The sequence below is a fragment of the Sciurus carolinensis genome, chromosome 3 (genome assembly GCF_902686445.1).
Source record: "Sciurus carolinensis chromosome 3, mSciCar1.2, whole genome shotgun sequence".
In the NCBI taxonomy this organism is placed as follows: domain Eukaryota; kingdom Metazoa; phylum Chordata; class Mammalia; order Rodentia; family Sciuridae; genus Sciurus; species Sciurus carolinensis.
The window spans coordinates 124681988-124754076 of record NC_062215.1 but is presented as its reverse complement, the minus strand read 5'-3'; positions in this window follow the sequence as shown (position 1 = coordinate 124754076).

Here is a 72089-nt window from a genome sequence, read left to right as displayed (position 1 = left end):
CTGGAGTGCTAGATTCATGGTCTAACCATGATTCTTCACTTTAGCTAGGTATGGAAGTATGCCCAGCTTTTAGTTCATTAAGGACATTGTACTTTATTTTAAATCCTGCTGTGTGCTGGGTAACTCAGGCATCAGCCTAGTTAAGGTCCTTGTTTTGATGGGGTTCAAATGCCACAGCTTGGTCCAAGGAGTCAGAGTCCCAATGAGACTCTTTAAACTGTTTTGGTAGTGATGTTCACACAATAATGTAAGCATGCTTAATTCTGCTGAACTGAACTTAAAAACAGTTTAGAATGTTATATACACATATGTGCATGTATGTGTGTGTGTGTTTCTATATATATATGTGTGTGTGTGTGTGTGTATATATATATATATATATATATATATATATCATATGTACCACCAGTATAAAATGTGTATGCTAAAAAAGTAAAAAATAATAAATTAATTTGTGATTCTTGATTGAATCTTGAACCAGAAAAGAAAAAAAAAGTTATATAGGACATTATTAGTACAGGATAAGAATTGTGAATTGGATTTCGGATGTTTTTTGGATTTTGGAATATTTGTGTGTGTGTCTGTGTGCATAATGATATCTCTTGGGGGGTGGGAACCATGTCTATAAAATTCCGATAGTAGTAATAATTAAATATTAAGCTTTGTGATTTTGATAATTGTAAAAACATTAAAAAATTGCTTTGGTTGGAAGGACCCAATATTCAGGTTGAGACACAGTTCTGGCTGAAAGGAAAGTGGATAAGAGGGATCACTGAGCCTGAAGTGTTGAGCTTCCTGAGAACCCCGTCAATGAGAAGGAACAGGGATCAGAAGGAGATGGTTCAGTGGTGCCTGAGATGAAGGCATTCTGGGGGAGGTATCATGAACAAACTCACAAGGTGAACCTTGATGAGTGATGTCAATTCCAACTGCTGTTTTCCAGTCATTTGTTGCCATGTTCTTTGTGCCTCATTTAAGCGGATTCAGAATTTATCTTTTTATGTTTTGCAATTATTATCTGCATCAATGGTGAATTGTTTTGCAGGTATTGCCATCATTCTATGGATGAAAAACAGTAGGAAGAGCTGTAGGTGACTTCAAAAAGGTTTAAATCAGTTTAGAATTGCTCAAAAACCACTACTTTATTACATGATATGTCAGTTGAACTTCATGAATTTGGAGTCCAGCAACTCAAAATTTATGAAAATGGTGGCAGGGGTCTTCCTATTTTATTTTGCATTTAAGGAAAGAAAACAGATCTATGAAACATATGGAAGTGAGTTTGCATATCAGCTCATTAGGAAGGCATGCTGTTCCCAGTACTTTAGAAGCAAAAATTTACTTGCAAAGTTATTAGTATGCTAATTAAAAAACATTATTGTCTATTCATCAAAATAAGTCTACAAGTGTTTCTACTTCCAATAATTTGTAAGCCTCTGTCCTTTACTGGGTATAATAGTTTTTATTTTATAGGATATTTCTTTTTAAATAATTCATAATTCAAAGTAAGCTCTCCCTCATTAGTCCAAATCATTAAATATTTTATCTAACACTAAAATGTCTATTGAGTGGCTTATAAACAGACTATATTCAAAGATTTCTGGGATGTGGCATTTCCTTTTTAATGGAACAAATCAATTTGGTATAGGAATTATTTTAAGAGTTTAAGAGATTATATTAAGGAAAAAGCAAAAGTAAGAAAAATAAAATAGGATGGGAAGTAACCCATTAACCTGCTCGTGAGATGGTGAGAAACAATATATTATACATATTTTGGTAATTTAAAAATGTATCAATGAACAGGAAATAATGTACCAGGCAAGAGTAAGAAGAGCGATGTCGCTCTAAAATAGAGAATTTTAGGGGAAAGTATTTGGTCATACTTGGCTGTTCTCTGAGATATCACATTGCAGACTCCGTTTTCAGCCTGAGTAATGGAGCACAGACAAGTATTTGGGATGTTGGCAAGGTAGTGAGAGGATTATGTAAAGACATGTCATCGCAAATCTTAGTGCAGGGGAGATGTGTTCCAGTTGCACAGCTCCCATACTGGAGTCCGGAAAAAAGTACAAGATGACTTCATAACCAAATGCTCAAGTGGATGTGAAGTGTTGGATTGACTAACAGATGTCAAAGCCTGCTCTTCTTAGCTGAGTGAAAAGAGAACCACATGTGATAAAACCTGGACCAGATAGCTATGAAAGAGTGCTTCCACACCTTGGGAGTGAGTGTGTGTGTATGTGTGTGTGTGTGTGTGTGTGTGTGTAAGTGCATATAAAAAAAGAACCACAATTTTATTTTATGTAAAATTCTTAACATATACAAAGTGTACAGAATAGTAAAATGCACTCTCATGTACTGCTCCAGTAATTAGATTGTGCTTCCATTTTTATTTCATGTCTACTCTCACCACTTCCAATAATTTTTAAGTGTTTTGAAGTAAAGTTTACATATCTCAAAATGTCTTAACTACACATCATCACTTCATTTTAAACTCTCTGGATTTCTATAAGAGTCTAAAGCAAGATTAAACTATGTGGATCCGATTTTTACTGTCAGAGTGGCCAACCCAGTGTCAAAGGCTTAGATTGCATCATGCCTTAGTAGTGATTCTGTTGAAAGATAGTGGGGAGGGAATAGAGAAAGAAATAAAAAATATATATCATAAAACCACCTACTATGCTTTGATAAGTTTCACCTAGTGGCCCTGTATTTAAAGACTTGGTCTCTATCCCAGCCCATGACCTTATTGGGAGTTGATGGCACCTTTAGGAGGTAAAGGCTACTAGGAGGTTCTTTGGTCACTGGGGGCATGACCACAAAGAGGATTGTGGGACTGTGGTTTCTTTCCTTTTTTCCTTTCGTTTCCTAGAGATTTACTCTGCCCCGTGCTCTCTGCCATTGCCATCCTGCATACCCACCCAAGACCCAAAACAGTGGGTTCAATGTTGAACTGGAACATCCAAAACTATGAGCCAAATTAAACTCTTTTCTTTATAAGTTAATTATCTCAATGATTTCATTGTAGTGATAGCTGACTAATATAAGATATGAGGGACAGAAAAGGAAGGAAATGTACCCCCCCAAAATAAACCATTTGGACTTGAAGTGGCCTATAAAGGAAGATGGACAAGCCACAAGGAGAGATTTCATAACTTAATGAACTCTATGAAAACCAAGAGTCTTCATGTTTTCTAGCTTTTGGATGACAATTATAGGAATCTAAAAATAGTGCCTAAGAGATTATATTGACCATTGGTGTTTTAAAGCTTTTCCCTAGCCTTTGGAAGTAGCCTAGAAGAAATGTCTGCTCATGCAGGGCTTTCTGTCCATATCTCCACTCCATTCTACATAACCCAGCCCCAGTTGTAGGTACCCTACCTATTCTCAAGGTGGTTTCCTGCCCTTTCATGTTGTTTATCATTATTGATATTCTTGTTGCCTCTTCAATATCACAATATGTTGGGAAAATAAGGCACTAACAAATTAATAACCCAGATGGCTATTGTTAGGTTGTCTTTTACCTATGTGCCTGCTAAAAGTTTTCTTCTTTGCCAGTTCCATTTTTAGGGCAATTCTCCAATCTACTCTTATTTTCTGCACAGTGTAGCCAAAGCAGACTTTTAGAGGGAATGCATCAATGTGCTGAATCATTTCCTGATAAATTCTACCACACTCAATTTTTTTCTCTGGATCCCACCTATGTTTACCAGGTGGTTTCTTCATCTAAGCTTCAAGACTATGTTCTGATGACCTAAGTGGTGTGGCTCAAAACTGTGCTACAACTCTATTCCAGATGGCACCTCAACTGCTCATCTCTAGCATTTCTCTACTCCCAAGTGGCTCCAGATTGACAAAATGGACCAAAAACCAGATGCAGTGATAACTTCTTGCTTGCTGGTGGGCAAAGGCAAGAACATGTGAGAAAATGATCATGAATTGGTATAGCAGGTTTAAGGGAGGAGACAAGACAATCTTTCTGTTAATAGAGTCATTTTAGAGTTTTGTTTGGTTCAGTTCAGTCATTTTATTTTTACAAGGCATCTGGTTCCCATGTTCATTGGTTTCCCCAACAGGAACATAGTTTGGTAACGCTTTAATATAGTGCTCACTACTTTCTTTTTTCTGCACTGAATGTAAATCAGGTCAAGTATAAGGACTCTATATTCTATTTCCTTAAGGTGGTGCCTTGCTTTGTAGCTTGAGAAAAGTAAGCCTTAATATATTTTTTAGGGGTGAAGAACTAATATTGATTAATGGGGTGTTATTCATTCTTTCTTTTTTATAAGTTCACACATTTGGTTAAGAATATTAGATTTGTCCCATTAGATCTAATCATAGCACCTAAGTAGCATTTTAGAGGTTGACCACAACCCAATTCTGGTTTTCTTCAATAAACTCTGACTTAGCAACTTAATTTTTAAAAATTCACTTACAGAAAGTATGTATCCAGATATTATTATGTAACATACAAATATATAATTCTTCTTAGAAAAAAAAAGAGTTTCTTTATTTTTTTGTATTTTTCTATTAAGTACCAAGATTTGTTAGGATTTGGTAAACCAGAATTCGCACTATTCAGGTATTATGGTCTTTTGGTTTTGGTTTTGTTTCTTCACTTCACTCCTATTCCCATTTCTGATTTTGTAGAAAAAAAGGCTTACATGTTTTGTTCTGTAACCCCACAGAAATTCATACAGTCCCTGGCCATTTTAAAGAAAAATGTGAACGCCCTTTGCATCTTTCTTTGTTCTTCTATTCTTTGTTACTCTCACTAAGCAAACCCTGAGGTTCTATTTGTTCTTTTCCTCCTTTCTTGCTTCCAATACTTCAAAAGTACAATCACATCTTTGCTGAAGTTAAAAATATGCCTTCTTGTTTTACTACCCAAGTGATACTTATTATCTTATATTTTTGTACCACTTACATGTTTCTTTCTATTACCTTCACAAGGGTAGACTTTCATGGTTCTCAAATTTCTTTAGTCTTCATGCTTTCTCTTTGTCTCCTCCTTTAAAAATAAACCTAGCGACCTGTTCCTCTGACGGCTAGAGGCTAGGTTTCTGATGGTTTTACTTTATAGAAATACACAGAACTGAAGCACTTTTGAATTGTGTATGAAATCTATGTCCAGATTTTTTAAAAAAACAGTAAATTTGCCAGGGAGTTCCTTTAAGGATCTGCTTTGTTTCCTCCCTCCTGCAGCTGAGGGCCATTGTTGGTCTGGTTGAGATCCACAGGAGCAAATGAGTCTTTGAGTATAAAACTGTGTTACTTGGCACTGAGTTGCTTTCACACACTTCAGGTGCAAAAATGCAAAATGTTGAAAGTCTAGTATTGACATAATTGCCAGAGGATTGCTCAGCCAGCTGAAGACTGGGGCTCCAAATAGCCCATGACTAAACTAATCCCCTCATTGATTTCTATCTGGATTTCTTTGTTCCTCCTGATCACTAGGGCTATGTTCATAATGTGTGATGACATTGGTCACCTGCATAACATGCATTAAATCAGAGTCTGTTCAGGTTATCATTAACTGCAGAGTAAAGTAAACATATACTGGTGGTGTTAAATGAGTATCAAGAAGTCAAACCTTTGTTCAACTTCAATAATATCAAAAATGTCATAGCTGGGATTCTAGTTTAGCAATGTGTGTAAGAGTGCATGCAAAGTTGTAATTAAAGTCTTCAATTTATCTTGGGAGAAAGTTCTCTGAAATACATTCTGTAGAACTGTTAGCAAGAAGAATCTCTAAATCTGGCCATATGATATTCAGACAAAGCTGCTTCCCTCCAGAGAAAGCCTCCTTGCTTCCCCTGGGAGACAATTTTTAGGAGGAAATTGGAAGGATCTTGATGTTGCAGTGGAAACAGGTTTTCTTGTCCTCAGAAAAAGAGGGCCTTGCAGTTCAGGGTTCCCATCAAGGAAGGAAGGGCTACACTGTAGTCCCCTTCCTGTCCTGGATCATGAAGACAACTCTTTTTAGAGACTTGCCATTACAGAAGCCTTGACTTCTGCCAGTCTTGAAGAAAAGAGAAATACTGTGCTCAAAAATCCATCCCTTTAAAGGAAAAAAGATATGCTTTAGTTAGCACTGACTGCACAAATTTTTTTCTTTGAATAAAGAAACTGGAAGACATTGCAGAAAGAGTGCTATTCTGTTTTTCCTGTTCTTTAAATGTTACACCCTGGAGAAATTGTTCAAGAACAATTTATCCATAACCCTTTGCCCTCAGAGACTGCCAGCTTCAAGGTCAAGTTTAGCTGCATTTATAAGCTCCAGAAATGCAGTTCAGGCATGTCAAAGCCACAAGAAGCACCTCCAGCCACCAGCCATTGTGCCCGAGTTCTGCCTGTGTGAATGTGGTAGACCCTATAAAATCCATGCAGGAAGGAGGCTGCTCAGAGCTTGGCACCTCCTTTCATTCAGTCGATTTCCCATCAGGAGCACAGGCCCAGCATGGAACTGGTTTACAGTAAGCGAGGCGGTTGTTTACCTTCATTCATGTTTCATTACCTTCTCAGAGCCATGTTCAGCATCTTTTACTATGCTTTGTGTCATTTGTTACTACCACCTGGGGTATAAACTTGATACAGACTTTGATTATGTTTATGGGCCTGAACTGCTCAGGACTGTACTGTTCAAAACTCCCTGGCCTTCTTCCAGAAGTTTGCTTTATTGCCCTCACAATAATATAAAACAAGCTTCCAGAAAACCAACTCCTTCATATCAAACAACTGTGTCAGATCTTTGTATTTGCTTTTCTGTTATAGCCTATATGTGTGGATGGAGGATCTTCTCAGGTGGGAGGTCCAAGTAAAATCCCACATGATTGACAGAGGCCCATATAGGGTCACTCAGGTCAGACTTGACATATGATCAGGTGAAAATTCAGCTCCAGAAACTTGGAGAAGACCCCAGCTCCGGAAACCATTTTTAAGGAAAATTAAACTTTCTAAATGGTTTAAACACATGTTTTTAATACTTGTTAAATGTCTTTTCTTTCTGGAAAAGACATGCTTCAAAAAAATGAAGAAAAAGATAAATACTTGGCAAAGCAATCTTTTCTACAAATGCCCTTGGGTAAAAGCAAATGAAAATTGTACTTACTACCAAGCTGGGCTCTGTTGTACACCTGCATTTTGTTTTTCTTTTTTTCCCTCTTTATTGTGTATATAACAGTTTGCTTCATATGATTTCTTAATTAAATATTTAACAGCATATAATGGTGGAGGTTGGGTGATATTAGGCTGTGTTTTATTGCAGTAACTTAGTGTGCGTATTTATACTTTGTGGAGTATTTTAACCACAGCTCCTGCCAGGCAGAGACCTGAAGGGCATCTCAAAGAGGACTTTGAGCTCAGTTGCTGCACAGAACCAACTCTGGCAAGGCTAAAGGGCGGTTCCCACTGTGCCAGATTCAACTGCTTCCCTCAGGGCACAGTTCCCTTTTGCTTAGTGGGAAAATGATGCTTTGTTGCTTTGTCCTTTTAGTAACTATCTGTATATAGAGTGGAAGAGGGAGATGGAAATAGAGGAGCAGTCTAACTGAAGGTCAAGGCAAAAGAGAGTTGATTACTGGCAAAGGGAGTCATTGCCCAAGCATCAGTCAGAGTAGCTACCTGGGCTTGCGAGGACTTTGAAGCTTGATGGAGTGTGGTTGATAAAGATAGGAAGAGGTTGTAAGGGTATTGAGAAGTGAAAGGTCAATGACCTTTAATTGGCCCAGGAAACTGAAAACCAGGTTATGGGAGAGTTGGTTTGCTCCAACGTGAATTGAATTCAGGCAAGGATTCTCCTTTCTGCAAGGTGAGTGGCTTCAATGGTGAAGTTGGAGGTCTGTAAGGGCAGAAACCCAGGGACACTTCCCTGGATACAGGTGAGAGAGACAGGCATTAAATGAGGGTGCCAGGCAGAATACTCTATAACCTTTAACCAAAATCTAGAGCTTGAGTTCCTTAACCTATTTAGGTCAGGGATCCCTTCAGAATGTAAGGAATGCTTGCAATGAACCCTTAATCTAGAATGGGGCTTCTTGACCCCAGACTATTGACATTTTGGGGCTAGGTAATTGTTATGGAAGCTGTCTTGTGCATCGCAGGATGTCCAGCAGCATTGCTGGCCTCTGCCCATGAGATGCCCATTAATTGTTATAATAAAAATGTCTTTGGACATTGCCAAATGTCCCTGGGGTAAAGTGGATTCTGGTTTGAAAACTATTGCTCCAGAAATATACAAATATATCCAAAATTTCCAAGGATGGGAGTATGCTGCCTCTTGGAACTTATGATCCTCCCCAGGGTTAGAAATACTGAAATATGCCTAGCACCTCCCATTCTGACTTCTCAGTGAAGCTGGGGCCATGTATGCCACCAATTTTCTGAATGGTATGGAGAATTCTTCTCCATTAAAAAAATAAATAAAAGGTAACAAAGGTTCACGAAATTTAAATTATGTATCTCTAGTCATACTTAAACTGCCTACCTGTGATGTCATGGGGTATAAGAACCCAGATACCCTGTCCTGGGACAGTTACTTCCTTGTCCAGTGGTTCTAGGCCATGAGGTCACAAAACTTAGGTGGAGTCATTATGGCTAATAAATACATCATTATGCAGTACTCTTTTTTATGCAGGCTCTTTTTGTTTTCATCTTTCTCTTCCCACTGACAAAACCTTAGAAGCATTTGTCTTGTCACTGTTTGCAAAGCTTCTTTAGTCTTCTAGAAAGCGGATATTTTAGATATTGTTGGTGCTTTGTGCCATTTTACTTCTGCCTATGGCCGTGCTCAGTGAGAAGAGACCAGGTATCCTCACTCATTTGCAGTTGTGTCACGATAATGACAGAGAAGCTTCTGCTACTTATACTAGAATCCAGGATAAGTCTCCAGTCTCAGCCTCAGGAAGGATTGGTATCATTAGGGTCTCTGCACTCAGTGTAACTAGAACTCCCCCACACCCCATCGTTCCCTGTAACAAGCATTCATTGTTCTCATCCTAATTTGAGTAGAGCCCAGATAGAACCAGCAGGCCCTCACATGTGGCTCCCTTTCTATCAGGTGCTCCACACATGGAGGTGAATAGAATTTTGAAGGCCAACTATGGTAGCATTTCCCACAGGAAAGCAGACATATTGCCAGTGCATTGTGGTGTTCATGAAGATGAGCAGAGATATCCAGGTCTGTTAATGAGTAGACTGGGTGTCACCATGGGATTGCAGTGTGTTGCCCAGGTAGCCCTGCCATGGGAATCAGAGGTGGTCAGGGGTAGTTTACATATGGTTTTCTAGGTAAAGATGTTTTGGGCTCATTTAGTGTCTCTTCTGTTGAGTCTACAAGATACCTGTTTCCTGGTCAGGAACTGAATCAGCCACCATAGTAAATGCCATGCTTTTGTCTTGTGCTTTGGGATATTTCCTCCAAAAAGGGTTTGTGTTCACTTGGGGTTCTGCTGGCTCCCCTTTAAGAACATGGATTAAATAGCAGTACTTCTTCATAGCCGGGCTGCTTCCATGACCAAGGGGTGGGAACATTTTGGAGATGGGGAAACAATTTTGGTTGACACAATGATTTGGGGACACTACTGGCATTCCTGAACAGCAGCCAAGGTTGCTAGACATTAAAGATTTGTGCCACACAACCCACAGGAATTTTGAATGCCTTGCAAGATCTATTTGTAATCCCCTGAACTAATTATGTTTAACATGTAAGTACAAAGTAGTTTTGCTTGGTTTTAATGGTCACTAAAATGTCCAGGAATGCAGCTACCATTTAAATAAAGGGAGATTTTCTTTTCTGTCTGGAAATTGACCAAGAATTCTTCATTTCAGAAAATCATGTTACTGATGACAATTGCTGATTCATGTTGCCAAGATGCAATATGTTTGTATTAGTGTGCTTTTGGAGTATTCACATTCATGATAATTCATGATTAAAGTATTTGTGTGCATGCATGTATGTATATGTATATATATATATATATATGTGTGTGTGTGTGTGTGTGTATATATATATATATATATATAAAGGATATATATATATATATATATCCTTTATGACAGTGGCCAAAGGACCATCATTTCCATATATGGCTTTAATACTCATAACTATCATGAATCATAAGGAAGCACTGAGTGTTTTGTCACAGAGTAATATTTTCTGGTGAGATGCTGTCACCTTTAGCTATGTGTTCCACTGTGAATTTACATTTCTTCCTTGGGGATATGAACATTTGCATAGTTCTTTATATGGAGCCAGACCTTGAACTTGGACCACATCAAATAGCAAAACAGGACATTCTGATACTAACAAAGGAGAACAAGGGTTTCTCCAGCAAGCTGCTCTACATCTTTCCTAATATCTGGGAATGATGACATTTGTCCCTCTCTCCCAATACCTCTTCTATTTTCCATCAACTTAAAGAAGGTAACCTGTTCACTTGAATTTTCAGGATTATGAGGACCAGGTTCCCACAATTCTTATTTTACTCAGAATGATCTTCCCATTAAATGTTCCTTAATTTATTTTTTTCTCATTTAAAGTTGCTTCAAATTCACAATTATCCTCCCTGTTGGTTTCAGAAGAGCAGAAGTTCTTTGCCTAGAGAGCATGAAGGCCTCTAGATTTGCCAAGGATACCATTAACCCTTTATTTATGTCAATTTTCTTCCTAATTTTAGTAACTTTTACTGGCATCATCAATCTCTCCTGAATCTAGTATCATTTATGATTTATACGAAGAAATGTCCATGTAAAATTACTTTTAGTTGATGACTGAAATGACCTTTCATTTCTTAGCCACTTCTCTAGCAACAATAAGAATAGCTCACTTCATTGAATGCTTCCCATATGTCAGGCACTCTTCCAAGTTCCTTTTGTACATTGTTTCATTTAGTCCTCATAAATAACCACATAAGGTAGATACTATTATCCCCATTTCATAGATGAGGAAGCTTGGAAAGGTTAAATAACTTCCCTAAGATTTCACAATTAATAAGTGTCCTCCTCTGTCCATCAGATGTATGTCATTTAATACCCTAAATAGAAAAGCATCCCAGAGAAAAATAAATTGAAGAAGTATAAGACTAAATCCATCATCAGGACGTTTTATCAGAGTTGCAGTTGTGATAAGCCCAGCTTTTCCCTAAATATTGGCGTGCAATCACATTCTCATTACTCATATCTAAGCTATATATAGCAACAATATGTCATCTAGAGAAGAAAGACTAACAGTTGATGCTAACAGATTTCAGTGTATTTCTCTGTTTCTACTTTGGCTACCTTCCTATTGGTAAATTATTCCTAATCAGAGAACTGAGAAGAATAAACTTTAATAGCAAGTTATTTAGCTCCTCTGAGTCTAGATATCTATTTAGAAACATGTGACCCTTGCTTTCCTTACATTTCAGGGCTAGAGAGTGGAGAATAGAAGAGGGATGACTGTATTTTGATGCCAACACAGCCAATGCCATGGTTTTAAATTTGTTCACATAAATTGTCTTTTCTCTTTATATTTACCACAGATCATGTCCATTATCTTGGTTCTGAGTTCTTGATCTTGAGGGGAGGAAACGAGTTCTCTGCCTCCATGGAAAGCATACCTAAAAGTTGGACAGGCAACAGGTAAGCCACACACTCATGGTGGATAGCTCCTCGCTGCCTTTCTATTCTCTTGTATTTCTGGGCCTGGAAACCTGCTTACTGTATGTCTCAGGCCCTGCTGCCAGGTAGGTGCTGTTGGTACTTCCAGTAAGAGGCACTCAGGTGAGGTTGGAAGACGGGAAGAAAGTAGCCATGGTTCTGCTTCAGGCAGCAACATGGGTGGGCATGTGGGTTCATGGTTTTATGCCTGGCAGCAGCACCAGCATTCAGTGACACCAGGGAGCTGATGGGCTGAGTGGCATGATTTTCCCTTCCTCTTCTCCTGTACTACCATCATCTGAATGGTTAGAAATCTCTAGGTTGGGTAACCCTTTACCTTCTTTTACTTTACCTTCACTCCCAGCTCCTCTGATATTTAATAATCAGTTCTCTGTATTAAATCCACATTCCTGTCCCATTTGACTGAGTAATTTCTATTCCTGGTGCAGACACCAACTTATAGCTAGAGTGGATTTATAATAACTGATCACATCATCTTCACAGATGAAAGACAGGTTGGAATGGCTGAATGACTATCTATTGTAAATAAAAAGAGATTATAGCTTCAAAGAGTGTTTATAAAAGGTAGAGTCAATGATAACTAGGCATACATAAGGTATCTATTTACCCTAGTAGGTTAAAGCCTCCAAACAGAAAAGATTACAACAAAACAAAACAGAAACAAGGAATGGAGCATCTCAATCTTTTTAGTAATAATATTATACATAGGTAGAAGGGTTAGTGTTATTTCCTGAGACTTTTCTAGAGTGTTACATGATAATACCGATGAATAATTATGTTGGCATCACTGTGTATCAAGTTTTTCAGAGTCAGAAAAATCAGATACAGATGTCAGATTCATGAGCTTTAGTTGAAAACTACATAGCCCTGAATTGGAATGAAAAATTTACACTTACAAGTGTAAATTTTAAATACATATTTAAAAATGTATTTTCTAGCTCTATCCACAAAAAGACTTAGAAACAGTAACAATTCTTTGGTAAGAAGCGTCCTTAGTGCCAGATCATCATCTCTATATGTAATTCCTCTGTTTGAATAATTTGGGCTTCTTGAAGAATTGACTAATTCCATTTTTCCTTTTTTTATTTGTTCTTTTTAATTATACTTGACAGTATAGTCTATTTTGAAATATTTATATCAATATGGAGTATATCGTATTCTAATTAGAATCCCAATTTTATGGATGTACATGATGTGGGGATTCACTGTGATATATTCATATATTTACATAGGAAAGTTACGTCAGATTCATTGCACTGTCTTTCCTATTCCTATTCCCCTCTTCTCTTCATTCCCCTTTGTCTAATCCACTGATCTTCTATTCTCCCTGCCCCACTTGTGGGTTAGCATCCACATACATCATCTTCACAAGAGAAAAGATGCGACCTTTGATTTCTTGGGATTAGCTTATTTCACTTTGCATGATAAGTCTCCAGATCCATCCATTTACCAGCAAATGTCATAAAGTCATTCCTTATCGCTCAGTAATATTACATTGTATATATATATATATACACACCACATTTTCTTTATCCATTCATCTATTGAAGGCCACCTAGGTTGGTTCCATAGCTTAGCTATTGTGAATTGAGCTGCTGTAAACATTGATGTAGCTGCATCATTTTTGTAGGTTGGTTTTAAATCCCTTGGATACATACTGAGAAGTGGAACAACTGGGTCAAATGGTGATTCCACTCCTAGTGTTTTTGAGAAATCTCCATACTGCTTTCCATAATGGTTACACCAATTTGCAGTCCCACCAACAATGCGTGAGTGTACCTTTTCCCCACATCCTCACCAACATTTATTGTTACTTGTATTTTTGATAATTTGCCATTCTGACTGGAGTGAGGAAAAATCTCAGTGTAGTTTAAATTTGCATTTCTCTAATTGCTAGGGATGTTGGACATTCTTTCATACATTTGTTGACCATTCATATTTTTTCTTTTGAGAAGTGTCTGTTTAGTTCCTTTGACCACTTATTATTTGTTTTGTGTGTGTGTGTGTGTGTGTGTGTGTGTGTGTGTGTGTGTGTGTGTTAAGCTTTTTGAGTTCTTTCTATGTCCTAGAGATTAACACCTTATCAGAGGTACGTGTGGAAAAGATTTTCTCTCATTCTGTAGGCTCTCTCTTCAAGCTCTTGATTATTTCCTTTGCTGTGAAGAAGCTTCTTAGTTTGATACCATCCCATTTATTTATTTTAAAATTTTACTTCTTGCGCTTTAGGAGTCTTGGTGAGGAAACTGAGTTAAGTCAACAAGTTAGAGTGTTGGGTCTTCATTTTCTTCTAGTAGGGGCAGGGTCTCTAGTATAATATCTAGATCTTTGATTCACTTTGAGTTGAGTTTTGTGCAGGGTGAGAGAGGTTCAATTTCATTCTGCTACATACAGACTTTCAGTTTTTCCATTTGTTTAAGAGGCAATCTTTCCTTCAATGAATGACTTTGGCACATTTGTCTAGTATGAAATAACTGTATTTATGTGGGTTTGTCTCTGTGTCATCTATTCTATTCCATTGGTCTTCATGCCTGTTTTGGCACCAATACCATGCTGTTTTTGTTACTATAACTCTGTAGTATAATTTAAGGTCAGGTATTGTGATGCCTTCTGCTTCACTTTTCTCACTAAGGATTTCTTTGGCTATTCTGGGCCTCTAATTTTTCCAAATAAATTTCATGACTGCTTTTTCTAAGGAAATCAGTAATTCTTGACCTGAGGAAGGAAACGTATGATATCCTGGATCATCATGCCATGCCACAAAGCAAGAAATCTATCAAAGACTATTCATGTTGTGTCCAAACCAACTTGAAGAAGCTACCACCAGCTAAGTACGGGTCATTTTAAACATCAGTAAGAGTTATCACCATATTGGATTAAAGCACATAAAACATGCTTAAGTGCACAAGATTAAATAAATAATAATTAAGAAACAGAATTCATCATAGGCCACCTTTGGAGGATGCCAAGGAGTAAACTGGTTATCTTGCAATCTTAAGTACAGTGGATGAACCATTCTTTTATTCTGTCTTTCTTACATGAACTGCAATTCAGAGTAACCAAATAATTTCTCTCTCTTTTTCTTTTTGGTACCAGGGATTGAACCCAGTGGTCTTAACCACTGAGCCACATCCCCAGACTTTTAAACATTTTTAAAATTTTGAGACAGGGTCTTGTTAAGTTGTTTAGGGCCTTACTAAGTTACTGAGGCTAGCTTTGAATTTAAGATCCTCCTGCTCAGCCTCTTGAGTCTCTGGGTTTACAGGCATGCTCCATCATACCGGGTACTGAAGAAGGAAGTCTAGAATTTGAACACACCATTTTGCAATTTCTCATTAATTAATGATTCTAGGCAGTGACAATTAATAGTTGCCAACATCACAGAAATAGTCTACATAATGTGGTGAAATGCACAATGCTATCTGCGAAAAATTGAAACTGAGTCTTAGAAATCTACTAGAACCATTTACCTAATTACAGAAAACAGGAAAAATTTAAACATCACGAAATTGAGCTAACAAAACCCAGGCAGTGAATTTTGACCCGTAAGTTGTGAGGAGAAAGAAATTGAGAAGAATCGGAAGATTAAAAGATTCAGAAAACATATCACATAATTGCAATGTCAGGTCCTTATATGGATCCTGTTGCAAACAAAATCACGAGACAACTGGGAAAATTTCAACCCTGGCTGCATAATTGATTCTATAAGATACTATTATTATTAATTTTCTTTTGGTTCAATAGCAGTTTTATGGTCATGTTTTAAAAAGAGCCGTTATTTTTTATAGGTCCATATTGAAGTATTTGTGGTGAAATGATGTCTGGAATTTGCTGCATAGGAATCCAGGGGAATGATGGGGTTGCAGCTGAGTCAAAACTGGCCATGAGCTGGTAACTGTTGAAACTGGATGGTAGGCACACAGGGGCTGTGATGCTGTGTAGGAGGTTGGGAGGCCTAAGCACAATGCCTTAGCACCCTGGTTTCAGGAAGCTGAGTGTATTCAGTTCTCAGTGATTGCTGCCTACTGAGTTCCTCAGGTACACCCACAAATGCAGACTACATCAAAACATATTTAAGTTTTGGAACCAACTTTGTGCCCTTCAGCTTTGAGGATACAAAGAGCTGAAAGCCTCAAAAAGAGTATGCTGTTGATCACTGCTCTAATAAATTGGCCATGAGCTGCATGATTTAACCTGAATTTATTGTCTTACGATTCTAGAGATCAGAAATCGGCTTCACTGGGCTAAAATCATAGTGTGTGTGGTGGTGGTGCTGCATTCCTTCTGGAAGCTTAAGGGGAGAATCTGTTCCCTGTCTTTGCATCTAGAGGCTAAGTGTATCCCTTGGGCCCATGTCCACACCACTCTGATCTCTGTTTCTGTCCTTGCATATCTTCCTCTGACTCTATCTTTTTCACTCACAATGACCCATTGATCCCACCAGGATAATTTAAGATAATTTCTTCACTCAGAATCCTTAATCGTGTCTGCAAAGTCCCTTTCGCCATGTAAGGTAACATATTTAAAAGTGCTAGGCATTCTCATGTGACATCTTTGGGGATGGTGGCATTATTCTGCCTAGCACATAGAAGATGAAGAAACTGGACTTGGGATTAATAGAGGGAAGTATATCAGTCAGGATTCAACCAGGAAACAGGAATTATTTTAATATTTTTAATGGAAGAAATTCGAGACAGAGAACATGTTATACAAGAGATAGATGAGGGAAGAGCCAAAGGATGGCAAAGCACCATTCAGCATTGGGAGCTACTGTTACTTGTAAGACTGGAGGGGTACAAGGAAGAGGTGGTGTTACTAGAACCTGGAAGCTCTGCCATGTGTAAGAACTGGGCTCTCCAAGTGGAAGTCGGGAGTGAGGGGCATGACTTCCTGTAGGTGGCTGGCATCCCAGAAGAGACATGGGCATTTCTGGAAATGACAATAGATTCAAGTCATTCTCTACAGTTCTGTTCTGTAAAGTTGTTTTGAACACTGGGTTAGGGGAAATACAGGGTTAGTTTCCTTCAAGTCTCTGGTCCTTAACTAATTAGCATATTACCTTTGCTTATGTGTGTTTCTGACTAAAGAAAACTTATTTAACATATATTGTTGATCCATTAACATTGACCTTACAACTTACAATACTATCACACAGGCCTGAATGAAGCTTACCCAACACATTCATTTTCTCCCTAAGATACACCACAGCCTATTTGCACTTAGGAACCTGAGGCATAACTTCAGCATTAGGCTTGAGGACCATTTAAAATAGTGACATCAACAACAAAAAGCACAAAAATGAGGAAAATGTAGCATTTAATACACATACACACAGACACTATGAGAAACAAGAAGGTGTTTGACCTCAGCTGGGTATGTGTATCTTGGGTGACTTAAAAAGTTTTTGCTGCTGTATGCATGTCCATGAAGGACCATGAAAGAACCATAAGCATTGGTTTTGAGATTACAAATACATTTTGTAAGGAGACAAATTTGCAAATATGGAATTTGTAAACACAAGGGTAGACTGTACTTCCCAGGATAGAAGCAATGGTGCCCTGGATTCTCAACTTCTCCCACTTGTTGATCTTCTACCAGGATTCTCTGGCGAAGTCAGATGCAAGGGAGTTAGTGAAACAGTTGGAAGGAGAAGGATGGGAAACACATCTGGCCATAGCATAAATAGGTTTAAAGGTCTAAGATTTGGTGGACAGGGCACTGGAGCAACTTAATGATTGTTTTAAATTTACCTGTGTTATGACAGAGCGTGATGACAGTTGGTTTTTAATTTCCATATAGCCCATATCAATTTATTTAAGTGAAATAGGAGCTATAGATGGAAGATGTATGAAAACTCTTCTACCTGTAAGGATGGAAAGATCTGAAATACTCTAGAGAGGACAAATAAGACCTTCCTTTCTTAGAAACGGTAAAACGCCAGTTCTCTGCAGTCATTGGCCACTGGACCATCAGGAGGGAGGTGCATGCTCTATGGGGGCTGAGCTGGCCCTCCCTGTAATTCTGTTTATGGTTAATATCACCTTGAACTCTGGAGAGTAGCAAATGCTGCTGCAGCTGCCTGGCTGTCTTGAATCTCAGAAAGAAAGAAAGAAAGAAAGAAAAAAAAAAAACCTGTTGTGGCAGAAGGTTGGTGAATAGAAAGCAAATCAACCAAAAGATCATTTTAGCGTGGGGTTGGTGGCTTACTTGAGTAAGTGATTTATGACACAATGTTTTTATTTGATCTGGTATTACAGGGATAAATTATTGAGTGCTAATTGTATGTTGATAAGCTGTTCCTGCTTAAATTTATTCCTTCCTCAGTTTGTGTTAATTGGGGCATATTGGAACAGAAGGGAATTGCCCACTTATTGCCTGTTTTGGTTTACGCCGTTGCTCCAATGCACAGTTGTAATTGTGTCTTCACTCTTGTTCACACTAAGTGAGTGAGGAGCTCCTGCTGGTGGATTCTCCCCTCCCTGTTAATGCATATTACTTTATCATAAATAAATTGTTAAAAATAGCATTACTCCTATTTATTCATTTAAGTTTAGTCAAGTTGTAGCAGAAGGTGGGGTCAGAGGTGAACTGGCAGAAGGCTGGTGAAATTTAAATGCAGATCTTACCATTTGAAATTTAAATCCCCTTTAGATAAAGCCATCATGGTGGTGGGGGGGGCAGATGTTTCCTGCATAGGTGGCTTTATCTCTGACTAGTATTTCTCTCTCTCTCCTTTGGCATGAAGGGGCTTCAGGGGCAATGGAGTGTGAGAGGCCTGCAGTAAGAATCCTTGCATGGAGGATGCAGGTATGAGGCAAGGGCAGGGGTGATGCCTACCAGGTATGGAGGGTCTCATCTCGCGAGGGTCTCTGTGATTCATGTTCATGAAACAGGGTGGGAATTTTCTATTTATGGCATCATGTCTGTGCTCAAAAGTTTTGGATCTTGGAGTATCAGATATGATCTGCGCAGATCTGATGCCATAAATAGAAAATTCCCACCATGGTTCATGAACAGAATTATTAAAAACATTGTATCGAATTACCTTTAGTCTATGTATCTAAGGTATATATCAAACATAAATGAATTTTGTGTTTAGACTTGGGTCTCATTACCAAGAGATTGCATTATATATGTTTGGAAATATTCCAAAATATGAAAAATCCCAAATCCAAAACACTTTTGGTCCCACACATTTTGGGTAAGGGAGACTCAATCTGTACTCTAATTCCAGGGAAGTCTATATTTCAAGAATCAACACAGACACAAAACAGCAAACAGCCAGCAGGATTCCAGGTTGAGATTAAAGGAAGTCAGCAAAAGCAGAGGAAATAATAACATTCCAAAGCAGCACACCAGATTCAAGGGCCCGAGGGCAGTGCACACGGGTACCACACATGGCCCAAGGGGAGTCTTATAAACACTAATCCCAGACACAGACACGCTCTCTGCCCTGTTTTATGAATTCCGCTGGATGTGGGCAGGTGTGTACCTGGTTGTAAACCAGAGAGGGGTAAGCCCTGCAGGTGCTGGGGCTCCTGGATGTGGGAGAGACTTGGGGGGACGGTGAGTACCACTCCCCATGCCTCTTCCTGAGACTCAGGATCCCCTTCTACCTCTCCACATTCCCCTCCCTCTCCTGTTTTATTCTTAGATGGCATGTGGAATCTCTTCTGGTTATCTTGCTCAAATAAAATAGAATTCTGTGTAAGTCCTTGTTGAGGTAGCTTTTCTAGTGAAAACAGAGAAGACCTCACTGGCTTCTAGAGAATGAAGTTGAAGACTGGGTGTGTGTGGGTTTTGACCCCCAACTAAAGCTGTCTCACTCTATAATCACTGGAAGAACCTCATATTTGGGTAGTTTTTTCCCACAAAATTGCTCTGTGAAGCAGGATCATTCTGAAATTTCAGGGACGAGCTTTAGTTTACTTATGAAGCCATTCTGACTATCGGCTAGTGAATTCAAATAGGAGTCATAATTAAAGGGAGAGTGTTTAAAATGTCACTCTTTCCCAGATGTGCTTCCTCCAGGAAGGAAAGCCGGTTAAGTGCAGATGGTTCTACCCTCACTGGTACAGAATTACAGGTTCCCCTAAAATATGTCCCGGCCTCGCAGTCCTCCTCAAACACAGTGGGAAGAACCAGAAAAAGTAGGCGAACAGAGATGGCCTGTTATAGCTTAAGTTTTAATATTGACAAGGATCCTTCTCCCATTTTCTCCAGCATCCAAAGGCCTTCTAGGGAAGATTCTGGCACTTAGAGAGCTGGGACCCCTCAGTAACATGATTGCCTGTGGTGCTGAGCCCTGGAGAAGAAGCTGAGCCAAGTCAGAGGGAAAAGCAGGGGTTCACGTCCCACAGTCAGAGGGTGGAGGTAAGGGCCCAAAGCCATAAGTTGAACACTGGGCAGGAGATGCTGGCATTGGCTCAGTGAGTACATCATTACCCTTCAGGTCCCAACCACTGAGATTAGCCAATGGCCACCAATAGCTGGCAGACCTAGGATTAGATCCAATTCTGTAAAGCCCAGGAAAACTTTTATGGTTATAACCTCCAGCCCACCTATAATGCTGGGTCCATTCTGACCTTGGATGAGAAGGATGTGGAAAATCACCCCGATCAATGAAATAGGAAGACAGGAAATTAAAAATGGTGTTCCAGTATTATTTGAACTCTTTATTAAACTATTTTTTCTTTATTTTTAAATTTGGCCAGATAAGAACTAGAGATGATACTTGAGATGAAATCCTTGAGAAAAAATGGACAATGTGTATATACACCACAGTTTCTTTATCCATTCATCTGTTGAAGGGCATCTAGGTTGGTTCCACAATCTAACTATTGTGAATTGAGCTGCTATGACCATTGATGTGGCTGTGTTACTGTAGTGTGCTGATTTTAAGTCCTTTGGGTGTAAACTGGGGAGTGGGATAACTGGGTCAAAAGGTGAATCCATTCCAAGTTTTCTGAGGATTCTCCACATTGCTTTCCAGAGTGGCTGCTCCAATTTGCAACTCCACCAACAATGTACAAGTGTGCCTTTTCCCCCACATCCATGCCAACATCTATTATTGCTTATGTTCTTGATAACAGTCATTCTAATTGGAGTAAAATGAAATCTTAGAGTTGTTTTGATTTGCATTTCTCTAATTATTAGAGATGTTGAACACTTTTTCATATGATTTATAAACAATGGAATATTATTCAATCATAAAGAATGTTATGGCATTTGCAGATAAATGGATGGAATTGGAGAATATCATGCTAAGTGAAATAAGCCAAGCCCAAAAAACCAAAGGTCGAATGTTTTCCCTGTTAAGTGGATGATGATACATAATGGGAGTGGAGGGGTTGGGGGTAAGAGAAGAATGGAGGAACTTTAGATTACTTAGAGGGAAATGAGAGGGGGAGAGGGTGGGGTACGAAAGATGGTGGAATGAGACAGACATCATTACCCCATGTTTATGTATGATTACATGAATGGTATGAATCTACATCATGTACAACCATAGAGACAAAATGATGTACCCCATTTGTGTACAATGAATCAAAATGTAGTCTGTAGAAATAAAAAACAAATAAATTTTAAAAAATGGACAATGATCATTCTAATAGATTCAGAGAGAAGGTTATAGATAGAGAAGGCTGTAGCCATGTCATCTTGGCCAGGTCACTTTATCTCTGTGAGTTACACTGGATGGGCTCCACAGAGCTCAAGGTTGACATCAATTAAACTTCTTTGGTTTTCTTAAGAATTCTTAACCTTGATTTGATTTTTACATCCTGATCTGTTAGGATTAAGATCTGGCAGGTGTAAAGTTGCCCTAGACTTTGTCCTTCAAATCCTGGTCCCCAGATCAGCAGTAACATGTTTAACTGGGAACTGGCAAAACATATGAATTTAAGGACCATACTCCGTTCTATGGAATCAGAATCTTGGAGATAGATCCAGGAAATGTGTGTATTTAATGTGTCCTTCAGAATGATTATGAAATGCATTATAATTTGAGAAGATCTGAAATGGAATAAAAAATTTAGTATAAAAAAATACAAAAGGAACTTCAAACTTTGACTTAGACAATTATTAGCTATAAGACCTTATACAAGTGACTTCCCTCTCTGTGCCTCAGTTTCCTTGGTTCTGAAACTGTTGGGTCTGCTTCATAAAGTTGTTGAGAAGAACAAATGAGATAATGCAGGAAAATTCTGTACACAGCACCTTGCCCAGCATTCAGTGGGTACTTGGCACATGTTATCTATTATTTCCTATGATTGTGACAACCCCAGCTGCCACCAGCCCTGGAAGCCCCGGCTATGGGATTCACATGTTCCCTCTTGGTGCTTTTGCTCTGTCTCTCTATAGCTCTATCTAAATCTTGCTGCTCCTTTAGTGAGAGTTCTATGGGACTGGCGGAGGTGACCTCCTGAGTACCTGTGACAATGGACCTCCACTCCCCGACCCCTTACTTGTCTCTCGGTGTTACCATGATAATATCAAGACAGAACTGGACCTGCTTTATGCTGTAGAAAACAGGTTGTGGAACCATCATATTCTGAGCCAAAAGTCAGGTCACAGCTACACAAACTTCCTTAGCAGGAGGGAGAGACCCAACCCTCAGTAGCTGGTTTGTCCTCAGACATCCAAAGTGTTGGCCATGCTGAGTTAGAAGAGCCCAGCCTAGCAGTTTCTTTTGGCTGCTGCCATCACATGCAGCTACTTTCAGAACAAGGGGCCAGCCCCCATCTCTGAGCTGCTTGCAGGGCCCTACAGGCCTCTGTATAGAATACAGAGGCGGAGTAGCAGCCTGGAGCAGCAGCTGCCGCACCTCCCTCTGGGCCACCATAATGTCTCCCAAGGGGCCAGCCCAAGCTTGGATGAACCTCAGAAAATTAGCGAGCAATTCCGACTTGTTTAATTTTTCTCTCCTAAGAACTTGAGCAACCATGTCCTCTTAATCATCTTTTGAGGGGGAAAGACAAGAGAAAAGAAAGACATTCAAGAAAACACAGAGAAATTAATCTGTTCATTCATGTTCAATAAATGACTCTGTGCTCTAAGTACATTTGTTCCCTTATTCTGCAAATGTTTGCTGGGTATGCAGACTGCATGGAGTGCGGGAGACACCCGGATGAATTAGGAACATAGCTGCGAGCTAGGGAAGGAGGAGAGACCAGGGGCCATCATTTGGTGATCATTTACTATGTGCTGGGCTCTGGGCTAAGGCCAACCCTTACCTGAACCCTGTGAGATTCATATTCTTACTCTCATTGTCCACATGAGGACATTAAAGCTTAGGGAGATGAGGTGACTGACTTGGAATCTCCCATTTGGAAAGTGGCAGGGCTCTGTGACACACAAGCCCTTCCTTTTTTCACTCTACCACACTGCCTCTATGGGAGCATGCGCCTTCATCTCAAGTTTGATGGACAAGAGATGGTAAGAGCCATGAGAAAGTGCACATTCAGAGCACCAGGGCAGTTCCTAAGATAGAACGATGATCCATGGCTGCTACATGGATCTGGAAGGACAGCTTAAGAGTGGACATGGGTAGTTCTGTTTACCCTGAGTGTGGCCCTAGGAATTTTCTGTGGGGAAGCAGAATGACCAACTACCTATTACTTCTGTCTAGGCTTGCCCTCAACATGTTCCTGGACAGTGCTGGTTATCAGGCAGGACTAGATGAGCCAGAGAAAAACTTGGAACATGCTTTGCATTTCCATTTAAGGGTGCAATAAAACCTTGTTCTTGTGTTTTACTTGGTTTTGTTTGTATTACCATCACTTCCACCACACACCACACATATTTACTAAGTGCTGTGTGCACATGAAGTCACTGATGTTAGATCCAGAACAAGACCAAGGGTACTAATGTCCTTTTACCCAGTCCCCCTCCTGACATTTGTACGTGTCTGTTTCCAAAAGATGCTTCCTTGACAGCATCACATGGGAGTTTTAAGGGGGAACTGGCACTTGTGGAGAAGTAAGAAAGTCCCAGATGTTCTGACATGAGTTATTTCATGTATCCTTACAAGGCAGTGAAATGATTCCTGTTTGATGGATGTGGCCACTGAGGCTCACAGAAGCCAAGGTATGTGAAGATCTAACTGGTGAGAATGAAATGAGCACACTCTTTCCAATCCAGTGATTTGAGAACTAAGGAGGGTAGTGAATGGGTTTCTAAGGACCAATTAGTGATCTGTGAAATATTTGGTTGATTTAAGTTAATCAATTGAGAAGTAAACAAATTGTATGTTGAAGTTGAAGCCCTATGGTAAAGAGGAAAGTGGGCTGGGCATTACAGCAGGACAGTCTTGAATTCAAATCCTGACCCCACTTAGTCTTTCTGGGTCAACCTACCACTTCTGAGCCTGCATTTCTTCATTTATAAAGTCTGAAGAGTAGTTCATACTATAGAGAGACATCAAGGTTAAGAACTTATGAAATATGGGACCCTCCTGTCTCATACATCTTCTCCAGGAGAGAATCCACATTAACTGAATTGGACACACATGACTATTAACCATTTTGATCTGCTCATCCCAAGACTTATTTTATTTAACTGAGATTTCTTAGATACCCACATACCGTGTTTCATGGCCAGGCATAAGAAAACTAGAACAGTTAGCTAGTTGGCATGTTTTTCCTCCAAGAATATACCAATGAGCTAAGTAAGCATGATGGCTCTTTGCAATTTTGCCTTGACTTCAAGACTTGAGGGTTTGTGGATCATGTGGTAGAGATTGACTGGTCACCATACTTTTTCCCTTTTTTCCCTCAGCTAGACTATTTCCAGCTCTCCCTCATTACGTGATTATGTGACTAAATTCTGGCAAATGGAATGTGAGTGGAAACGATAGGGACATTAAATGTAGGTGAAAAGATTGGCCTCACAGAACTTCCCACAGATCCTCCTCTATTCCATTATTTGCCTGCAGGATAGAGGATCTAGTGAAAAACTCCATGGTGGTTGGGGTGAGGAGCCACTAAAGGAAAGTAGGTGGCTCCCTGAATGACTGTATGGAGCAGAGTAACCATCCTACCCCCAAACCTGCATTGGACTGGGAGTGAGACTTAAATTCCTACTGTGTTAAGCTATTGAGATTCAAGGGTTACTTTAAAAAGTAATTAGCTTGCCCTCAAGAATACAGCCTGCTTATGACTTATAGCAAGATATTTCTAAATGACCATAAAACCAAATACTCTATGAGGGGTAATATATTTCTTTACATTAGCATAAATTAATTTATAAGCTTAGCCTGCCAGATCCAGGCAGGGCTCTAAGGATACATTACCTTGTTTTTGATAGCAGGGACAGTTAAGGATAGGGATGGCTAGTAACCTGGTACATGGTAGAGTGGTTCTCAGAGTATCAGGATCATTTGCAACATGCTAGAAATGCAAATTCTGAGTCCCCATTTTAGATCTCTTGGATGAGAAACTCTGGGAGTGGGGCCCAGGCATCTGTTTGCACAAGTCCTCCAGTGATCCCAATATACAGACTTACCATTTGAGAAGGCTCCAGGGAGAGGAACAGCGGGACCCTGGAGCTCACATCTGGGAAGAGCAGAACAGGGCAGAGCTCACAGTGATGACCACTCCATGCAGTAGTGAGGGATCAAGGGGATCCAAAGATGTGTACTTTTCAGTTTTCCTTTGGATGATCTCACTGGTAATGGCACACAATTTGAGAAATTGATTTGTTTCTCCAAAGAGGATTGATTACTCCATCAGAATTCTTAGACTAGTGTATTAAATTACTAGGGAAGCCATAGCAACATATCACAGATTGGGTGACTTAAAAGGATTAATTTTCTTGAATAATGGAGGCAGGAAGTCTAGGATCACAATGTCAGCAGGATTGGCCTCTGATGCTTCTCTCCCCGACTTGCAATGGTCACCCTCCTGCTGCCTGCTTGCTATTCATGGTGCACCCACACACACTTGGTATCTCTTTTTGTGTTCTGACTTCTTCTTTTCATAAGGAACCAGTTGGATTGGAGTAGGGACTACTCAAATGGCATCATTTCAACTTAATTTCCCCTTTAAAAACCATTTCTCCAAATATAGTCACATTCTGAGTTACTAGAGGTTAGGACTTCAATACATGAAGTTTGAAGGGACATTATGTTAATCAGATTTCCTTCACTCTAACAAATAACTGAGATAAACAACTTATGAAGACAGAAAATTTATTTAGTTCATGATCTGTTGGTTCTGTTGCTTCAGGCAAGATATCCCATAATGGCAGCAGTGTATGGTAAAACAAAATTGCTCACCTTATGATCAGGAAGCAAAAGAGAGGACCAAGAAGAAGCTATAGTCTCACTATCCCCTTGAAAGACACGCCCCCGATGAACTAAAGACCTCCTACCAGAGGTCATTCTTGGGCTCAAAGCTTTAACACATGGGCCCTTGTAGGACTTCAAGAACCAAACTATAGCAGATATAGTTCTGTCCGAAGCAACTATGGAATCTGTAATATTACTAACTTTTATTCTTGTCCCTCTTAGAATTCCCTTGAATAATCCTGGAACCAAAGAGAGTCAAGCGCTAAATTTAACATACAGCTTGAAGTTGAAAGTTTATTTTATTCTAACAGTGAAGTTAGAATAGCTTTAATACTTTTGGCAACAGGTCGACTGATTAAAAGTAGAATCAGATAAAAGTAATGCAAAAATAAGAGGTGTCTGTTTTGGAGTTTCTTGTATCCCTTGGGCAGATAAAGGGTAGTTTGTGAATAAATGTAAACTCTAAAGCAACCTCATAATTGGTGAAAAGTAGCAATTTTTTTTCCTGAGTTGGTGACCAGTTGATGATATAATTCTCCCACGTACGTGGAAAAATATTTTCCTTGGTATGCTGAGGTTTGGCATAAGCTGGAAGAAATTTTGGTTAGGACAGACAAATGAGCTCCTCTTCTGAGCTGCTTTGAGTGAGTTTGGCTTTTTGGCAAGCTGTGGTGATAATCTTAAACAATGACTGATGGACGCACCAGAAGTTAGATATATGGGAATAATGGAATGGGGAAAGTAGATGGGCAACTCTTCCAAAGATTCACATTTCACAAACTGGTCTGCTCTTTCCAAGAGAAACCCTCAGTGGGTCAGAGGACCACTTGCCATTGTGGTCCACATCCTCCATTCATGTGTGTCTCCCTTCCTTCTGCCCCTGCCCCACTTCATATTAACCAGGAGGGGTCATCGATTTGGTGCCCTAGCTGCCAGGGTGAGCTCTGCTCTAACGGCTTCAACTACTCTAAACTTGGGGCAATCTGGCTGCCTGGATAATCCCAAGGAATGAACTCTCTTATCATTTGTTAACTGCCAGGGCAGAGTTCACAGAAAAACAGCCTCACTGCTAGTCCATGAAACAGGAGCTGTGGAAGTCCTGTGCATACAAACACGTTAGCCTATGCTCAAAATATGCTTATGGGGCAAGTTCTGATATGATTAATGTTGGCATCGTTGAGCATACATTAGTGGGATTTGCATATATATATAAATTTGAATAATGTTCAAGGACATCAAATGATATCTGGCTTAATAATTATAATCATAGCTAACATTTATGGAAGTATGTGTCCAACACTACTATAAACATTTTGCATAATTAATTAATCCTCACAATAGCTCTATGAGATAGATCCTATTGTCATAACTATTCTACAGATGAAGAAACCGAGACATAGAAAGAAAGGTTTAGTAATTTTCCAAGACCACACAGTGAGCACATAAGCAGCAGAGCTAGGGTGAGAGGCCAGATGGTCTGACTCCAGAGCTTGAGCGCCTCTCTCTCTTGCTACACAGCTGTAGTTGCTAAGCACACTGACTTTGGAAAACAGCCTTGCCTTTCTTGGGTGGTTTGGGAGGTTATGCTGGAAACTGAGAGTCAAACAAGCCTTTCTCTAGGAACTTCAGGAGATTAAATTCAAAGGCATTCATTGGAGGACTTTGTAAACCAAGTGTGAGTCTGAAGGACTTAGATCCTTGGTCCTCCCCTCTGTCACTTTGGGGAAACTCAGATGCATGCATGCCTGTGTACATCCAACATGTGTTCACCAAGGAAAACTTGCTGGGCCTCTGAGGGCTACAGTCATGGACAAGATCCAGTCTCTGCTCTCCAGGAACACAGAGCCTGGTGGGGAAGACACCTCACACCACTACCACCTGACACCCTGACAAGAGGTTAGAGAAGGGAAGCTTGGAGAGGAGTCTGGACCAGAATTGGCAGAAAAGGTGCATCAGAGCTCAGTATAAAAGAGAAACAGAACTTTACCTTTGAGTAAGGGGGAGAAGTGTGTACCAGGTCACAGAGGAAAGGGCATCACTAGGGCATGAGTGGGCACTGATGGGTGACAAGCTCCAAGGGATGCAGAACAGTAGCACATGACATATTTGCTTTTTTTTTTTTTTTAGAAAGATGAGGGTGGTTTTGTCCAGCCAGAATGTAGGTGATTCATGAAAATGTATTTATCATTCTAGAAATGATGTTAACACTAATATGGAAAAAGTGGTTGTCCTGATGTCACAGCCCCCTTTGCCCTCCACAGAGTTCTACCTGTTGCTGTTTAGGATTCCATAGTTAGAGATTCATTCCTTTTTTCAAAACTCCATTCCTTACCATGTCTAGGATATTGTCTTGTAAGTTGCTTAGACTTAGCCACACTAGAGTACATGAGCAGTTTTCCTGAGAGTAGTTTTTGGTAAGATATGAAAGGATGTGGGGACGAAGGATAACACCGGGAAGCAGTCTGATCACTTGGAAGTAATAGGGCAGCAATCCAGAGCTGACCCAAGAGTCAGTTACACTGAAAATTAAGGTAATATCAGGGTCAAATTGGAAATGATGCTGCTAATGTTCAGATAAATGTTCCCCAAAGATTCATGTGTTAAAGGTTTGATCCCCAGCCTGTGAAACTCTTGGGAGTGGTGGAATCTTTAAGAGAAGGAATCTACTGGTAGGTCTTAGTCATTAAAGGCTTGTCCTTGAAGGGGATAGTGGGTGTCAATCTCTTCTTTTCTTTTTCTTCCATTCCCAGCTGTGAGATAAATAAACTTCTTTTAACACAAGCTCCTGCCATGATGTGTTACCTTGTCATAGGCCCATAGGTTCAAAAGCAACAGGACCATTGGGACCTACAAAACTGAGAGTCAAAATAAACCTTTCCTCTTTTAAAGTCGATTAACTCAGATATTATGTTATAGCAACAGAAAGTGAACTTACACAAATGCAGATATAGAAAAGGTCCTTAGAAAGAGTAGTGTTAGCTCCTGCTTCTGATGTTGCCTAATCACACAGGATGAAAGGAAACTTTAAGCTGTATCAATAGAAATGCTACTAAATATTTGAAAAGTAAAACCTTTAAGTTCTTCCTCATCTACTAGTAAAAACCGGTGCAGTTATGTTAAAATATGGAAAACAAATTGTTCATTTTCAAAATAAGTTTTATGCTTTAACTTTGGACTTAAGAATTTTTCCCCTTTAAGTCTTTTTAAAAATGCCATTTCTGCCATATTCTCCAAAGCTAGTTAGAAATAATGCAAGCAAGTCTTTCAAAAACATATTATGTAGCAAGTAGTTATAAGGATATGTTTGCTTATATGTCTAAAAATGAAACTGGAGTTATAGCAATATATTTTGTTCAGATTGTAGCATGGCTCAGATAGAGGGGAATGTCATGTGACCATGATGACAGGCATTCATTCATAATCTGATGACTTCTCCACCTAGAATCTGGCAGCCTGACAGCTAGCACCTGCTCAACCTACGCAATGAGCAAGGAGTCCCTCAGCGGTAAATGAAAGGATGTGGGATAAGAGATGTTTTATCATCCAACATTATTTTTGTCTCATTGTTCTAGCATGTAAAATTTAGATTAAAACTTTCAGGCTGACCGTAAAAAGAACTTGAGAACTTATCATTCTCTGCAAAGTTCCAGGAGTTGCTTGGAGAAACCACTTATTTTCTTCAATTTTGCAGAAGTATAAAACTGAGTAGATTGTAAAGAACATTTAGTGTTACAATAGCTCTAAAATTTTCAATGTGCATCCTTGCTTTGAGGGAACCTACCTTACAAAAATAAAAGCATCACTATATAAAGATACATGCATAAAGAAGTGTTTATTTCAGCATTGTTGTAATGTATATGGGGAAACCCTGAATTTTCATTATTAGGAGAATGATTGAATATATTTTGGTACATTCTTTCTGTGAAGTACTATGCATATGTTTTAAAGAAAACTTAGATCTGTATTTGACCTAAAAGGATGCCTATGAATAGTATATTTAAAAAGTCATTGACAAAAAATTTTATTTAGTATAATCCCATTTGTATACAAATGCATATTTGCACATTTATGCTTGCTATGTAAGCACTGAGATGTCTATGGAAGAATATGAGCCAAATTCTCACTTTTGCTAAAGGTTAAGTTAGGAATTAGTTTTCTTTATTAGTTTTATAATTGAAATACAATACAGAGAAGGAAAACCTACTTAACCATTTATGATTCAATGAAAATTAAATGAGACAATATTTGTAAAACACTTAGAATCTCTGGTATCTAGTGAGCCTCCAAGAAATGCAGATTTCATGTGAAAGTTTCTTCCTGGGCTGATACAGTGCACTACAGTCTGGCCCTTGAACCTAAGCTAGGTGTTTTTCAGATTGGGCAGCTTGGAAAGGTTAACTAATTAGACAAATTCACTTAGCCGGCACGTTAACATTCACCCTGAAGTCTTTCTGAACCCAAAAGCTATGTCCCCCCACTGCCCCCTGGACTCCATTCTGCTGTCTCTTTCTCTTCCCACAGTTTCCCTTCTTTGGGCCTCTTCATTATTTCAACTGGAGTTTTCTGTCATTTCCTGTTAGTGGAAGTGCACACTGCACATCTTGCATGCTCTGCACCATCCTGGGCTGCTTTTCCCTGTGTTCCTATCACCAGCCCCATACTCAAAGAATATGCTCTAAGAGCAGGGGCACTTCTCTCTGGGTGTGCTCACCCCTTTCCACCTGGCTTCCCTGATTTTTAGTACAGGGGAAGGATTCTCTGTTCACCAACAAAGAGACTCCATATTGGAATGGTAAAGGATGGGCTGCTGACTGGGAGCACCTAGAGGACTGCCGGTCTTTCCCCCCCAGAGAACAGATCTTCTCTCTACAGTGTTCCTTGTTTCTCCCTTCTGTTTGTGGACAACCCCCAAGCCCCACCTCCAGTTTAAATTTTGCTCCACTGCTGCAAAGTGTAGTTCAAAGACAACCAGATAGATGCTGCAATCTCAAGTCTTTGAAAAAATCTTTATCATTTAAGAATCTTACTCTGGTCATGTTTTTTATATAAAAAAAAAAAAGGTCCTTAGAAATCCCACAAGTATTGATTTCTAGCATTTTGAAATGTAATCAACTTTATTATTTATAAACATGGTAAATTCAAGTAGAAGTTCGATTTACACACTTGGTTGATCTATTTTGTATGCCTGTAATTCCAGCGACTCAGAAGGCCAAGAGAGGAACATCACAATTTCAAGGCCAGCCTCAGCAACATAGTGAGGCCCTAAGCAACTCAGAATCTGTCTCAAAACAAAAATAAAAAGGGCCAGGGGTGTAGCTCAGTGGTAAAGTGTCTCTGGGTTCAATTCCCAGTACAAAAAAAAAAAAAAGTCCTCTAAAACACCATCCACCCTGATGATGTTAAGCAAACCTCATATTCCTCGGTTAAAACTTCCTGGGTTACAATGTATTATCCTTTTTTTATATTATTGTTTGATTTAATTTACTAAAATTAAATGTTTAGAATGTTGTATCTAGGTTCATGGGGGATATTGGACCATTGTTTTCTTTTGTAACAGTTGTTAAATTTTGGCATCAGGGTAATGCTGGTGTCAGAATGAGTTGGAAGTGTTTTCTTATTTTAAACTTCCTTGAAGGGTCTTGGAATAATTGGTATTAATTCTCCCTTAATTTAAAGAAGAATTCACTATTAAAGTCTTCTGGGCCTGGAGATTTCTTGGTGGAAAGGTTTTTAACTGTAAATTCAGTTTTAGGGATAGTTATAAGGCAATTCAGTTAGTCTTATTTCTTCTTCAGTAAACTTTGGTAGCTGTGTGTTTCAAATAATTTGTTCCTTTTATCTAAATTATTAAATTAATTGTCACAAAATTATTCATTATAGTACTTTTTTAACATCTGTAGGTTCTATAATGATGTCACCTCTCTCATCCTTAGTAATTTTTGTCTTTTTTTTGTCAATATGGTTAGAAGTTTATAAAAAATATTGATCTCATTAGAGAACACAGCTTTTGATTCCTTTGATTTTCTTTAGTGTTTTTTTCTGCTTTCTATTTAACTAGTCTCTGCTCTGATCTTTATTATTTATTATCTTTCTTCTGCTTACTTTGGATTTCCTCTGTTCCCTTCCCCCACACTTACCTCCATCCCAGTTTCTGAAGGTAAAAGCAGCTGAGGTCATTGATTTGAGACCTTTCTTCATGAAGTTGATAAATTTCTATTAAAAACATTTTGATATGCTGTATTTTTCATATTCATTAGTCTGAAATACTCAAACTTTTCTTTTGATTTTTCTTTGACCAAAGAGCTATTTATTAGTTTCTAAATTTTTGGAGCCTTTTCAGTGATCTTTTGATTATTGAGTTTTAATTTAATTCCATTGTAAGCATGGAACATATTTTGTATGACTTGAATCCTTTTAAAATTATTGAGATTTACTTTATGACCCTAATTTGGTTTGTTTTGATAAATGTTCTGTGTTCATATGAAAAGAATATGTATTCTGCCCTTGCTAGGTGGAGTGATGAAGTGGTCTATTAAGTCAACTTGGCTACGTTTGTTGCTGGGTCCATACCATTTGAGTCTATTATGTCCTTTCTGACCTTTGGTCTGCTTTAAAAAAAATCACTAATTGAGACATGGGGTGATGAAATGATCAGCTACAATTGTGAATTTATCTGTTTCTCTTTCTTCTTGTTGATCTAGCAATTTTTGCGTCACATAATTTAAAACTGTTATTAGTAGGATAAACATTTAGTTGTATTAGGTCCTCCTAATGAATTGACCTCTTACTTGTAAAATTAACTATTTTTTTTAATCTCTGATGATAGTCTTTGCCCCTAAGTCTATTTTGTAACTGCTCCATGTTTCTTTTGTTTAATGTTATCATATACTTACTTCCCCCATCTTTTGCTTTTAACCTCTTTTGTCATTGTCTTTAATGTACATTTCTTGCAGGTGGCACATGGTCTTATTTCTTATCCAACCTGACTCCACCTGCCTTTTAATTGAGATGTTTATAGTAAATGTGATTATTGACATGATTAGACTTAAATCTATTATTCTACTATTATTTTCTATTTGTCCCATCCATTCTTTGTTATATCCTTCTTTCACTTTCTTTTAAATTAATTAATGTTTTTATGATTCATTTTTAATCCTTTTTAAAATTTTTTTACTGGCTGTAACTTTTTGTTTTTCTGTGTTAGTGTTTGTCCAAGGGTTTATCACGTACATTTTAAACTTATTTACTACCTTCAAATGCTATTACTGAATTTCACATAGAGAGTAAAAACCTACTATACTTCCATTATTCTCTTCTGTTCCTTGTGCTGCGTTCAGCATTCCTTTTACTTACACATATGTTTTAAGTTTCCCAGTTCATGGTTACTATTTGTATTTAAATGGCCAGTTATCTTTGAAATGTAAATAATTTAAAAATCTTGTATATTCAGAACGTAGTTACCATTTTTGTTGTTCTTCATTCCTTCAATTCATATTCCATCTTGTATCATTTTCTATCTTCCCCAAAGAATTCTTCTAATATTTCTTTTAATGTGAGTCTATTGTTCATGAATTCTTAACAGTTTTTGTATATCAAAATAACCTTAATTCATCTTAATTTTTGAAAGCTATTATTGCTGAATACAGATGGAGAGATTTCCCATTTTTCTCCGTGTACCTTCAATATTTACTCCACTGACTTCTTTCTTATATTGCTCCTGAAAGGAGATCTATTATCATTCTTATTTTAATTAATCTGAAAACAAGGTTTTTTGTTCCCCACTGGATGGTTCTATTCTTTCCTCTTTATCACAGTTTTTCAGGAATTTGATTGTGATATGTCTTGGTGTCTCCTCCTCCTCCTCCTCCTTGTGATTACAGTTCAGTAATTACCTTGGATCTGTGATTTTATAGTTTTCATCAAATTTGGAAAATTTTTAGCCATTATTTCTTTAAATATTTCTTCATACTCACCTCCTCTCCTTCAGAGCTTCCAATTATACATATATCAGGCCACTTGGAAATTGTCTCACAACTTACTGATGTTCTTTCTATTTAAAAAAAATTTGTTCTTCTCACTGTTTCAGTTTGAATCATTTATGTTGTTACATTTTCAAGTTTACTGTTTGTTTCTTCTGCAATATCTAATCTACCATGGATCCCATCCAGGGTGTTTTTTCTTTTTATTTCAGACATTGTAGTTTTTTTTTTTTCTTTTCTTTTCTAAAAGTTCAATTTGGTTATTTAAAAAAATATGTCTTCTACATCACCACCTAACCTTTTCAACAAAAGGTACATAATTATAATACTTGTTTTATTTCCTTTCCTGTTAGTTTTAATAGGACACTATGGCAATTCTGATTTGGTTTTGATTGATTGACTTTTCTCCTAACTACAGGTGGTCATCATCATCTTCTCCTCCTCCACCTTCTCCTCCTCCTGCCGCTGTCTGGACATTTTGGATTAAATGCCAGACATTGTAAATTCTGCTTTGTGGGATGCTGGATATTTTTGTGTTCCTAAAATATTTTTAAGCTTGCTTTGAACATTAAGTTAAGTTACTTGGAAATAGTTTGATCCTTTAATATCTTGAATTTTAGATTTGTTTAGACAGGGCTAGAATGTCAAGGCAAAAGCCAGGCTGAGAGGTGTTGAATACTGTAGGGAGACCTGAAGTTCTCTGTGTAGTTCTCTCCTCCCTGAAACTCTGTCTTGCAAATTCTAGTTGCTGTGTTCTCCCTGGAAACTCAGCTACAAAACTGCCTTGAGTCCCTTCCTCCCTTCACCACAGCCTGAAAACCCTCTCAAGGCAACAAGTTGGGGCAATCTTAAGGCTCATTTAATTTTGCTTTCTTTCAGGAAAGACTGTTCTTTTTGCTTTATGTCAAGGTATTAAAAACCAGTATTCTATTTATTTTAGTGCAGGTATTTTGTCTTTTGTTTTTTGAAAGAACATGATAGTGTGGGACAACAGATGTCAGATAGCAAGATATTCTTTTCATCTCCTTAAGTGAGGAAAGAAATCTGTTGTGATGGCCAGTTTTAAAAACTTGGTCTCTCAGTGTGAGATTATACTTGAATTTACAAGAAGCCCTTTGGAAAGTTGATTTTATACCAAGGAAATAAGAGGGTTATATTGTAAGATTGAAAAATGGGTACAACTAAGGGCCAAAATAGCAACTGAAAAGATCTTATTTTCCATAAAAGAGTAGAAAAGAGTAGATAACACCTTATTTAACTGAAAGAAATGCAAACGTGCAAGTCTGAAGGTACCTGAGATGGTGATAGTTTCCAGACATCAGTAGTAGGGAAGCAAGTACTTAATGGAGTTGGAGCAGCAGTGTGTAAGAATCATTTGGTTCCAGCACAGATGGCCCAACACACACATTGGCTAGTAATATTATTACTATTAGCAAATAGTATTGAATGTGTGAACAAAATGTTGATAGAGGAATAGAAAGATCAGCATAGGGAAAGCAGAGCACAGATAAGCTACAGAAATTATCGGAAGCACTCTTCTTTTGGGGAAAAATTTTAGTTTATTCCATTTGCTGGGTAGTCAGGTTTTGATCTAGTGAGTTTTAAGATGCATTATTATAATGCTGAGACTGGTGTAAGACTGTTAGATTTAGAGGGGGGAGGAAGGAAAAGTAGTAAACAGGACCACCAGTTACATTTTAAGATGAACAGCACATATTTTTAGTACAAGTGTGTCTAATGCAATATTTGGCAAAACTTATAGTAAAATTTTTCTGTTTCTATGAATTCACACTTTATTGGGTGTTCTTTATTTTATCTGGCAATCCTAAATTAGTGGATTATATGGGAATTTTGAATAATACATCTATACAGTATTATCTTTTCCACTCAAACTGCTCTCTGGCCTGTATTTTACATGTCAGTATGTGGTGTCCTCATCTACTTTTACACAGATCTCATTCTCTCTCCTTATCTGCATTCAGTTGATTATCAAGAATTATAGGTTCAAGCTTGGAAATATCCTCAAATCCATTCTATGGTCTTCATCTCTGCTGTCTAAGGTTAAGTCAGACTCTTATCTTCTCTGGTCTAGAGATTTGCTGATTTCCTAAATTAATGTTTTTGCTTCCTTCATCCCTTCTCCATGTTGTCAATAACTTGTATTTTTTGGATTAAAATTTCCCCTGTATATAAATCCTCAATCACTTTTTATTTTTGGTACCAGAGATTGAATCTAGAGGCACTCAAACACTGAGCCACATCCCCAGTCCTTTTTTTAAAATTTTATTAATTTGAAAGACAGAGTCTTTCTAAGTTGCTTAGGGCCTCACTAAATTTCTGAGGCTGTCTTTGAACTTGCAATCTTCCTGCTTCAGCCTCCTGCCTCCTTCCTGCCTGAGCTGCTGGGGTTACAGGTGTGTTCCATAGAACCTGGTCTGAATCACTTCTAATAGGAGATGTCCCATACCTCTTGTAAAGTCCCTTTGCATTCTGGCCATGTTCTACTTCTCTGGTTGTAATTGCCATTATCCTCTCTGTCCCACCTTCTTTTTTGTTCCAGATGTGATAATATTCACAATTCTGAGTTTTTTGCACATGCCCTTTGTTATCTCTGTAATGCTTTCCCCTTCTCTATTATAATCCCAACTCTTGCTTCAAGAACCTACCTAGAGGTCACCTTATCTCTAAAGCCTCCTTATGTTCCCAAGCTTTCCTCTCCCTAACCATGTGATGTTGCTTTCCTTGTCCTCCCATTTTAACATTATATTATTGATATTATTAATATTATTATTATATTATTAATGTTAAAATGTTATCAGGCTGTATTGTCAATAATTATAACTATTTGTCTTGCTTACCAGATTGTGAACTTCTCAGGGACAAGAATTATGTCTCACTCATATTTTTAAATGTCCAGTATCTAGCATAGTGCATGAAGCATAGCATACATATACTATTAGACCAAGAAGTTGTTATCTATAACTCATCCATCAGTAAAACCAATTGTCATGGAGCACTTGAAGGTGATGTTACAGCAACTAGAGAAGCTAACCAAATAGAGAAGGAATGCATAACAGGTATCTTCTGGTTTATTGAATTACACACATGTGACCTTGCTCATGCATATTTTAGCATGAGCAAATGCATGTTTATTGAGCATTAAACATATAGGTACAGTGTGTGATTCAGAATGAAGACAGCAGGGAACGAAAACTCTTGGAACCAGAAGTAACTAGATAAGCCTTCATCACAGCCTGAGACTACTTCAAGTCTCAGAAGTTTGAAGTTAGGGAAAGACTGGTTTTCCATCCTTTATATCCCTTCCAACTGCACAGATGAAACATCTTTATAACAAATACATTTGATCACCTCCAACTTAACAGCATACTTTTCAACTCTTTCAAAGTACCATACGTCCAGCTTTCATACTTGTGAACAACTTTCCTAGTAGGGTCACTGTCTGGTCATGCCCTACATATGAACTCCCCACTATGCCCCCAATAGTATCAGGGAAAACAAGAAGAGAGGAACTTCATACAAGCATTGTAGTATTAAGGGTGTTGCCTTGTTTTATTCCTTCTATTGGGATTATAATTAAAAAGTACATATCAAAATTTTATAGGCAAAGGATAGTGTATTTGTCTTTTTAAAATAATATAGTTCAAGGATTACCTTCATTAGACTCTTTTGCTGTGTCTATTAAGAAAACAAATTCTGGAAACTAATGTTCAATTACCAAATCAGAATTTATTGAGGGTGGGGTTTATAAGCCAAATTAAAATAACTCCATAGTAGATTATTATATAAAATAAGGTTTGAGAGCAGAAACATGCAATAGGACAGATCTCCACACGTGAACACTGAAGCACTCAGTGCATGAGATGGATAACAAAATTTACTTCCAGAAGGCCAAGCTCTTTAGACCGTCACTACAACCACATTCTGGGCTATTGTTGTCCCAGGCCCTGACTCTACAACTACCCAAATTATCATCTGGTTCCCTTTTCATAATATATAGCAAGATTCCAGACCTAGCAATGAAACACCAGTAATGGCATAAACCACATTATTTATATAAGTAGTTTAGACATAGTGAGACATTTATCAGTTGAAGAAGAGTAGGAACCCTCCTGAAATTCTAATTCCCAAATGCCAACTAGGGACCAAACCTGCAAATAGATGTTCTAAGCATAGAAGAAATAGTAACTTTTTGCTCAGTAAGCTTCAATCATTTTTTTCCTCTTTAGATAGCTATTAAAACTCTTTGTATATAAAAATAGGAAGATTCAGGAGTGTTATTTTCACATTGATGGTAACAGTTCCAAGATAAGAATTCTCAATCTCTGAACTCAGTTTATTGTGCTTTTTATGAAAGCTCATAGTTACTTGGTTAAATGATGAAAATAATAAAAAATAAAACAAAATCTAAGATAACAAATCTAGTTAACTTTTAGAGGTCTTATAGAAAAACATTATTTTATATGTATATTTGTACAAAAAACTTTTGTAAAATATTCAAATTCAAGTCTATTTACAAAATCCGACATCTTTGCCTGTAAGATAATGAAAACAACTCTAAAAATTTATGATTAATCAGGTAAATGCTAAACTAATAACAAGAAAACCAACACTGAGGTAGTTTTTAAAACAAAGTTTATTTATCTCACACATAATAGTTTCAAGGTGAGAGATTCAAGTGGCTGGGCAGTTCTGCTACCTTCATCAGGGACTCAGCTCATGGCAACCTTGCTTCCTGCATCAGGTGGTTCTCCATGTGCTGTTTTCCAAGTTCTGGCAATTAGAGCCTGGAGAAAGGGATTAAGAGAGGAAGTTCAAGGTCAGAAATTCCCTCTCAAGTGGATGAAGTAAAAATTGCTCACATCAGTTCTACTCAATGGTGAGAGATTGGTCGGATGACTACATCTAACTGTAAGGGAAGCTAAAAAACATAATCCAGCTATATGCCCAGGAAGAAGAAAATAATTTTGTTAAATTGCTAGCTGTGTTCCCCCAGTCCAAAATAATTTTCCATTATAGGTAAAAACTAAGATGTTTAGCACTTTTCTTTGAGATTCATAACTTTTCAATATAATTACAGAAGAAATTTAAAAATGCTCTAAGAATGATATCTAAGTTATCACTTCAAAATTATCATAGTAATCTATAGTATAAAAAGATTTCAAGATGGTAAACTTACAGTGACAATTGACTTTTGCTTCCAATATATTCCGTTTTTCTTCATATTTTTTCCCCAACTATGGTTGATAATATACTATTTTTCTTTAATTTGCTCTTTCAAGCAATATGCAGTACTTCTCCCAAACCTAGCCTTAGCTAAAGGATTGAATACTTTTTAACTTTGACACTACAATCATGATTTCAAGCTTCAGTTGTATTTCCTTAATGTAGATCTAGGGAAATTGAAAAATAAACCACCTCATTTCCAGTTTCTACATTTATGCCACATCTGTTATCTTACTTATAGATATAATATAATAACCAACTCCTTAAGATTATTATATTTGTAATTGATCTGCTTATGTTTTCATTCCAGATGTGCAAATAGTGGCATTTGATTTGTTACATTTAATACTGCATTTTAAAACCATTTAGAAGATTGCATTTTATTATATAATATCCTATGATTTCTGTAGCTTTATTTTAAGGTTGATAGAAGTTAAAAAATGGGGGGGCAGATGCTAAATATTGATGACCAGTAATAAGGGCTCATATATTTTATTGCCTGGTAATACATAAAAACATGTTAATTGGCTTGACTATTTATATTCACTTCTACTTTCTGAATTTTTACATCACACATACACACACACACACACACACAGAGAGAGAGAGAGACAAATGTATGTGGATCTACATATTTCCTTTTTTATTTTATTTTATTTTACTTTATTTTATTTTATTTCTTGCTTGATTGATTGATACCAGGGATTGAACTCAAGAGCACTTGACCACTGAGCCACATCCCCAGCACTATTTTGTATTTCATTAGAGACTGGGTCTCACTGAGTGGTTTAGTGTCTCGCTTTTGCTCAGGCTGGCTTTGACCTCTCGATCCTCCTGTCTCAGCCTCCTGAATTGCTGAGATTACAGGCATACACCACCTCGCCAGCTTATATATTTCCCATTTTAATGTCCTTCATCTAAATGCAAAATTTCCCCACTTGCGAAAAGCAACCCATTATTAAAAGTTCAGTCTTTTATTTACTGAGATATGCCACTGAGTACAGTGATGAAGAATCTCATTTTGACTTGTCTCTGGCTGCTGTACAGAGCTTGGTACTGAGCTTGTCTCATTCTCTCCCACAGTCTCTGGTACAATCAAGAACAGCCACTCACCAGACACTAAGTTTGATGTGGCGCCAAGCTTGTGGTAAGAGGACAGGATGCCGTTAACCCATTCACGTGGATCAAACTCATGTCCTAGGGGCACACCAGGCACTGAGCCAAGCTGCTGCAGATGAAAAAATCTGCATATTGTGACTTTCTGAAGTAGCTTAAAAATACATGTCTCTTCCCACAAATCTTGCTAATCTGTTATCTCATGGGGTGTCACAAGAGTAGACCTATTTTTCTTAATTCCCCTATTTTTTGTTTTCCCTTTCCTTTCTCCCTCTTTTCTTCCAGTTTCCCTACCTCACTTCCTTCCTTCTATCTTTTAAAATTTCCTTCTTTCTTATTCACAAGAAGGGAAATGAAAGGAGAAGAGATGTCTATGTACACTGTTAGTAAGAATTCATATCTACTAGCTGTAAACCAGTGTAGCTGCTGCCATATAAGGACATATATGGAGAGAGATGAAAATGTGTGTATGTGTGTGTGTGTGTGTGTGTGTGTGTGTGTGTGGTCCCAGAGACAATCTTTCTATCTCACACCTTGCCTAAATTACCCAAATTTTTCTACCTTGAATGGTACCCTAGGACCACCTGGATCAATTTCCACCCTCAGTGTGGCAGTGCCCAGTAGTGTTCTGTCTTTGGCTTGGTCCTTCCCACTTGTGAGATGCTCACTATCTCACAGGGCAGTGTCTTCTGGTCTGGATCATTTGCGTGTTAAGACTATATGTTGGGCTGGAATTTGCGTCTTGTGACTCCAATGCCCAGTGGGAATACATGAACATGTGTAATTTTTCCTTGGCAAGTTCTAGTCTAGACATCTGAGAACATTTATCACGACTGATTCGGGTTTCTCCTCTCCAGGCAAGCATCTCTATTTCCTATGGCTTCACCTCTTGATGTTTATGTTGCATTTCATTCCCCTTATCTTAAAAAGAACAGAGAACTAAGGCCAGACCCAGCCCAGAGAACCATAGGTCAGTATCTTTTCCTGAGCTTGGGTGTGGATCAGTGTAAGGGTCAGACACTGGTCCTTATCCTGACTCTGCCCCAGGATAAGCTACCTACACTTTCTATCCCTCAGCTTTTTAGTCTATAAAATGATAATAGGAATAAATGAAATAATTCTTGTGAATAATTTAGAGCAGTGACTGACATATAAGTTTATGTGTTAGCTGTCATTAAATTCACATTTTGGGCAGTCATATGACACTGCTAGTTCATTCTTAGTTAAGTAAGACCATGCCATTTATATACAAACTACTAAAAATCAATGTCCTTTCTCACAAATATGTGTGTGCAGTGTGATGTCTGTGTATTTGAATCCATACAAAGAACTGCATCCCTGTTACAGTTCATCTTATTTGTTGTAGTAGATCTTCCAGTCCATTAAGTTGCTTAAATCTTGATGGTATCATCTAACAAATCAAGTCTCCCTCCCATATTTTATTCTTTAAGGGTTTGAGAGACATATCTTTTATAACTTTAACCTTATTATTGAGAAAATTAGAAGCAAAATAAGATTGGAAAAATTCTAACCTGTACTTATTTATCAAATCCATAATAGCACAAACTTTTTAACTCCATGTTTGTCTGAAATTAGCATAACCACTTTGCAAGGATTCTATGTTGACTTACCTCTAAGCATCCATATATTAGCACAAGGAAAAAAGATTCATTTAGCATCACTTTCTTACAACGCAAATTCTCAATTCTCTTAGCTTCTAATGAATCATACAGAATATGTGTGGCACTGGCTATAATATGCACAGTTACTACCATAATTATGCCACCAGAAGTTATAATTTCACTATTTGAGGACCAAATGAAAGTGTGTGTTTTTGGTTTAGCAAAAACTCATTAATCCAACCATAGGTGTTACTTTATATATATAAACTATAAAAATACTTTTGCCTCAAAAGTCTTCCAACTCTTCAAAGGAAACAATTTATTTCTCATCATAAATAAACAACCCAAACATACACACCCAAAGAAAGGAAGAGAAAAAAAGAAAAAGCAAATAGCAAAGCATGTCCAGTAACTCTGATTATTTTGGGATAATCCAGGAAGTAGATACCAGAACCAATAAAAATCAGATTGACTGTCTCCTCACCTAGAATTTTCTCTGCTGTGCAAACCTGCATTGCTTTCAGCCTTTTTACCTTAGCTTAGCAGCTAAGATTTTGACCAGAGCCTTCACCTAGGTTTATATGAGTGCTGGGGTATATATAGCTCAGTGGTAGAGCAATAGCCCAGCATATGTGAGGCCCTGGGCTTGGTTCCCAGCACCACACACACACATACACACACACACACACACATACACACACACACACACACACACACACAGAGTTCATATGAGGCTTCATATGTTTGAACTAACCAACCTCTGAACCTTTTGAGGTTTGTTCATTAATTTGTAGTAATCGTTTTGACACTGTTGATTTCTTAAAACATAAAAAGTATTCCCTAACAAAGAGGCTGTGATTTCATTAAGGAGTTGTTACATTTCAAGCGGGAATACAACACTTTATGAAAAACAAAAGGAACCTTGTCATATTCTATTAAAGGAATCTCTTAACCCCACTGAAATTGCCTCAGGATTTACAGGGTTTCTAATTACATGCAGTCTACCTGGGATTTTCACGTACTTTAAATGAATAAGTCTTGTACTGAAAGTCTCATTTTTAAATTACTGAATGCCTCTTATTTAAATTGCTCAAACTTAATATTTTGACCTCCTTCAAAAAGTCACTTCAGAGAATATAAAGATCCTGGAAAAAGGAAGCCGATGTCTCATTTTTTTAAAAAGGCACTGACTAGTTCTCATTTCTTTACTAAAGATATTGGAAGTGTTTGCCATGGGAGGAGAAAAATGAATGAATAGGTTGAAAAAGGCGGGGGGTGTTTATTCCTCTAAATACTTCCCAGCAAGATTAGAAAAATGCTTACTAGTGCAAACTGAAGACCTGATCTGTAGAGCTTGCAGGCCGCTAGCTGCTTGTGAAGGAAGTAAATTGCCAGATTGTAAACACAGCTTGCGTCGCATCCTTTCTGATGTTTGAACTAAACTTTGGCTCCCTTGGGATCTGATTTGAATTTTGACAAAATACACCTCTCTGTTTTGAGGAGGATTAAAAAGAGCTCACCTTATAATGCCTCCTTTTCATGCTAATTGTCCTGAGGGTGGTCATTTTAACGACCCATGGTATAAATCTGAGAAAAAAACCAAATTCGTAAGAGTTTTTTGTCTTTGGTTTGAGGTGAGCTTTCAATATTTGGCAAGTATTTTTGGAGCTTGGTTGGACTGGAATGTGAGGAAGCAGGGGCTGGGAGTGGAGGACGTGGGGGGCAGTTAATTATTTCCTGGTTGCCCAAGTCCATGTTCTATCACAGTAAATCTCATTGAAATGCACTAATAAGGGTGAACAGAAATTATTTTGTAACATTATGTATGAATCCAGGCCAATAGTAAATAATAACATTAAAACAATTATACTATAAAATGTAGTCATAGTAACTGATATTTACTGAGGGCTTGCCATGTGCCGACAAGAGTCTAAGTTTTTACATGTTCCAATTTATTTAAATCTTACAACAATCTTATAAAGCAGATATTGTTACTGTTTTCACATTGAGAGTAGAAAACTGAGCCATGAGCAAGTAAGTAAGCAGATCAAGTTGACTCAGCTCTTAAGTCAATGCTACTTAACTAGTTTGCTCTTTCTGCATCATGAACTTGAATTTTTAGAAACAATTGTGGCCAGGATTTCACATGACAAGAGGCCTCATCTACATTCCAAATTGACTCCATTGGAGTCCTGTCCTGCTGTGTTGTCTTGGTGGTGCTGTGTGAATTCCCAGGGATGGCAATTAACAGTGATCATTGTGGGAAGGACAGTGGTAGGAAGTGAGATAAGCCTCATTCCTGTCTGTCAAGGATAGAGACAGCAGCAGCATCTTTAGGATAGACATCTGAGAAGTGAGTAGGACTTGGATTTTGACCACTCATTGATTTATCCAGAAAATTCCCTGAAGATATACTGCATGGTTGGGTCCCTGTTCTCTACTGTGGGGACCCACAGTGAACCCCACAGAGAGCCCTTCCTTTCAAGGAGATGGCCTGGCCTCCTGTGCAAAGCTACTTCACACTGACAACATTTACTCACATTTATGGATTTTCGAATGTCCACAATATTCTGCCTTTGAGGATGTTCCTTCTGTGTTTCTGCTACTTCTATAGGACCTTCTCCCCATCCACCAGTTTGACTTCTTGGGCATAAAAAGGGACTTTGTATAGTTTGACTATAACATCAGGAGAGGAAAAAGTTCCTGCAGGTTGTTTAAAACCTGCACAAAGATACATAAGCATAGCTTACACAGCTCTGGGCTCCAACCCAAGAATGTGGCTGATCATGTCCACAACTACCAAACTGCATAAAGACCCACATTAAAACTGTAATAACAGAGAAATGGCGGGGGTGGGGGAGGCACTGAGACAGAGCCGAAATAGTTCTTGAATTAAATCACTTTTATCTGGGCTCATTCGCTTAAGGATGCAATCAACTCACTATCGCAGCAGCTTGGGACTTTAGAAATGTATTTCAAGATTAATTATAAAGTGAATTCTTTAAAATGGAAAAATATACTCCTTTCCTATTACTCTTAACAACAGATTCAAGTTAATGAAGCCTTGAAGCAGTTTAGTGGTTTGACTGCCACCTACTGTTCATTTTTTGCCACAACTCATATGTGGCTTGGGCAGCAGGTAAGAAAAATGTCTTGGGCCAGCCATGTTTTAAAAAAAGTATTTTAACGTTTGTGTTGTAATCAAATTATTTAAAAATTTTAAGGGATCAAGAGGGTTTGATTTTATTTCAAATTTTTACATTTTTTTCTTAGTAGTGTATGACAGTGACATTGGTTAAAAATGCAAATTTTATGGTATTCTAAAAATGTATGTATGTATAGAACATTTCATTCCATCCTGACAAAGCATTATACTTGAAATTTATAAAAAATTTGCCACAGGTACAAATCTGAGAGTCTCTCATGAAGCTGGTGTTTGATCTTTAAAACAGTAAAGAGGTCTCAATCATCACACTGTAGGGTCTCATGGCTCTTGCAGACTTCAAAAATATGTACACTTCTATATAAATAAGGAGAACAAGTAATAAATATCCTGAGCAGTCTCAGGATGACCCAGACTTTTGATAGACATCTGTTTGTTAACACTGTTGTCATGACATTCTGTTAAATGCTGGAAGTTCAGAAGGCAGAATAGTTTTACATGTTTCTAATATCTAAATGCCTCACTGTAGAGTAACAACTCATTTTCTGTATATGACAGTGCTATTTATTGTTTAAATATAGAACCCTCGTGGAAACTTTATAAACATTATCTGGAAGTACATGCATTCTTAGGTTGATGTGAATTATTTTATATCTTAAAGTATGCCTCTTCAAGTCTTTGTACAAAATCATGCATGTAAAGAAAGATTGCAAACTGTTTATGTGTTATTACTGACATAGTGCACATATCTATATCCTTTTGTATTTTCAAATGTGTTTGTAGATTGCTTCATTCATAGCGAAATCTGGTTATATTTATTCTATTTTTTTAAAGCATAAGGGAAAAATCAACCTAGAATATTTTGGTCTTATTAAAATGCACTTCCTGCTAAAGCCGTGTTGCAATTTTCAGTACAAAATGATGCCAATAAATTCTAACATTCTAGGATATTTTCAGCTAACATTTTTTCTCTATGCTAGGGACAGGTAGAGAATAGTGGCAACTTCATTTGTCAAGACAATCTTGGTAAAAGATAATGTAAATATCCTATTTTATTTTTTGCTATAATAGTATTTTTCCAGTATATAAAAAGCCATCTTAGATTTTAAAATCACTGTGCTAAGAGCCTTCTGTATATAGTTTTTAGATAAATACACATTGTTTGAAAATATGTCCTTATTGGGGCCAATAATATAGATATAAAACAAAAGCTTTTCATCTGACTCTATTTATAGAGATACTGATAGAATTTATAAAAATGGTATAAGATAATATTAAGCAGTATGAGCAAATTTGATCCAATATTCATTTTAGAGCTCTTCCCCAAGTGAGTCCATCCAATAACAATGACACTAATCCAAAGTCAAAGAAAAATAGATTCACCTAAAATATTGGTGAAAAAGTTGAAACAAATAAAATTAAGCTGACCTTTTAATAAATGTCTGTTTATTGATTTAAATTCACTTTTTTTCTTTTTCCGCACCATGCTGACGAGGCCTGTTAGAATACAAGCATGTATAATAACCTGGACACAACCATTTTTATTTCTTTTGTGTGTCATTACTGAAAGATTGAAGCAAGCTTCACCTAAGTGTAGTGATGCAAAAATAATAGTATCCCAGTCTGGCTGCGCAAGAGCGGAGGCAAACAAGAGCTTCATATTAAAGTGCCTTCTAGGTAGCTGACATGACGCATCTAGTCAGACGTAAATAATGACAGACGGAAACTATCATGAGGTCTGTGAAGCATCAACATACTGCTATCATTTTCTCTCTAACCTTGCCTTGCTAGCAGCTCTCAGCCTTACAGGCTGAGAGATCATTTAAAAAGCAAATCCTAATGACTCTGCCCACTGTAACAACAGTCAGCAAGATTGGCACCAATTTAACTCTGTTTAGAAACTCAGAATAACAGGCATTGTTGACTTGTGACACCCTAAACTCCGGTTTCCTCCACGAATCAACCCCTGCTCCCAACGCTACCCCTTCCCGTGACTGTTCCCATGCCTTGCAAAGACTCTTGTCTCTGGGAGGAAAATGGTTCATCTCAGTTATTCACTTGGCACTTCATATGTAATCTCTTAGGCGGCACCTATTTTTCAGGACTAGCTCATTTGATACAAAATGCTTTAAATCCTCCCTCCCTTTTTCTTGCAGCATACGTTGTTTTGTGTGTATTATGTATGCACAGGGTAACAGTGGGTAAATAACATCCCAGTGTCCCTGTAGCTTAAGCCTAACATGGTTATGGTTCAGATAAGCATGTCTGTACATAGCTGCCATAATCAATGTGGAATGGCAGAACAATTTTGCAGATGCAGTCCCAGGAAGAAGGGGAAAAAAAAAAGGCTGTCTTGTCCAGATTCGATAGAATCTATTCACCAAGAAAACCTGCGATAAAGCAGTCGCACATTTTATTTGTTAAGACAGTGATGACTTTGCAAGCCGGAGGGAACTGAAGATGATGTGCAATAGGATAATAGCATTATCACTTTGCAAATCAGCGTGTGGCTTTGCTTGGGTGCTGGTGGAAGGACACAAGGGTTCCAGGAACTCTAGCTAGCAACCTGAAAAGGCAAGGAGATCAAACTGCCCAGTTGTGAGTGTAAATGTAGGAGGATAAATTGCCATGAATCTCCTTCTGCTTGGTTGAAACAGATTGCATGTGTGTGTTTTCACTGGCTTATGAGGGGCTAGGAGGTGAATGAATGGGCTTGAGCATGTGTGTAGGTGAGGGGTGGGTTAGGAAGCAGCAAAGAGTGGGGGAGGCTCACAATAACCCATCTTAATGGAGAGCTATTGATCTTATTTTGCAACACTTTAATCTCCAACTAAACATCTTACTTACCTTGTGTAAAAGAGATGCCAAGTTGAAATAAATAATAAACACACAATATTTTGAGGACTTTTGAATTTTGCATGGTAATAAATATTAATGCAGTTTGCGACTCCCAAAGAAAATAGAAGGCACTTAACTCTGTTGTTGATATCAGGTACGGTGCAGGTTGATTTCCCGGGGCGAAAGTGAAAAATGCACTATTTGGACTTAAATTTAGATTTAATAAATAACTAATTTAGGATCTTGTTCTATATGCAAGGATATAATCACAAGGCATTCGTTTTTAAAAGGTTTCATTTATTCTTGTGAGCTTAATTATTGCAAGGAAACTGTGAGCAATTTGTTTTTTACCAGTGTCTGATTTCTGAGAATGGTTATTAAATATTAAATGGATGCATAATTCAGGCAATTAAGAAAGTAATCACACAAAGTAATGTAATGGAAGTTAATTATTACTGCATAAGCAAATAGTTCATTAATGCTAGTAGTTGCTATGGCTGCATTCTTAATACATGCAGAACTGAAGCATGAATCCTCTGTGTATTCACAGGGCTGGTAGGAAGTGTGATGCTACACAGAGAGAGCACCACTAATGAAAAACAGAAGCAAATAAGGCCATATTGACCCCTGACTTGTCTAAATAAGGTGGGATCATCATTACTTAGGAGAGTTTTATCGAAACCACCACTGCACTAGCTGCTTATAATTTTTTTTTTTTTTTTTTTTTGGTTTGTAATGTAAACCATGATTTAAGGAGAAACCAAAAAGGAATTCAGCTTGCTAAAACAAAAATCACCAATTGTACCTCCCCTGTTTTGTTTTTGCTTTTCAAAAACCAACCCATTTGTTCAGCAGCTCAAGTCGTCATTTGGAACTTTAAAAGACTCCACGGATTTTTCTTTTTCATATAACCATTAGAGCTGGTAATAGATCTTATTTGGTCCTGCTGCTTGACCCCAAGTGAAAATTCTGACATTTCTTTGCTCACATTACCTATTGAAAGCATTGTACTTTATAAAGCCTATTTTACATCAATCCGATGCATATGGGTTGGGTTCCAGTGCTCCCCAGACCTTGTGCTGTGGTGAGGCACTAAGGTGCCTGGAGTAGGTCAGGCAGGGCAGGGAGGGAGGAGATGGAACATTGATGAGGATTCAGTCCAGAGTCTCCAGGACCAAGCCAGGCCCTCCTCCAGAAGAGATTAGCTCCTTTAAGGGTTTACTTTTAAACTACCCAGAACTTCCCAGAACCCATGGCCTTCCTGCAGGTCTGCATTGCCTGCCCCACCTCATCGTAGAATTTCACACAGACAAAGGTTGTTCTACTAGGCCTAGGCAAAGTGCTCTTCCATCATTCCAGTTTAGGCATTCACTTACTACACTCCTGAGATTATTTCCTTCTTCCAAAGCCATAACCAAACTCTACTTACCATGTCTCAGGTGTGGGGCTGGGCTAGGTGGGCCTGGTGGAAGTCAAAAGACATTGGTCTCATCAAGGGGCTACTGCCAACTTTTCAAGGACAGCCTAGCACTTGGTTCACCACAGGGCAACAGCAAAGTCATCCAAGACATACTCCATCTCTACTCTAGGAAGAAGCATATGGTGCTCTTAGAATAATGGCTCTTTTCATGTTTGGGGGATCACGATGCTTTGGACACTCTAGTGTACCTCAGAATTTACACAAAATATTTGTGTTTGACTTTAGAGGGTTCATGTCCTCTCTAATCTACCCATGGAGTGCAGATTTAAGATCCTCTGCTTTAGAGAAGTGAGAACACTGTTCTTCAGACAGAGAACATTTAGAAGACCACTCTTTTAGTTTTTTGGCACATAGACTGTAAAGACAGCAGAGGAGTGATGGGGTCTGAGGTAGTTTGAGAAGGCTTTATGGTGCAAATGATCCTTGAACTTGACTGCAAATTGTGTCTGTATTTTGAGACCAAAGGCAGAACATTTCAGGTAGAACTGCATGAGCAAAGGATAAAGGTAAATCCCCACTCATTCATAATCACATTCATCCTCTTAACAAACATCGAATACTTATTGAAATAGATGGGGAAATAAAGATAAGACATGGTTCCCAGACCTCAAGAGATTTACAGTCCAGTAGGTGGAATACAGCAAGCATATAACAAATGTTATAAAGGAAAATGTTAATTGTTCTGAGCAAAATCCAAAGAGTCATGGAGAGGGGACAGTTCATTAAGGGGTCTCAAAGTATTTAAGGTAGGAGGCACATTTTAGCAGGGCATTATTGTAAAATAAAACTACAATAATATGGGCAGGTATAAGACACTGTAAAGATCATACCTTTGGTTTGGTTATCATATCTCAAACAGAGGAGGAAGAGGTATGGGCAAAGTCAGGGAGGTGGAAAAATATGTAGTATGTTTGGAAACCATATTCAGCTTGAATCAAGCACAGGCTATAAGTAGGGAAAGCTTTGAAAAGTCACTGGGGCCCAATCATGGATGCCATGAACTGGCAGTTAAGGGAGTTTGAGTGTATCATAAGAGGCCATGGATTTTCCTTGAGTGGGGATTTAGGAAGGCATATCTGGTTGTGTACTCAGGAAGCATTGGACCAGGGTGGCCATGGCAACAGGGAATAACTCTTGTTGGTATACATCTGAGAAAACTGATATAGTGAACAAGAGAGGGGGGTAATGAAGGGGAACCATGGGAATTTCTTATTCACATCCATCTGATTGACAGAGATGGGACATGACTCATGGATCACTTGCCAGAGAAGACACTATCTTTATTTACCAGAAAGGAAGTGGGCAGGCATGCTGACGGTGGGTTCCTATGATGCCTTTGCCACTCTTCCTCCGAAGACAACTTCTGAATGAGCTCCTCATTTCAGGACAGGCTATACAAATCAGCTGTCCCCTCAAGTGCCCTATCATACATTTTAGAGTCTTCTCACTCAGATCAATGTTTGTACACCATACCTTGTGTATAAGGCCAGATCATCTGTATCAGTCTTTGTCCTTTGAAAAAAATTCATACTCTGCCATGGCTGCATGTCATTTCCTGGAGTAGATCTTAAAGATGTGGATTTTTCACCTCTCTCTGACTTAGCAGAAGCCTGTTCTTCCAGCATTTTAAGTGAAATCTCTTATGTTGCCTTATATACTCTCCATATTTTGAGAAGTAAATTGAGAAGATATTGTTATTTCTGTTTTGCTGATGAGGGTCAAAGCAGATAAATGCCTAGCTTGTGATAATAGAGCTAGTGAGTGACAACCCAATGTTTAAAACTAATCAGTCTAACTTAATAGGGATTGATACACAAGAAAGCCTGGAGAGACAGGAGGAGACTTTATTTCTCCCTAGAATTTCTTCCAAACTCCTCAGTTCAATTCTGACATTTATAGGCCAAGCTCAAGCCAGGATCAGGCAGAACATTCAAAACTTAAAGCTTTGCCTTCCTTTTAGGGGATACTTCAATTTCCCATTCAGCCTTAGATTTGTTCTGTCCTCTCACAGAGACTTCTAATGTGGCAAGATTGTTCTCCAAGTCATTCTCTGCTGAGGCGCTTTTCTCACTCTGGATAAGTCATATATCATTTCTGCCTAGTTCCTCTACTTGGAAGCAATTCTTTCATTCCCTTCCAAGTTACCAGTGACTTTTGTTACACCTGATCCCAGCAGTACAAAGTGGGCACTTTGCTTATGAATCTGTATATCCAACTTCCATTTAAAGTCTCAAGGCCATTGGTTTACTAAACTAACTCAAGAGGTTTCCAAGGAATCCTAAAAGACTTCCAAAATTTAACTGCTTCTTCTTCACTGATGAGGTGAAATTGCTGTCAGATTATGGAATTTTGCTATCATTTTTGACGTTGGTGCATCTGATAGTGCAGAAATCTTTTTAGAACATATGCTGAATTAGCTGCTAGTCCGTTTCTTTCATTTCACATTTTGAAATGCTTAAATCCTGGAGAAGTGAACAGTCACAAGAAGGCTGAAGATGTGTGTTTTGGGGACTTAGCTGTTTTAATGGGCTTTTACAGCACCACCTTAGGACTATGACCCATGCTCTTTGGGCAGCCTTCATTGTGATAGGGTGGCAGGTGGAGAGAGGTTGAGAGAACAATCCCCATCTCATTTTAACTCAGAACTGGCCTGCAGAGGTCTCATTAGACAGTGTCCAAGTTGCTAGAGAATGGTTCAGTTCTCGTGCTGGAGCTCTCGCCTTAAACCTTCCACATCACCACAGTGGGAAGAAAACACACCTTATGGGGACTAATGACTAATTCCCTACATCATGCCTAATGTATCCCAGGGTGCTAACTTCAGCACACCTGCCTCCATCGCTTGTAAGGTAATGAGAGTCCTTGTGAGTTACTGGTCACTGACAAACATTTATAATACTCTTCAACCTAACATTATTGCTAGGTCAGTGTGCAGTGATCACTGAAAGTGGGTGAATTCTGTCACCTTGGGAGCCCTGGTTTTATGGATAGTTGGTCAGCGAAGTGGTTCAAACCCTTTTATAAATGAGGTGGATGAGTTTGGAAAGGTTCTAGGTGTCCCGTGATACCCTGTTAAATTTTGTTACTAATTACATCATCAAGAGGTAATTATAGCACTCTGAGGCCAGAGAGTTTAAAATCATAACCATCCAGGAAATTTAGCCTATAAAATAGGTATGCATTAGCTTGGATACCCAGGATGGTTGTGAGAAAGTGTGGGGGTGACACGGGGAAGGAGCTTGGAAATCCACATTGCATGAGTTTAGTTAGCACCTAAATTCACTGGTAGATGTCACCTTCCAGGCTGTGCTATGGAGTTTGAGTGTATCTGCATTAAGGGTACACTCAATTTTAGAGTATCAAAAATTATTTAATTTGAAAGACTATTTTTCTTTCTCAAAAATAATTTTGGTGGGTTCTCAGAAAGCTGAGCCAATTGATACTCAATTTAAAGAAAGAAAGACAATGTGAGGTTCCTGTGAACAGCATTTTAAGATAATTTTTCTATAGCAAATGGCTACCACTAAAAGCAATGCAGTGAGACACAAGGAAACCTGGTCTCTAAATGCTGTCTTTACCCTCTTTGCATTTCTGCCATGAAGGAACTAGAAGGAAGAGCTTCCTGCCTCTTCTCCTGAGAGGACCTAGCGGAATAGTTAAGAACATGGAATCACAACCCCTGGATTTGCTTTCTGGATCTTCTAGAGTAATGTTATATATTAGTTAGAGCCACATTGGTTGCAATCACAAAAACACCTTGAATTAACAGTTCTTTTGCACAACAGAATCTTATTTCTCTCATGTAACTGTCCAATGCTGGTGTTCCTGATGAGCATACTTCCATGTTGTGATTCAGGGATGGGGCTCCTTTGTCTTATGGTTCTTCAGTCTCCTGGAACCTCAGCATTTTCTGCATCCAACCAGCAGATGAGTAGGGAGAGGACTCAACAAGTAGTTGACAGATTGAAAGAGACACATGACTCTTCTACTGCTTTCGATTGGTAAGTGCTAGTCACATGGCCTCACCAAGATACAAGGGAAGCTAGGAAGTGCAGTTCACAGCTGGGCAGCTGCTTCCCATAAACAACTACTTGATTCTACCAAAGTGAGAGCACAAATTTTGCTGAAAAGTTAGTGTCCTTGAATACTAAGGCAAAATGCTTCAACTCTGTATCTCAGTTTAGTTCTTTTACCTATAAAGAAACAATAACAATACCCACTTTTAGAACTGTTATATAGATTAACCTAAATAATATATATAAAATACTGGCATACAGAAAACACTCAATAAAAGCCATTATTTCAACTATTTTTATTGTTACTTTTTCCCTGAGTTACTTTTTATCTACCCAACAGATATTCATAATTAGTATCTCACATTACACTAATTAAAATAACTGGCCTAACAATATGTGATAAGACCCATGTTTATTTTCTGAACAAAGAGAAATCTACTTGATAGGGTGTAAAACTACACAGTGTGACAGTCAGACAGTCCCTAAAGGATAGGAAGCCTGCTGGTAAAAGCATGGCCCCTGCCCTACTCCTGCTGCATGCTCTATAGTTGGAAGGAGGGATAAGTTTGAATTTCTCAGAGGGATGACAGAACAGCTCATCATTTCATTGTCTACATGTCATTTTCAATATTTATTTCCATTAAGAATTATAAGCATTTGCCTTTGAATCAATATCTACATCTACTTAAAGGACTGGGAAAGGGATTTCAATCCTTGAAGTCAATCAGTTCTATATCAATAAAAGTACTTCATGAATAGCAACCAATTCAGTAAGTTTTCCTTTCCCCTTTTGGAGTATAGAAAAGTTCCATGGGCATCAGTAAGAAACCTGGAAAGTAAAAAGAAATGAACGAAGATAATCCAGGATTGCTCCATTTTATGCCTGGGGGACATGAGACTGACTAGAGGGTTCTACTCTAAAGGGCTATTACTTTTATGCAGTTCCATAAACTGTACCCACACTAGGCCTGATCACTCCATATCTGACCTAACCCAACTTCAGTGGAAATCTCAAGGTCAGGGCAGTTTATTTTTTCCATGTTTTTTATTGGTGCATTATAATTGTACATAATGCTAGGATTCATTATTACCTATTCATGTATGTACACAATATACCAATATAAATTGACTAATATCATTGTCCAGTATTTCCCCTTTCCTTCCTTTCCTCCCTTCCCTTGGTCCCCTTCCTTTACTGATTTTCCTTCAATTTTCATGAGATCCTCCCAACCTTTCTTCTTATTTCCTCTTTAGCTTCCACATATGAAAGAAAACATAATGACTTTTGACTTTCTGAGTTTGGCTTTTTTTCACTTAACATTCTCAAGTTTCATCCATTTTCCTACAAATTACATAATTTCATTTTTCTTTATGGTTGAATAAATCTCCATTACACACACACACACACACACACACATATCACATTTTCTTTATCCATTCATCCATTGATGGACATGTAGGCTGTTTCCATAGTTTGACTATTTTGTGAATTGTACTGCTATAAACATGAGTATGCATGGATCACTGTAGTATGTTAACTTTAATTCTTTAGGATAAATAGTGAGTAGTAGGATACCAGGGTCATTTGGTGGTTCCATTCCTAATATTTTGAGGAAATTTCATACTTATTTTCATAGTGATTGTATTAATTTACAATGCCACCAACAGTATAAAAGTGTTCCTTTTTCTCCACATTCTCTCCAGCATTATTATAGTATTTTTAATGGCTGCCATTTGGTCTGGAGTGAGATGGAATCTCAGTATAGTTTTGATTTGCATTTCCCTATTACTAATTATGCTGAACATTTTCTCATATATTTGTTTGACCATTTGTATTTCTTCTTTTGAGAACTTTCTGTTTAGTTCATTTGCCCATTTATTAATTGGATTATCTGGTGTTTTGGTATTATGTTTTTTGAGTTCTTTATAGTTCTTTATGCATTCTGGATGTTAATCCTCTGTCAGAAGAGCAGCTAGCAAATATTTTCTCCCATTCTGTAGGTTCTTTCTTAACATTCTTAATTGTTTCCTTTGCTTGCCAGAAGCTTTTTAATTTGATGCCATCCCATTTGTTAATTCTTGGTATTATTTCCTGAGCCTTAGGGGTCCTGTTGAGAAAGTCCTTGCCTGTATCTATGTGTAGGAGTATTGAGTTAGGGCAGTTTAGCAGAGTTCTTAAGCGAATAGGCTCTGTTGTGAGAATGCTTGTGTTGGAATCTTGGCTTCACTCCTAACTATGGCTGTACAACGCTGGGCAAGTTATAAGTCTTGATTTCCTCATATTTAATCTGAGATAAAAATGATGCCTACATTATAGATTTAATTGAGATAATTTACATGACATGCTTATCACAGTGCTTGTATATAATGACCGGGAACACTTATTATGTGCTGTGTTTTAAGAGCTTTTCTTGCATATGCCCATTTAATTCTCATAAAGACACATGGGGATAGATAGTATAATTATTCCCATTTTATAGGTAAGGAAATTGAGGCACAGAGGGTTTGAATAGTCTCACTAAGATCATATAACTAATTAAGTGGTAGTAACAAAATTCAAGCCCATGGCTATAGAGTCTATTATTTTAACCTTTGTATTTATCTGCTTTTTCCAAGAGCTCAGAAATGTTATCCCTTACTTACATTTTAATTGGAAGGTAGAGGTTCAGAATTTAATTTAGAAATGTTTGATGATGTAGCTCTTAAGTGTGAGTATTATGAAATGAGGGCCTAGAAACTTTTGTTCATCAATAGTTGAGTTAGTGAACGAATGAATGAATAAATGAATGAGAGAATTAATGAATGGATGAAAACAAATTTTGCATGATCTGAAGCCAGAGATGTGTCTCAAAATCACCCTCTAGAAATGAGCATTAGTTAGAAGAAATGGACATTAGGCCACCATAATGTCACATGGGGCATAAAATGATAATTTCAAACACTAGTTGCATTAGAGTCATGGGAATGGTATTGCAGAGTCCCAGACTTTAGATGAAGGAAACTTGCTACTGCTTGAGAAGTACTCACTGTGATGGTCCTGTGTCAGCAATATATGTGCAAAGGTGGTTTTCCAGAATCCTTCGCTGGCCCCTGTAAAACATCTTTTTTTGACTTTCTAAAGCTCCATTTGGTGTTCCATTAGCAATGTGTAAGAGGCCCGAGTGTCCTCTGCATTATGTTAATTGTTTAAGCATGACAGGTTATTTCTTCAGTCCAAGGGGTAATGTAGATTGGGTGGGGGGAAAGTAGGACACAAACACAGTTTTCTAGTTTTTGAGAAGCAATTATAAATAAATGAGAAACCATAAAAATCTCACATATGGGATGTCTCAGCAATAGGACTAAAGAGGCAACTGGAGCCCATGCAATCAGGAGAAGGAGTGGTTCAAAGCTGACAAGTCTACAAGCAGTGATTTAAAAATAGCAATGGTAATTCTGCAGCAAAACAGAACAATGAAGCCAAGAGCCATAGTGCTCAAAAAAGACATTGGCCCAACACAGTGCTCTTTCATTGGATAAGCTATTTTCATAGCAAACCCAAATTTCAAAATGTCAGCCTGATAAATAGCAGAGATCTGAAAGGATAAAGTCAAGGTGTTTTGTTTTAATACTTAGAAAAAGGAAACTTATTCTTGTTTCTAACAATCTTTTGGAGCTTTAAGGGAAGAGACTATTTTGCTTTGAAAAGAGACCTGGTTATATCTTGTCTAGATGTTATTTTAATATACACATCTATTAAGCAGGTTTAGACCATATTATGAGACTCATTTTTTCTCTATTATATTCTCCAGAATATTGGTTAGAATTCAATAACCATGAAGAGTCATAAAAGTTTAAAATATAATATCTTTCTCTAATTTCCATTTGCTTCTGAATAGAAGTGCTATCTTGGTAAGATCAGATTCTGCCAGCATCTGGTATAACATATAGCCCAGCAGGTGGCTATGTGCACAGACTTCAGACTTACCTTGCCCTAGGTTTGAAAATCATCTCTGTTGGTTTTTAAAACCACTGCATGGTAAATCTTGGACAATATTTAACATATCAAGGCTCCCCTTTCTCATCTGAAAGGAGGATCAATGATGACTACTACAAAAGGTTTTTCTGAAACCTAAATCAACAAATGCAAAGCACATTAATATGAAGTAAATAAATAGTAGCTGTTTGTCGTGGTCATTTTTACTGCTGCCATCTGCAGTCTTGGGCAAGTTGTGTGATATTGGCAGGCCATTTGATCTCTTTGATTCTTCAAACTTTCCAGGGGAGATGTTGGGCTAGGTAACTCTGAGGTTCCTTGAAGTGTTGGGAGTTTTTATATATATCGTCATTTTTCTAAAAAAAAATTTGTGTAGTTTACACCAGAGGTTCATGTGAAAGATTTTTAAGAAGAGGGTTTGTTATGGTTTGAATGTGGGGTGTCCCCCAAAACTCATGTGTGAGAATGTATGAAGTCTTAGAGGTGAAATGACGGAGTTATGAGAGCCTGAACCTAATCAGTGAATTAATCCCCTGATGGAATTAGCTGAGTGGTAACTAAAGGCAAATAGGCTGTGGTTGCAGGAGGTGGGCATTGCAGGTGTGTTTTGGGCATACATTTTGCATCTGGCAAGTGGAGTCTTTCTCTGCTTCCTGATAAACATGTGAGCTGCCCCACCTCCATCACACTCTTCCACCATGATGTTCTGCTTCACGTAAAGTCCCAAGGAACAGAGTCAGATGTCTATGGACTGAGACCTCTGAAACCATGAACCCCCAAATAAACTTTTCCTCTCTACAATTGTTCTTGTCAGGTCTTTTAGTCACAGCAGCAAAAAAGCTGACTAAAACTGTATGTCTATTAGGAATCTAGAATTTTCATTTCAGTTGTTTCTCCTGCTAGGCAAAGATCTCTTAAAACCTAATTTCACATCTGAGATTAGAAATGAAATCATAACTGATTCAAGAACTAGGCAAACTGGCACAGCTGGCAAGAACAGTTAGACTTTACATACTGGTTCTGACTTGGAGGTACATTCTTATTTACTAATCATTTAAAAGTAAAGAAAAGATGTTTCAGGCCCTGTCTTGTTTCACTGAAAATCCCCAGTTGAAAACACACCTAGAATTAAATAGTACCCAGAGAGGAGCAGAGTGCAGTCCTATCTCGACCTCCTCTGCATTGCTATTTGCTCTGTGATCGGAGACAGAGAAAAGTCATCCATAAAGTTCCAAGTGAATTAGAAAGTGGAGCAGCTGCAAGAGTCCAGAGCCGATTGTAGACCATATTTTGACATTGATTATCCCTGCCTTTGCTATTGAGTGTCATTCTAGACAATGGGATTACAATAGGGACTTGAAGGGAGTACAGAGAGAAAATGATCCACAAAAGCACAAAGGTAGCGGTAAAAGGAAATACTGAAGAAAGGCTAAACTAGTTTGGGCACTTAGGTTGAAGAGTAGGGTGGGATTCCTGCTAAGGAGGGTAACAGGAGTGCCAGATCATCTCCTAGATGCATCTCACAGCTCTCACATAAAACCCAAGATCAACTGCCATTCCCCATTCCTTCATTCTTTCTTGATGTTGAGGTAATATTCTTCATATTTGGGAAGGATTTATTTCAAGGTCTCAAAGAGAATAAAGTTTATAAAGATGCAAAAGACAGAGAATTAACCACTCAGTAATAATAGTAACAAATTTAGTTTTATATACTAAACATTTTGCAATGCATTTCTACATATTTTATCTCCTTAGGCCCTTGTACATATTCTTCAATGGTATCGTGATATGTATTTCACTATTGGATGGATTAGGCTGCAAGTAAGAGAAAAGTCAACTCAATGTTTCTTCAACAATAAGAAAACACAGCTGTGGGCAGATATCAAGGTTTGTTGATTCAGTGGCTCAACATGATCATCAAGACCCCCAGTTACCTGTCATTGATGTTGTCTACATCCTCAGGCTGGTGGGAAGATGGCCTGCAGTAGTTCCAGACATTACAACAAAGCCCATGTATTTCCAGAGGAAAATGAAAGATTACTTTATCCTATGGCTCCCTCTTAGGAGTGAAACTTTTTTTCCCCCAAAATCCCTGCTACAGATTTCATTTCATGTCTCATGCACCAGAGTTGCACTTCTTCTTGGCAAGAGGAGTGGAATTACTTTAAGAACAATGGGGCTCATTTCTGGAACTAAGGATAGGATCAGAGTGCCCTGAGGCATATAACTACATTGGGGAGAGGTGAAGAATATCAGAACAGAGTTAGGTTTGTGTTAAAAGGGAGGAAAGAATGGGCACAGGGTAAGCCATTCATAATGTCCACTAACCCTGCCATCTATCTATCTATCTATCTATCATCTATCTATCTATCTATCTATCTATCTATCTATCTATCTATATCTGGAAACTGAGACTCAGAATTGTAAAGGGGGCTGCCTAAGAGGTGGCAGAACCATGAATGACAAAGCTGTGTTTTTGTAAAGAACATTTAGAATGTTCACAGAACAAGCACATTCTGTCTGGAAGAAACTTTGCAGGTCACCAAGCCCAACCCCTTCATGTATTTAGGACTTTGAGTGCATGGTCCTCAGTATCTCTCTCTCTCCTCAGTCAGAAATGTTTACCAGTATATGCCTCTGATTTGAATTTATCCTCCAAATATGTTAGCCTTCTTTTTTGAAGAGTAACATATGCATATTACATAAAATTTTTTATGTAGGAGAGCAGGCCAGAATACATGGACAGGCTAGTTACAGAAGAAAAGGAGGAATAGGGAGGGAAGGAGAGAGAGAGAGAGAGAGAGAGAGAGAGAGAGAGAGAGAGAGAGAGAGAGAGAGAATGAGAATGAATGAATGAATGAATGAATGAATAAATGAATGAAGGAGAGAGAGGAGGGGAGATTGAGATTGAGATTCAATCATTGAAGTCCCTCCAGCTATCAGTGGAAATGAGGAAGATGAGTATGGGAGACCAGGTAGAGGCAGGAGCATGTCTTCAGACAAGTTCTCCCAAGAAAATGGGACTGAGAATGGGCAGCCCCTCCTTACACTGAGCAGCCTTCCCATCCACTGGTGTCTGCCTCAGTAGACCCCTGTGGCTGGCATACACTCTTTTCCCTTCTCTTTTACTGCAGCCTTTTGTCCCCAAGTTTTGCACTTTGTATGTTATCATTAGGTCCAAGCATTCAGATTCATCTGGTTTTACCTGATAAACCCAGAGTAGGAGCTGGGAATCAGTTTCAAGTTCCGCAAGGAGAATGAGGTCAAAAACAATAGCATTGCCTATTTTAGGCCAAAGGTGAAGCATCTTCAAGATAAGCAAACTTCTCTCCTGTACAAATGGACCAATCACCCACAGCATAATTCTGGCCTGTTAGTATGCTAGCTGAGTCTTTGTCTCTTTGCTGAACCTTATCAAATATTCCTAAGATTGTCCACCTTTTAGCATAATTGGAGAACATGTTAATGCTAAAAAAGCCACTTTCCCCCACCTTATCAAAGACATTTTTATCCAAAGTTGGCAGGGGCAAGAATGGGTGTGCTCCTTATCACTGAGCCCACAACACACTGTCAGGGCTGTTGGCCACAGCGTCAGTGGCTGGGCCAGCACCGCCTTTCCTTAGCCATCTTGTCCACCCCTCTGTCCTTGGGTCTCTTCCCCTGTAATTCAAAGTATGGGTGGGAATGTCTAGCTGTGCTTGGGCCAAATGTTCTTGCTCTGGTGAGTGTGTGTATGTGTGTGTGTGTGTGTGTGTGTGTAAGTACCTGCATATGTGCACACGTATGCAATGGGCACACAGGGGTTAGTGAGTGGGATGTGTAAAAGAAAGATATTCCTGCTTTATTTTTTGCTCCCACTGAGATTAATCCAAAGTAAAATTTAGATAGTTAGGTTTCAAATGTTGGGCAAATGACAAATGACAGGTGTCCATGACACTGGAGCATGAATTGTCTGAATTTCTAGAAGGGAGGGAAAGACTCAGAATTAATCAAAACAGAAAAATCTAGTTTAAAAAGACCTACTAATTAGCACAGCAAATCAAACAATCAAACAAGACTTAGAAGGCAGTGAGATTTTTTTCAGAACTGCTATGGCTGAAGCTTGTGGCCCCATGTGTTCTCAAACACACATGGGTGCAGCAGAATTGAAGAGCAATTACTGAAAACACCAGTTTCTGAAACCCATCCCAGACTTATTGAATGAGATTCCTCTGGGGATGAGGACCAGGAATCCATGTTACTTAGAAACTCTCATGGTATAACTCTGGTGCAGTTGGTCTGTAGACATGCTCTGAGAAACACTGCTAATGTAGGTACTGAGTGAGATGAGAAGCACAACAACAAAATAGTTACATTTAGGTAGAACAGCTCTGTCTTAAGTATTATCTTAAGTATTGCCCAGATTACTTCATTTCAATCTCATATAGTTCTAGCAGGTAGTACTGATAAATAACAGTATTCTATTTTTAAAAAATCACCTTCTAGGGTCTGTTCTCAGATTAGCACATACTGAACCCAGTATCCTATACATTTTCTAATTGTGTTCAAAATACTTCCCAGCATGATCTGGCATTTTTAGAAAGATGATCTTGCTCCCAGAAAATCTGTCACATGAAAAGTGTGCGTGCATCCTTCTCACTTGTTGAGAAGTGGAGAGAGCTTCAAACACAAAGGTTTGCTTTTAGTTCACCAGAAAATTCAATTTACTGGAGAATCTCATTTGTTGAAAATATAGTATTTTCTTTCCCCTAAACATAGGTTAATTAGTGTGGGAGATACATGGGAGGGTGGTTTAGGGAACAGTGATGGGAGGTGGTCAGTCTCTGTAATACATACATTTTGTGTGTGTGTGTGTTACTAGGGATTGAACCCAGAGGCACTCCCACTTCTAAGCTACATCCCCAGATCATTAAAAAACAAAAACAAAAACAAAAAAAAAAAACAAAAAAAACCACAGGCTCTTGGTAATTTGTTGAGCCTAGCTTTGAACTTTGGATCCTCCTGCAGCAGTCTTCTGAGTAGCTGGGATTATAGGCATCATGTACCAGCACACCTGGCTGCAATGAACATACTTTTGAGAGAAAAGGAGTAACCAAATGTTCTGAATAGATATTAAAAGAAAATCAGTCATCTGGATGAGTTTGGGTCCAACATAGTGAAAAACAGGACAGTTTCAGAAACAGGAATGTAGCTTCCTATCAGTCTGAGTAGTGGGTCCCATTGGGAGGCAAAGAGATGTACAAAAGTCTTTTTGTACCCATGATCCTTTGATCCTCTATTTTTATAGGAGATAAGGCAGTAATTTTTCTGCTGACCCATAAAAAGCTTCCTAAGAGAAACCCAGAAACAGCCTTGGATTATGATGAATTTATAAAGTTGGCAGAGAGCATATATTCTAGTGATTTCTTTCACCTTAGTTTATATATAATTTTCTATTAAGAAACTTAAGAATTATATTTTCTTTTTCATCCTACATCCTTATGAAATTTGAAGAAGAGATGTTGTAAATATGGTTTAATAGGAGGGTTAAAGGAATCTACCTGACTCATAACTAATCTGCCTACCTGATCATAACTAGGTATCAGAAGCACAATTTAAGTTTCCTTTCTAACCTCACCTCATATCTTCTCCATTAAATAACTGTACCTGTCATTTATCATCCATCATTAACAATGTGGCCTCAAACTCCTTTCTGCTTGAAGTCCACTCCATCTCTATCTCCACTGCAAAGAGCAACATGGTCAAGAAAAATTATTTCGAAAATGTCATCTCCTGCAAAAATTGTAAAAACAAGTAATTTTACTGTAGCAATGAAGTTCCTACTGAAACGGGGATGGGGTGGTTTGAAGTCTGTAGGCATCTTTTCACATGCAAGAGCTGTGTGCCTGTCCTCCATGTGCAAGGCAAGCGGCCCACTGTGTGTAGCTCAGCACCTCCACCAGCTTTCCTCATCTATCTCATTGGGAGTTTTTGAGATGTGGAGAGAAAGAGGCTTGCTGACCTTTAAAAAACGCTGATCCATTTGTAGTATCTACTGTCGACTTTGCAGTGACTTCAATATTTCAGTGGAGGTTTTTAATAGAAAGGAGGTTCAGGAGCCACACATTTTATTTCTACTTGGCCATTGGGAATTACCATATTTGACCATTTGGGAGGTATTATAAATGATCTTTAGTGTCACTTTATTACCTGGCAATCAAATAATAGAACTTGTTCTGAGTAGGGCAGAGGATGGTAGCAGTGTAGGAACTAGCTGATACGGAACAAAAGAGCTAGTAAAAAATTAGTTTTTCTGTGAAGTTAAAATAGACAAGTGAGCCTGTGGATTTATGACCTTTTACAATCTAAGAATGGTTGGCTTTTGTTTGAAAAAGGACAAATGAAGGACAGTGTTAGAATACAGGGTAGTCACATCCTTTTGGCTCAGATAAAATTTGTGTCATTCTGATATTGGAAAATTTGGAAGACAAAAGCAAAAGATCTTCCCTTAAAGTTTACTTTTCAATGACATAACCCTGAAGATTTTTGCAGTGGTCCAGGAAGTGTAAGTGGAAATGGTGAAAATAAATTGTTCATGCAGGGGCCTCCAGACCCCTTCCAACTAGTTGGAGAAGGTTTCCTTATGATTATACATGACCAACTGCAGCTTTTGAAGAATTGAAAAGGTAATGTCAGAAAAAACTTGAAAAATACCTAGAATTAGGGTGGTAGGGTATCGTAAGCATCCAAAGGAGATATAGTCAGAACTAAAAGAAAAAATAAGACAAAAGACAAAGGGGAATATTAGAAAGATTTCATGTAGGTACCACTATCATTATTTGCTTTCCAAATAATTTTGGTCTCTTTCAGACCAAAATGTGGAGTGAAGAGGGGTGAAAGAGGTAACAATAATTACAGGCTTTTAATTTTTTTTTTTCTGGCTTAAAAGTTTTTCTATACTTTACAAAGCATTGCTAAATGTGATGGGGAAACAAAGATGAATTCGTTGTTAGCAATTATTCATTCTGAGAGTCTTGAGAACAAAATGGTATAAACCAATGAGGACAGAAAGGGACCAGATGTGGTTTGTTTCTACAGTAACTTGTGTCTCTTACAGAGTGGTTTATTTATGGAATACATGGAATGGGATATAAAACCATGCCTCGTCACAGAGAAAGTTAGTTAAATAGTGCAGTATATTTTGAAAATAGTTCCCAAATGATTTAGTAAAGCCACAAAAATGTAGTGAAAGAGAAATAAGCAGCATATATTGATTGGCCAAAATGTTATTGAATAATTGAGTCCATGAATAATTATACTAGAAGCAAGGTAAGATAGACCTTAGTGCATGAATGTCTTCTGAAGATTGGGTTGTTTTGAACTCAGATTATTAAAAACCATTCCAGACAACTCTTACTCCATTGCCAGGAAAGAAATTGTTCCTCAGCTTTGGTACCCACTCTAAAATATACCAGTTTTACATAATAAAAAAGTAAGTACCTGAAAGTTCCAGCCCAATTCTTAGCATAAAGTTAGTACTTAATAAATGTAAATGTGTTGAATCTAAAATTAAGTGAGATTCCCACACAGCTTGAATTTTATTGCTAAGCTATTTTATCCTTTCAGTTGAATTTGTATAATATATATCCCCCTCTAACTACCTCCATCCTTTTTTCCTTCTTAAGAATTGTCTAACTTCCTTGTCCCCATTTCCTCATGTTCTCCAAATAACCTGGCTCCCTACTCACCCCCAAACTAATTGGGAAGAAGTTACTAATTGCCAGATTCAATAGTATGTTCAGTTCTCATTTTGTCATATCTTGCTGGAATATTTGATACCACTTTCTCTTTCCTGCAACTGTAGTACCCTTTGACTTCCTGGGCATCTCTCTCCAAGTTCACTCAACCTTTCTGAATTAATCTTTCTCATTGTCCTTTTGAGTCTATCCATCCACCCTCTGTCCTGTTCTCTTTCCCTGCTTTTGTGCTCCAGTTCAGTATAAAAACAGGGTCCATGATTCAGCTCCCAGTTGGTTACTGACTCCAGATCTGCATATGCAAATGAGCTCCCTCTAGACACCTCCATTGGGGTGGCCCTGGATAGCTCAACCCCCAGAACTGAGTTCATTTTGATTATCTACTCCATAACTTCTCCTCCTATTTTACTATCCTGATGAATGACAATACCATCCTCCCAAATGCCAAAACCATAAATCGCAGAGTCATTTTTAATTCCCTCCTCACACCCAAATTCAACATCCATGTCTGTCCTCAAGTACTGTTGGTTCTCTGTGCTATCCCCACTGCCATATTATTCTGCATCTACTTTCATCCTCCCTGTTTCTAGGCTTGCCATTTGTTCCTTCATGACACAATTATAGAGTTTCTGCTAATGTCAGGCATTGTGCTGGGCATGTGCGTATAGAGGCATGCAGAGTAAACATGGTATCAACCTGCATGGAGACTACATTAGGGTTCCAGTGATCACCCCAGAACCCAAATCTCATCATTTCACTCCTTGTTCACTGTGCTTCAGGGGTTCTTCTGGCTTCAGAGCTGTGTCTGTCTTTCTTAATTTAGAACCGCTGTGTGACACTGCTCTTTGCCTCCTCAGAGAAACCTTGACTGAAACGAGGCACCCGGCCACCCAAAAGGTAAGGCACTGCCTTCTGGAGCCGCAGGCAACTGGAGTAGTAACCACATGAGCAAATCCTGGCTAATGAAAGACAAGAGAAGACTGCTTAAAGTCAGCTAACCTAACCAAGTGGCAGGGTTGGAAGGACACACTTTTTCGCCCTTTGTCTTTCTCTACTCTTTTGTCCTGCTACACAGATGTTCTCACTCAAGTCCAAAAGCCACCTAAGACCATGAGGAGACCTTGAGGAGGAAAGGTGTGCGTACTAGGATCCTGGAGCAGGATAGGATCCTGCATCCTTGATGGAACTATGAATTGTGGTGTTTCATACCAGATTTGGCCTGCATCTAATCATATCATTTTGTGAAAGAGACATGTACCTGAATCTTGATTAAGCCATGGTTGTTTGGAGGGTTTATATTATATTCAGTTGAACTTAACCCTAATAAAAAGGAATGTGAGCCTTTTTTTTTTAATATTTTTTTTACCTCTTTAAACTGACCTCATCTTACTGACCATATAAATACTAGAGTACCCTAAACATTCACATTGGTTCACACAGTCTGTTTAAGGGCTTCTCCTGTACTTCATGCTTAAGGTCTTAGTACCACACCTGGTATCATTCTTGTTTCCTTGTCTGGGTTCCCCCACTCACTCTGAACTCCTTGAGGGCAGGATGTGTCAGGTGCCTGTTCGGACTTGTACTCTAACTTGTGCTCTAATTTCACCAACTTCCTGTCTACTGAATGGAAGAAGTTTGAACTGTCAGGGTTTCGTGATTTGACTGAAGTTGATCTTAGAATAAATTTGTCTTTCCCCATATATGTGTGGAGGGCTACATGCATGAAACTTTTTTTTAAAGCTGAAAGCAACTTCATTTGAGATGGGAGAAACTCATGTTAGTGTACTGCTCCTTTCCAAAAGGAGACATGAACATAGCAGTTTTCTAGGTAGTCTTATAAGTCTCGTACAGTAGGTTAAAACCTAGGAACATTGTTGGTATCCATTCAGAAATCTTTCTTGTACTCTAGGACTTCACTAAGTCATCCAATGTCCAGATCTTCACATTACCACTTAGAAGATTTAAAAGAGATTGGAGATGTCTAGCCTCTTTAATGAACACTGAACATCTACTTCTTTGTTTTCAACTCTGATCTTATTTGGTCTTTTCCTGGTACACTAGTCTTCCCAGATGGCCCACATTTGTTTCTCACTTCCAAATCTTTGCTCCAGCTATTTCTTCTGCCCGTATTGTCCTCCCTTTCCTCCTGAAAATACAATTCTACTCATTGCTTGTGGCCTTTAAAATTTGACCCAGGGATCATCTTCCTCTGAGAACTCTTCTCCTCCCAGGACCCCTTCTGCTGGGCTAGACGAGGCTCCTCCATGCTCTCCTAGCACCTTGTGCTTGGCTCACTTGCTACACTTGCCTTGTCACTTAATAACTCATCTGCCCATATGTCAGCTCCTCCAAAGGCAGGAACGGTTATTGTCATCTTTGAGTCCTCATAGTGCCTGATATATAGGAGGTGCTCAAAAATACTTTGTTGAACCAATAAATTAATTAGCGAATGAAAATGCTCCCAGAACCATGGAAATTACCTTTAGCACAAATTTTCCTGAAATTTCTCTGAGTCAGTGTTCCTTTTTGCACATTTCCACATTTCAGATGGGCTGAAGATGTCAAATTAGGTACGAGTTTGGAATTCAATCTCAGGAACTAGCCTAGTGTGGGAGGAAAAAATAAGACTGTAAATCTATTTATTTAAGCAGAGGTTTTGTTTAATAACTAAACATCCCCCAGTTATGAACATGACCATAGCTCCTTGCCATGCCACATCACATCTGAGGGACTTGGGGTGCTCACTTAAGCTCCAAAGAGTTATCATTTGCCTGGAGAATACTCTGACATCCCTGGAACTCAATAAATGTCAGCTGTTGCTATTATTATTGTTAAGTGCCTTCTGGTTTGTGTTCTCTTTAGCAAACCAACCTTGAAAACTCAGAGAAAAAATGTTCTAGAGGAAAACTGAAAGGAAAATGTAAACCACAGTCTCTATGTTGGAATTCAGAATCCTTTCATTAAGGAAGAGTATGACTCATTGTCATTTAATGATTTAAAACAAACAATAAAAAAAACAGAGTTTGCATAAAAAATTTGAATCTGTTTTCACTTTGAATGATTATTACTACTTTTCCTATTTCTCCCCTTTTTGTGCTGTCACTGAGTTCCCTGTACAAAAGTTACCTCGGGGGTCCCTTGCATAAATTTGGCTCAATTATCTTTTGGATCTGCTCTGACCTACCTATTTATGGGAAGTGGCAGCAGCTTTCTCTCTTCTCCACAGATTTCACTCCTCTTTTCACAGAGTTGCTTCTGACAGAGACTAGTCCTTATTTCTTCTAAACCCTGAGCTCTCTTGCCTACTTTAGTGGCTGGCACCATCTTTGTGGCCCAGGGACTGTTTTCTGCCAGGAAAGCTCTAGACAAAACAGAGCACAGGTGATAGGTAGAGCCAGGGTACTCCTAGGGTGGCAGGCACCTTAAAGGAGGGAATCCTGGGGATGAAGGTGTAGCTAAGTGGCAGCTGTGCCTGCTTTACTTTATACATTTTTGGTATGTCTATTACTTTCTTTGCCTCCTGCCTCTCTTCCCACTGCCTTTCTATCTGCTTTGCTGGATTCCCTTTCAGTACTGATCTATCAATGCTGGTGGTCCTCGGGGCTCTATTTGAGGGCCTGAGTTCTAATTTCATTTTCCCAAGATGATTTCAATCATCCAAGGGCAACAGGAATCATATCTGTCTCCCAAAATGTTAAAATATGTAATATGGAAATTAAAAACTCAGTGATGTAGGGGCTGGGGTTGTGGTTCAGTAATAGAGCACTTGCCTAGCATGTATGAGGCACTGGGTTCGAGTTTCAGCACCACATATAAATAAATGAATAAAATAAAAGTCCATCAACACCTAAAAACATAAAGAAAATCTTAGTGATAAGCTAAGTTACAAAATGGAGGAGACAGAGGAAAGAATCCGTGAACTAGAAAATAGAACAATAGGAATTATCCAGGTTGAGCAGCAGAGGAAAAAATAAATAACACACACACACATAAACACACACCCCTAAACAGAGTCTCAGAGACCTGTGGGACTAATACAAGAGATCTAACTCATGTCAACAGAGTCCAAGGAGGAGAGAATAAAGAGGATGAGGCTGAAAAAGTACTAGAAGAAATAATGATCAAAAACTTTTCAAATTTGACAAGAGACCTAAACCTACAGGTTTAAGAAGCTGAGAGAATCACAAATAAGACAAAGCCATGAAACTCAAGCCAGGACACATAATAATATCTGAAAACAAAAGAAAAGAAAAAAACACCCTTGAAAGCATTCAGAACAATGACATCTCAGCTATGGGGAAAATGATTAGAATGACCCTGTATTTCTTATCATAAACCATTAAAAAGGAAATGACCCAATATTTTCTGAGTGTTGGAAGAAAATTGTCAATCCAGAAACCTATACTTCCTAAAATTATCCTTTGGGAATGAAGAAGAAATCAAGACATTCTCAGATGAAGGAATTTGTCTTCCATAGACCTATCTTAAAAATGGCTTAGAAAAGTTCTCTAAGTAGAAAGGGAACAATACAAGAAGGAAACAGGATATCAGAAAGGAAGAAAGATCACAGTAAGCACAAATATGAGTAAATACAATGGGCTTTCCTTCTTAAGTTTTCTAAGTTATGTTTGATAGTTGAAGCAAAAATATTGTTCAAATGTGTGTAGAGAAATAAAGATAATTATACTGTAATTAGAAATATTACAAAGGAGATGTAAAGAGGTAAGTTTTCTATACTTTCCTCACCTTGGTAAAGCTAGACACCACTAGACTATGATAAGTTATGTTTATTGAATGTAATATCTAGTGACTATTGAAAACGGTATGCAAAGAGATACATTCAGAACATTAGAGGTAAATCAAAATGGAATTCTAAAAATAAGTTCAAGTAACCCACAAGAAAGCAGAAAAAGCCAAGAAACAGACAATCAAACCAGTGACAATAAAGAGAAAAATTTAAAAATGATAGACATAGCCCTAACACATCAATAATTATATTAAATGTAAATAGTCTAAATATGCCAATTAAAAGACTGGCAAAGTAGATGAAAAAACATGATCCAAATACATGCTGTTTACAAGAAATGCACTTCAAATACTATATAGGCAATTTAAAAGTGAAAAAGATGGAAAAGATATATCATGCAATCACTAATCCAAGAAAAGTAGGAATAATACATTAACAGATAAAGACTTCAAAGAAAATTACCAGAGACAGAGAGGTATACTACATAATGACAGAAAGTTCACTTCACCAAGAATGCATAGCAAACTTACACTTATTCACTAAACAATAGTGCTATAAAATATGAGAAGCAAAATCTGATGAAACTGAATGGAGAAATAGAAATTCCACAAGTATGGTTAGAAAGGTCAACATTCCAATTTCAACAATTAATAAAACAACAGGACAGAAAATCTGCAAAGATATAGAAGAACTGAACAACACCATCAAACAAGAAGATCTGGTTAATATTTAGCTCATCAATTATTTCATGAGGTTAATTTATAGAACACTCTACCCTACATCAACAGAATACTCTTTTCAAGCACCCTCAGACTATGCACCAAGGTAAATCACACCCTGAGCTATGAAACAACTTCAAATTAAAAAAAAAAGTTAGAGAGTATATGGGATAAAACTAGACTATAGTTATGACTATATGGGATAAAACTAGAAATCAGTAGCAGAAAGATTACAGGAAAGTTTATGCACTTAATGTGTATATTAGAAAACTTTTCTACTTTCAATAATCTAAACTCTGACCACAGAAACCCAGAAAAAGAATGAAATAATTCCAAAGCAAGAAGAAGGAAGGAAATAATAAGAAACAGAAATCAATGAAAAAACAATAGAAAAAACCAATGACACAAAGAGCTGGTTCTTTGAAAAAGTCAAGGCTGGCAAGTCTTTAATAGGACTGACACACAAAAAGAAAAGGTGCAAATGACCAACATCAGGAATGAAAAAATGGGCTAACAATACAGACCCTGCAAACATCAAAAAGATCAAAAGGTAATAATATGATTAACTGTGTGTGTGTGTGTAGTTGACAACTTAGATGACATTGACTACTTCCTTGAAATACACAAGCTACCACAATTCACCCAATTGGAATATCCCTATAACTATTAAAGTTCATTGTGGTCAAGAGTACGAATCTCTAAACTTACTCTTCTCCAAGTCATGAGCATTTTTCCTAATTCTTTAATATGAGTGTAATTCAGGGCAGATATATGCAAATTGAATTATTAAAGAAGTATGATTCTTTCTCAAGTGTTACATTACACTAAAATTTTTACTCTAGAATTTTAAAGATGTGGATTCTCAAAAGAAACAATTAAAACAAGATAAAAATTAAAAACACACAAATATAGTCAGAAATTAACCTCATGAAATAATTGATGAGCTTAATGTTATTAGAATTTAAAACTTCTGCCCTGTGAAATAGAACATCATGTGAAGAAGAAGACATGGCACAGACTGGAAAAAATATTTGTAAAAGACACAGGTGATAAAGGACTGTTTTCCAAAATATACAAAGAACTCCTAAAACGAAACAATAAGAAAATAGTGACCTAATTTAAAAAATGTGTCAAAGACCTTAACAGACACCTCACTGAAGAAATACATGTGGCAAATAAGCAAATAGAGTGATGCTCTACATCATATGTCATCATGGAAGTAAAAACTAAAACAATGAGTTCCACTATACATCTACTAGAATGTCTAAAATCTAGAATAATAACACCACCAAATGCTGGTGAGGATGTGGAGCAGCAGGAACTCTAATTCATTGCTGATGGGAATGCAAAAAAGAATACCAACTTTGCAAGACAAGTTGGCAGATTCTTACAAATATTGTTACTATACAATCTATCAATTGTGCACTTTGGTTTTACTCAGAAGAGTTAAAAACTTACCTCTATACAATAATCTGCACTTGTATGTTTATGGCAGCCTTTTTCATAATTGC